At 41.3% G+C, this 71,393-nt stretch overlaps 2 protein-coding genes across 6 annotated transcripts in view; both read left to right on the forward strand.

Moving 5' to 3' along the window:
• Window positions 1-13,728: 13,728 nt before the first annotated feature.
• ATOSA (atos homolog A) lies at window positions 13,729-60,181 on the forward strand. 5 transcript variants are annotated; one of them, XM_056499655.1, is made up of 13 exons: window positions 13,729-14,036; window positions 14,241-14,502; window positions 44,220-44,404; window positions 45,230-45,432; window positions 45,879-46,004; window positions 46,276-48,109; window positions 48,749-48,865; window positions 49,817-49,890; window positions 50,678-50,786; window positions 51,476-51,634; window positions 53,452-53,520; window positions 54,337-54,536; window positions 59,184-60,181. In XM_056499655.1, the coding sequence occupies exons 2-13, from the start codon at window positions 14,487-14,489 to the stop codon at window positions 59,335-59,337; spliced, it is 3,246 nt and encodes a 1,081-aa protein (XP_056355630.1). In that variant the 5' UTR covers window positions 13,729-14,036; window positions 14,241-14,486; the 3' UTR covers window positions 59,338-60,181. The 5 variants fall into 5 exon arrangements, 4 of the variants coding, with proteins under 4 accessions (XP_056355630.1, XP_056355629.1, XP_056355631.1 ...); XM_056499654.1 differs by lacking the exon at window positions 13,729-14,036 and having other exon boundaries at window positions 14,080-14,502; XM_056499656.1 differs by lacking the exons at window positions 13,729-14,036; window positions 14,241-14,502 and adding an exon at window positions 26,556-26,775.
• Window positions 60,182-64,185: 4,004 nt separating this feature from the next.
• The window catches only part of ARPP19 (cAMP regulated phosphoprotein 19), an 11,985-nt gene continuing 4,777 nt past the window's right edge, over window positions 64,186-71,393 (forward strand). The window contains exons 1-2 of the mRNA XM_056499609.1: window positions 64,186-64,456; window positions 69,149-69,271. Of these exons, the coding sequence (XP_056355584.1) occupies window positions 64,412-64,456; window positions 69,149-69,271 (168 nt within the window). The 5' untranslated portion in view covers window positions 64,186-64,411. The remainder of the gene's footprint in view (window positions 64,457-69,148; window positions 69,272-71,393) is intronic.

Below are 71,393 nucleotides of genomic sequence, written 5' to 3' on the forward strand. Positions count from 1 at the left end.
ATCCCAAAGAACAGGTACCTGAGCTTTTGTCCTGCTGGACAAGCACAGTGGTTGAATAGGATGCTTTGCATGTGCCTGGCACAAAGCCCTGTGTTTGAGCATGCAGTGCTTGGGTGGAAGGTAGCAAAGCATCTGACTCGAGCTTTGCTTGGTGGAGGATGCTTCCAAAACCTGCCAGTGGTGTGAGAGCACTGTGAGGCAAAAGGAAGATGCATGGCCATGGCAGGAGGCTGTGAGAGACCCCTGCTTGCAGCTGTGAGGCTCCCACAAGGGGCTGCCAGCAGGCAGGGAGCAGTGGCTCTTCCCTGGCAGTGAGTTCTGCCCAGTGACTCAGCTACAGGAGTGACTGTTCATCACAAATATCCCTGGTGGTGCAGGGACCAGGCGAGTGAATTACTCAAATTACTTGAATCTCCCCAGTGGTGCTCGGAGATTCAATCTCAGCCTGGCATTAAATCAAGTCAGTGACATAGATCAAAGGATACTGCTTTAATCACCTCGTTAGGCCACAGACATCATTAGTTACTCATTATGATGTGTTGATGCTGGCATTCTCTGTAACACAGTTATGTACACTCCCTATCAGACATTTTTCTCATCAAACGGGATGTCAATACTTTAACATCTTAATGAGTTACAGTCAATATCCATTGCAATAAAGCTCCTGTTTTCTCATGATTTCATCTACCCTTAGGGTTTTGATTAAAATGGCTGCTTTTTCCAGGTAATTGATTGAGGAATTAGGGAAATTCCATGTAGGAACAAGCACATGCTGCCATGCAGGCTCTGAAAACCTTCAGTTGTCTGCAAGGGCTTCAGAAACTGCAAGGAAGGTTACAATTTTAATATGGATTTTGGATACTGTTGTTTAATTCCTCTTTCCCAATCACTTGTAAAACATATTTTTCATCAAATAAAGTAATTAAAATATCTAAGAGAGAACATTGGAAAAATGTTCCAACCAAATCATTGGTTTGCAGAGGTCTAAGGATGAGAACAGGACCTGCTGTCAGGTGAGCACCAGTTTGGATGAACACGCACAATGGGAAGGGTTTCTGATTTACTGCATTGGCAAAATATAAAATCATTTGCAGGAACACAAAAGCAGGCAGAACAGACTGCAGTGGTATTTCAGGCTTAGGATGAGCAGGTGTGAGTTTGCAGAAGTCCATGGTTGTCTGAATTAGGGGTGAGGCATCATCTATTCCAGCAAAGCAGGTTTTTTGCAAGTGAACTGTGAAAGTTTACCAATGTAATGGAAGAGTGAAGTCTTGAAGCTTTCCCAGCCCACTGACCACCTTCTACATTCATCAGAGAAAAATGTTCATACACCACCAGCAAAAAGAAATTAAATATGAGAAGGAAGATGATGTAGCAGCAGGGAGCCTGCAGAACTGACTTGGTGTCCATGGATGTCTCCACCCAGATGCACCAGACAGGACACAACCAGGGCCCTGCTGCTGGGGTTGGTTGTTGGCTCTCCCAGCTCTTCCCTTGGGCAGGGGCAGAGCTCTGCCCACAGGGAGCCTTCTGCTCACTGCAGCCCTTTCATTTCCACCCATCTGGACAAATCCTGGCTCCAGTTAGGTGCATTACTAAAATACAAATGACTTCAGTAATTCCTCTTTAATTTCCCTCCATGAAATTTGACACTTCTAAGGACAGATCTAGGGCTGCAGTTTGGGACTGTAAAGCCACATTCAAACTGTGTTTTATTTTAAAAACATCTTTTAGACAGGAAAAGACAGCAGAGGTTTCCTGGATCTAATTTAAACCCTGAATTAGACATTTTTTTACTCTTTATGGTAGTGAAAGACTATGTGGCTGCTGGATTTGTGGGAATATGAGAAAATTTGCCATATTCTTAGCAGCCACTGAAAATAGAAAGTGAGCTGCTATGATTTGTGTTGGAAACTGCAGCCACTCCCAGCGCTGAGCTCAGCAGCCCAGGAAGGGGCAGCTCCCAGCTCTGGCTGTGCTGGGAGTGCACAGACACCCTGGGTGCTGCTCTGCTGGGCTTCAGGGGCTGGGGAGCAGCCCTGGGCACCTGCAGCACACATCTGAGCTCTGGGGCCAGGCACCCCTGGGAAGAGGTGGATGGAGAAAGTAAAAACACAAGGAGCTTTGTAGAAATGATAATTTAATGAGAGAATGTATGAGGGTTAGTGTTGTGATGAAAAGCCAGCACTCCAAACCCTTGGCTCATTTTCTGGTCATCACAACCTGAGGGGCTCCTTGGGACCTCTGCTGAGAGCCAAGTTTACATTCCCTGATGTACAAGTGGTTTCTGGTGATCTGTTCCCTTGTCCTTGGAGAATTACATGCTGTGGGGAGGCAGTGTGGAGTTATCAGTGGGAGTCACTTCTTCACTTACCCAGCTTGTTTGGATCACTGGAGTCCCAAAGTTAGTAAACAAGATAAGAAATCCACTCAGAAAACATTCTGAATTAAAGCCCCAAGGAAAAATGTGGCTGAAAGTGTTCCTTTACACAAGAAGGAAAAGCCATTGTTTTTGCTTTCTGTGCACTCCTTGCCCCTGTACTTTACAAAGGTGCAAGAAAATTTTGCATATTCATTCTGAACAGGAAAGTGCAGGTGAAGAGGTGCAGGTAATATTCTATTCATAGTGGTTTTAAAGAGCAAGCCCATGAGGTGCTGAGCTGACCCCAGCCCCTGATCTGTTCCCAAACCTGCTCCATTGAAATCCTTTTTGGTTGCTCAAAAGAACAACTTGCCTCCAGATTTATGTAACTCCTGCTTCCAGTTTTATCACAAGTCTAAAATCTTCAGAACCAGAAGGCACATAAGACATGTCAAATTCTATCAACTGGAATTCTTTCTGATTGTAAATCAGTGCAGTGATATTTGAGAGTTTATTGAATGACATTAACATTGGGGTTTAATAATAGTTTTCTCAGGTTGATGGAGGTTTCCATGAACCTCTAGAAGGAGAAATTAGTGGCCAAAGTAAGGCTGACTGTGACCCATCAGTCTTTCAACTAATTTTAGTGGGCTTTGCATCAACTGGGTGTTGGCAGCTTTTTCAGTGTCACTCACTTCTGAAGGAGGCCTACCTAGAATAATTAGCTCATTCACCTCTAACAGAAATTATATGTTCCTTATCTCTTTAATTAGAGTGTACAATGTTAGTAGTGATGTATTATCTATGTTTTAATTTTAAAGGGTTGTTTTGATGTCAGGCTCATTTATGTAGGGTCATCAGTATGAGGATAAGAATTAAAACCAGATTTTAAATCCCTGAAGAGTTACATAGTTCTGCATTTCCAAAGCACTTGACCTTAGAAGTGCTTCAGATTGCTCCTTTCTTATGTTTCACTGGGTTTTTTTTACATTGCGGCTCGCTTGGCAAACACTAAATTACAGGAAGTCATATGCAATAAGGGACAGAAACAAGTTCACTTTTTTTGGCTCTTATTGTGGTCATTGGCATGATGAGGGAGAGAGTGACAGCACCTGAAATGAGTACACAGCTGTAAACTGCATCTCCAGAATCCCACCAGGCTCCTGCAATTAGCCATTAGACCCTTTAGGGGAGGGAGAACAGATAGAGCATATCTGGTACTTGGATGGAGGTCTGGTGCCAGTTTTTAAGGATTTCAGCCCAGAATCTTTGTGTGACTGGGTACTGTGTGTTTGTTGCTCCCAAAGGGATGCCACAGCCCCTCCAGATTAGCACCAGCCCTAAGGAGAGCCTAAGGTCTGGTTTGTCCCTTCAAGAGCCCAGCTGGAGATGGAATCAGAGGTAAGGCAGACCTGGGAAAAGCAGCACTGAAGAGACCCCAAAGTGTAGGTTTGAGACACAACAGTCCCCTAGGATGCCATGTACCAGGACTCAGGCAGCAGCACACCTTGCAGGTGGGACTCTAAGATGTGATCTTAATTTTAGGAAAAATAGCACATTAAAAAAAGTTCTTGTTACAGAATGAGTGATGGGGAACCCATAGTGTTTTCTCAGCTGCAGCCTGAATTGGCAGTGTGGTTGTAGCATTTTCCTTAGGCACTATTCCAGCAAAACACTTGAGTATGTGCTTAATTAAATCATGTGAGAAGTTTAAGGGGCTGGAAAGCATGCAGCTAAATCCTTTGCTGGGGACTTAATATTAATGCCTCAGTTTCCCTTGTCCACCATAGAAAAGAAATATTTGCTTCCTATACAGAGTGCTGACAAACTTAATTCAATTTTCTCTGTAAAGTGCCTTGAGGGGTTTAGGGAGAAGGTGCTATAAAAATCAGAATATTATTCTACACTCCTTGGCAAGCACTTAGCTTTATGTATTATCCTACTGTTGATGCCTCTCCCTCTGGCTGACAGCAGGATCAATTAATGTAGATAAACCAAAAGAGGCTGTTTAGGAGACTTGTGGTCCATGTAATCTGCTAGCACCTGATGACAAATCCAAACTTGAAAAGATGGAAAAGCCAGAGATTTTAAGTCATTTTAGTGTAAAACCAGACAGTGGAAGACTCTGAAGACTGTGTCTGTCAGGAAAGAGGCTGTTCCTCCAGTAATCTATTTTTTATTCCTCATTGGTTTTTTTTATGGCCCTTGCTATTCCCTTTTCAGATTTTCTGATCTTTGGTAAGTTAGCAAACTGTACTCTTATACTGTTCTATTATTCCAAATTTTCTTCATTAGATTAAGAATCTGGATGTGACCTCAGAGGCTGCTGGAGTTAAGTGAAGACAAGAGAATTGCTGCCAAGGAGAGGCCCTCAAGTGAAGCCAGCATGGGAGAGGTTAGGGCAGGGTGGAGCTTTTTTAAAACCCTCTAATTGTGTTTCTGCATTTAAACATGTTGAAAGTGCTGTTCAGGACAGAGTATTGCAAGCCACACACATTTTCCTTAAGGTTCACTGATTTCAGTGCAGCTAACACGGGTATTTTGGATATTTTTAACCTCTGTCTTTTCATGCATTGAAATGCAAGTATACTGTAATGTCTGCAAAAACAGAGTGAAAAGTGCTACTTCAAACCATCTCCCAGATAAAATGAAAATGATTGAAAATATAAAGCTCTTCACAGGTAGTTGCTGTGAATCCTTATTTCCTGCCTATAGTTCTGAACATTGTATTCTGGCTAAACTTAATGTTTTTTCCTGTTTTTGTCTTCTTTCAATGACAATGCTTAAACTACCACATAGTAAACATCAAAAAATCATAGCTACTACTTTGCCATTCTTATGTTTACTGTATTTAGTTAATAAAATTATTACAATGAAAATGAATTTTAACAAATCTCTAAAGCAGGTGAAAAAGTACTTACAGCAATTAATGAATGAGTGATTTGTTTGCTTGTTTAATTTTTTTAAAATATAACCATTGGCAACTCCTTTCTCTGTTTATGTGTTTGTGCCTTGCCTTTCCAGGATACAGCTTCTTCATGGAAATAATATTTCCTCTTCTATGTCTGCTGCACTTGGCACACAATGGAGTCTCATTACTCAACAGAGGCTCTACGTGCCATGAAAAATAAATAATTAAACTCCAGCTATTTCACTAGGTAAATACTGCCTTTCTCACCCCTGTGCATAAAGCAGCCAGTGTTCCACACCTGGCAGTGATCTCCTCTGGGAGTTCAGCCTCCTGGAAGTCCTCTGGCAGGAAACCTTAACAGCTGACACACTGAGAGTCACCCCAGGGCTGTCCTGGGTAAAGGAGGGGGTCAGCTGGGGTGGGAGTGCCCTCCACCAGCTCTGGCTGCTGGGTTGGAGACAAAGGTGGAGGCAGTTTACAACCAAATGATGTTTGTACCTCTTAGAGCTGTAGCTTCCACACGTGCTAGGCAGATGTTCAGTCGTGTTTTCCTCTATTTCAGCAAAGATAGGCTTTATGGTAGCTAGCATGGTACGTGGCCTGGGAGTTTCACAGAAATACTGGAGAAGGATGAAATGCTGTTTAGTTTCCACCAAAAGAGAGAAGAAATGCACACCTGCCTCCCTGAGATCCTCCAGCCCTGAAGTGCTGCACTGGTAATTCCAGCAGAATTTGGGGGGCCAGTGGGGCCCACCACTGTCTGAGCAGAGCTTCTCAGTTTTGCTTTTGTGTCTAGATTCAGCAGCTTCTTCTCATCTGTAATTTACTATTTTCCCCTGAAAATTTATTTTCCCTCACTCTAGGGAAGTGTGAGGAAATCTCTGGGTTTTCTCCTTGTCTAGGTTTGAGAGGTGAATCCACAAGGCTGATAGCAAAACAGTGATGAAGATTCATTGCTACCATGACCAGAGATACAGAAGAAGCAGAGAAAAGCAGCTTCACATTATTTATGTCAGAAAGGTACCTGCTGTAATTAGAACAGTCCTAAAGATGCTGTGATCTATAGCAGCCTCCAAAGGCAAACCAGAATCCCCTTTTCATAAGTAATATATCTGTTTATGTAAAGAGGGGAAAATATTACAAGTCTTATGATTTTTCTTTCCTGCCAAGTGAAAATCTGAAGCATTAAATGTGCAGAAAGACTTGGTGAATCAAAGCTGGGCAATGGCTTTAAATGTGCCACGTGTTCCTTGCTGGAGCTCTGTTGCTGACAGCTGATGGTATTTTGCTACTGGCTCTGGATAGTGGAAAAAACAGTCTCAATGACAGCAAAGGAAGAGGAAAACTCTCCTCTTCCTTAAAACTGGATTGAGGGAATGGACCCTTAGCATGGTGGGTTGTGACTAGGGCCCTGCTTCTGAAACGTGATCCATGTGTGCAAATCCCACACACACCAGATGCTAAAACCACAGTCACTCTTTGACATTTCAGTTGAGAAGGAGAACAAATGTGCTCTGTACTCATCTTTTCTTTGTTGAAATAAAAACAATGAAATTAACTTTGAAACAAGGGCTTTGATTACTGTATCTCTGGTGTCATCTTTACGTTGATGTAATTCTATAGACTGGTGGCATCACTGCTGATTTGCACTGCTGTAAGAACAATCAGGCTCTGTGTTTTCCAGGCAGTGGAGCTGCTTATGTTTTGTGTAAAGAAAGAAATGCAGTCAAACAACTTAAAGGGGAAATAAATTAACCAAGACATTCAGAAGGAGCCAAAAGCAATATGAGCACAGATACAGCTACACTATTCCAACTGTATTGCTAGTTTAAAAAAAATACCCAGCCTAATTAAGGAAGTATTGACTTCACTATAAATGTGTACACTGATCTCTCTTTGTTCTCAAGTTCTAATTGACATCCAAAGGTGAGCAGTTTAATAAGTTTCTGCAATTTTATTTATTTTAGTATATGTACTGTACTTTACTGCCTTTGAGATCTTTGAATGAATGTAAGTTTCCCTTCCCCTTCAAATAATGTTATGCAACATGAAAACAAATCAACTGTAAGGATTAAAATTATAATTGACCTGCTGTGAAAGTAGGAGAGAAAGTTCTGCCCAGTATAGCTTGAGTTGGAATTCTAGCTGCTTCTGTGGGAATTCTGTGCTTCTGTGCTTCTTGTGTATGACCAAGGATTTCACTATTGATGACATCTGGCAGGCAGAGAGATTTATATACATTTATTTATTTATTTATTTATTTATTTATTTATTTATTTATTTATTTTAACTCAGTGAAGCACAGTCAAGACTTTCAGTATTCAGCTTTAATGCTCTTTTTTTTTGCTCTCATTTTGAGGATGTCAAACTCCTAAAAAGAGAAAATGTTTTGCTTCAGGTACAGTAAAGCTTAGAAACACTATGCTTGGGGTGAGAGACAGAGTCTTTGTGTGTATCAAGGAAATTTGGTGTATGAAGTGAGAGGAGCTGGGCCCAGGATTGATATAACTGACCTTGCCAACAAGGGAGGTGAGCCACACTATCCTTCACTATAGCCATAAGATTAAGGCACAGCAGCTTGGGTGCAGTTTTAGGGAATATTTTTTATGTTAAAAAAATGAAGAAAAATACACCCACAAAAATTTGAAACCACTTAAACCTGAATCTGGGTATATTTCACATTTCTGTATTGAAAAAACAGTTCTGATGACTATGTGCAACACATTCTGTTCAGTGCCATTTCCATTTAGTCTTTAATATTAACACATAGTATAGGCCACTAAATGGCCATGAATATATTAGATGGACTATGGCTAATAACGATGTGATTAAAATTTTTAGAACAAGGCCATGGCAGTTTTCCATCACTCTGACATTTACCTAATAAGCCCCAACTCACTGACTGCTTCAGTAAATGATACATGACTTCTCTTGTAAACCTGGCATGGGGTTACATTAAATATTGCCTTGTATTTAACAACGTGCTACTTTCCTGCCCTACTCTCATAAGTCCAGTAGGAGTTGTGGCCTTAATTTAGCTTGGGTGGAACTATAGGTTGGACTTGTTGTTCCAGCAAGGTAATTGCTTCTCTACATAAATGAATTATCCTTTTCATTTCCAGTGCCCATGGAAAGTTGAGTGTAATTTCAACACTGGGCGGTGCGGCAGCCCTTTAACATGTTGTGCACGTGCTCACAGTGCTGTGTTTGTCCCTGGTGCCACAGCTTTGCTGCAGGGTGACATGCATGACAAGCTGGCCTTTTGGGGAATGCTGCCTCTGCCTCACTGCTGGCCTCCCCTACAAAGTGGGTACTAATGTGACAGAGGATGAGCACTGCCTGGAAATGGCAAGTCCAAGGCCTTCCTGGCAGGCTGAGCAGGATGGCAGCTCTGCAGAGAGAATGGGAACTCAGTACTTGTGGTACAGGGACAAATAGTTGTGGTACAAGCTCTGGTAGCAGGGGAGGCATGTGAGGGCAAAGGCTGTGAGCCTGAGTCCTGCTGTGAATGAGGGAGCTGCCTGAGAGGAGAAGCTGGCTGGGATGTGCCACCAAACTGTGCAGTGCCAAGCCATGACCCCGCTGCTGCATAGGACAGGGAAAGTAAACAGGGCTGGCAGAGGCACCAGAAGCTGAACTTTGTGAACTCTTACCAGATGGAGTTACACCACCAATTAATTTGGTGCAATTACTTCCACACAAGAGTGTTGGAAATTATTGCAAGATAGATCAACTCATTAACAACAGGAAAACATTGCAAAACTCCAATCTTCTCCTTCCAAGTGTCATGCACTCACTTTCCACTGAAATTAATAAAAATAATGCAAATGGGGTGCCTGGAGGCCTGATGGATCGCTGCATTGAGTAATTTGGGTACAGGTCCTGGATGTACCTGCTCAGAAGTAAACACAGTGATGATGAGGGGAGAGATGACCTAGACTGAAAACAGTTCTCGTGCTTCCATTTTCCTCAAACCTACTGCTGGCAACATCTTGCTGTTTCTCTTGGCAAACACACATCTCCAGCTTCTGGTCAGGGCCTGCTGTTGCTACAAAAACTTCAACATTAATATGGAAACCTATATGTTTTCTGATTAGTATTTCCATCAAGCTTAGTCCTGGGTAAACCTTGTGTAACATTAGCATTCATCAGTGGACTTGCACAATCCCCTTGAGAAAACATTGAAAAATATTTTAAAAACCTGCTTTCAGTCTAGAATGAATATTACAGCCATGTAAAAGAGAATAATTTCCCCCTCTTTCAGAGATTGATGAACTATTCATAAGTCAATCATTTGCTTCTCAGTTCATTATTGCCTGATTAGTCAAGTACTGATGCAATTAAACAATGATCTTACTGAGTAGGTGTCTGCTTAGATTGACATTTAAAAAGAACAGGTCATTACCACTTTAGTAAAACAGAACCTTTCTTTGTTTTTACCATCCTATTTCTATATTTCCATTGCTACCAGTCACCACTTCAGATGGGAGTGCACTGTTCTCACTTGGAGCTGGTATCTAATTACACATCACATTCAGCTACTAAAGAAGCATGCAAAGTTTGTGAAATATCAGTTCAGGAGTTGCTCCAAATAGAGAAGAGATGATGCAAGTTACTTTCCCCAAGGTGAATTATAGACATGCAGGAAGGGCTCAGTTTCTGTTGGCAAGAAGGCCTGACTGACTGCTAGACCTCTGCAAGACTGGCAGCAGAAGAGATTCCATCCTGAGAGGTGCTAAGCTCCTGCTGCTGCTGCCAGGAGAGTAGAGAAGGCACAGGGCAACCCATGTGACACTGGAAACTTGAGGAGCAGCACAGGACACTGACCAGGCTGTTTCCAACTAAAGGAATCTTCTGTATGTAAACAAAGTTTAGTAGCAAAGTGTTGAGTCCAGGAAATAATTTCTGGTGAGGAGAATAAGCTTTCCTTCTGAGAGGACTGCAATTACTTCTCTATTGTTCTCCTAGTTCCTCCTCAATTTAGTCTTGGCTGTGTCTCCAGTAAGAAAGTACTACTTGGAACATAAAGGAATTTCAGAGAACATACAGAGGAAAACAAAAACCCCAAGATGTCATTTTACGTTTTATTCCAAAAAGTGAATTTAGCAGATGAGAACATGTTAATAGCTATATGTTTTTGCTTTGAAAGGGACAATTAGTAGTGAAATTAAGCAATGGAGGATTTTGGTAGGAACTGAATGGAAAGAAAAATCCCTGTAAGTTGCAAAACAACAGGGTCTAACAGTAGAGCACCAGTTAGTTTATATTTTATATATATTTAACACTATGACCACAATTTGTGTACTTCTAAGAAAGAAAACTAAAATATTGTTGTTTCTACTCTGTCACAGATTCTAATTTTCCAGAAATGGGACAGGCTTCCTGTAAAAGTACTTCCATTGTGTTACTTGATGCATTTGCACCACGGAGAGCTGATGCAACAAGCTCACAATCAAGCCTATGGGTCAACAGTTTCAGAAATAAGCATCTAAAATTAGATGCCAAATTCCATAGTTAAGAACTTGAGTAGAGGTGGGCTGGTTTTTAAAAATACTGCAGTAGTGACAGATCCTAATGAAGTCAATTTGAGCTGGAGGTGAGTTTTCCTTTAAAAATCAGGCTGTTTTATTTAAAGTTCTCACCTATTTAGACAGTGAGGTCAAGCTACCATGAGGGAGAAATGGGTAAGAAACCTGTTTTTGTCCCTTCTTGTGCTCCTAGAAGCTTGTGTTGGTTAGATTTGGCAGTGGGAGGACAGTTAAGGTTCTGTTTATGTTTCTAAGCTAATCCTGCTTTTGTGTGATGTGTAATGCAACCATGTGCTTTTTGGATATTTAAGTTGATATTAAGCTTCTGAGGTCAGAAATTTATTTCAGTACTGTCATTGCTCTCATAAGATTTCCAAGAGTGTGTAAGCAAATTCCTGTGGTTGAAGCCCCTTATCCCATATTTTCTCTGTGTATTCATGCAGTATTTACAATTATTTTTGTGACTGGGAGGAAAATTATGAGTTCAAGGGCATTTTTAGCTGTTTTACCCAAATTAAGTCCAAAAAATTTGTTTCGGATTTTTATCATTATTTTGCTTTTATTATTATATATGGAATATTGTATAATTAGATCTCTCTGATAATTTTAAGCTTTGTGTTCTGCTTTTTTTTTCAGATCAATTATGTGTATGTGGTCAAAAGGGAAACAGTCCTTTATCTGAAGTGAAGCAGGACCTGAAGGATGTATCTCAGACATACCCATGGCTCTCAGGGTCCAGGAATGCACTGACTCAAGAGGGGAAGCTGAACCTGAAGTCTCCTACATGATCACATAGAGGAGGACTGCACACCAGATGTGGCTTTCTCTCATCATATGCCTTTAACTTTTTTAATGATAAGTGGTTTTCAGGCTGGCACTTAACATCCCATTGGCTTGAACTCCTAAGAAATAGGAGGTAATGGGAAGGAAGCTGGCCCATTAATTAAAATGGAAAAAGTACTTTGAGAGAGCATTCTTAGGGAAGTGGGGCCCGTTTTTGTCTGACAAGCTGTTTTGTAAAAACTGCCAAAGTGAGATTAAGAGCTTTAAAGCTATTAAAAAATAGTATATGAAGCTTAATAGTTAAATAGCTACGATTGTAATTAAATAGTGGAAAGGCAGATTTGGTTTGGGCTGTAAAACCAATATTAGAACAAGGTACAAACTAATTTGCAGTGTCCTACAGCAACAATTAGTGTCCTAAAGGATGTGACTTTTCATTAGGATGACTAGGAGGATCTGACAGGTGGCTGAATCATGCCCACTGTAGTCACGCTGAACTTCATCTACATGCACCCACAGTATTTATTGCTCAGTCAAATTCTTCCTTTTATAATTCTGGATTGCCACATTTGCAATTACATTGCATCCGGCAGAGAGCTCTGAGATCTGTAATTACCAAACACGTCCACAGCAGTCACACAGCAACAGAAGTGACACTCATGTACTTATGAGTGTAAAATCAAAGCCCTGCACCTCCCACTTGCCCGTGACTGAATCCAGAGGTGTTTACTGCACAGTTTATTCTGTGAAGCACCCTCCCAGTGTAATGATACACAACTGATAAATGGGAAATAGGTGCAGTTCCTACAAGCCAAACAGTGCAGAATTCAGTTGTTCTGGAACTTGACATTCGTTGCAATACCTCCAGTGGCTGCTCGGCCAGCTGTGAGAAAAGAGTGGCTGTGCAGAGCCCAGATGTACACACTTCTGCAGGGATCCCACCAGAAAGAATCAGGAGCTGGTTAGGCCGTGCACAGGGGTCAGAAGAATTGTGTATGTATAAGTCACCTTCTTGCAGGGAGTGAGTGCCTCCCATAGGGCTCTGGCTATAAGATGCTTGTAAACAATCACAGTGGAAAGAATTACCAGTGTAACGACTGGGGATGCGGCAGTGTCTATGTACATCCCGCCTGTGGGACATCTGAGAGCATGACAAACACTGTATTTATTGTCTTTCTGCCTTTCTGACCGAGCCCAAATCCGAGTGAAGAGCTGCACAAGGGGCCTGCCCTGGCTGTGGCGCAGTCTCCAGCTGAGCTGCGCGTTGACATTCCAGCTCTTCTGCAGTACAGCTCCCCCTTTCAAGCAGCTCTTTCTGCTCCCTTCTGCTTTAGCCGGCCGAGATCTGTGCCCCTGGTGAAGAGGGAGCCCCATGCCCAGGGCGGTTTGTTTCCCCCTTTTCCGTGGTGCATTTGCCGACAGTGCTGGGGGCTCAGGGTCTCGGCAGCCCCTGTCCAGACCTGTTTTGCCAGGCAGGCCTGACGTGAGGGACGGCCCGTCCCTTCCAGGGAAACCTGAATTTCGGCTGGATTAAGGCGGTTGTGTAACCGCAGCCCAGCTGACTCCATTGTTCCTCGGCACAATGTAGTTATCAGTGTGAAGTGAGCGCCGAGCAGCGAGCTGCTCCCGCCCCGCAGCCCGGGCGGAGCGGGCACTTCACACCTGGGATCGCCGCTCTGCGGCCGCCCATGCACTCGTGCATTTATTTAAGCCCCGGCGGCCTCGGGCTCGGGCTCCTGCGGGGACACGGAGCCAGCCTGGGAGGCCCGTGTGAGTGGCGGACAGGGCCAGCAGCTGACGGCGCCCCTCGCCCGCGCCAGGCCCCGTCGGAGCCGGGTGAGTGAGCGAGGGCCGCTCCCCTCCCCGGGGCGGACGGAAAACACTCGGTGGGGGGGTTAGGGCGAAGGGTTTGCGCAGAGCCAGCGGCACCGCTCGCAGCGCAAGGCACGGGTGTCCCCGGGCAGCGGGCACCGCGCTCCCGGGCGGGACCGGGCCGAGCCGCGGCCGCGCTGTTGCCGTGACAACCGAGCTGCGGGGCGGCGGCGCGGGGCATTGGCCGCCGCGGGCACGTGGGGCCCGTGGGCCGGGCGGGCCCGCCCCGGGGCGGGATGGGGCGGTGCGGGGCGGGCGCGCAGCGGGGCCCGCGGGCCTGGCGCCGGGGGTCGCGGTGCCCCCGTTGGCGGCTGAGCTGCGCTGCCCTGGCTCGCCCTGCCCTGCTTTGCTCTGCTTTGCCCGCCGCCGGGCTGTGATGTGTGTGCCCCGCTCGGTGGGAGGCGGGGAGTGCCCGGCAGAGAGGAGGGGAGTTAGTCAGCGGCGAGGAGGAGGAGGAGGCAGGGCCGGAGGCAGAGCCATGGAGAGCAGCGCTCGGCGGGCGGGGCGGCCTGTGTGACCGGGGCGCATCGCGGGGGCACGGCCCGGCAGCCGGGCGGCAGCGGCGGGGCCGGGCATGAAGGTGCGGCGCAGCCCCCCGCCGCCAGCCGCCGGCCCGTGACGGGGCGGGCGGGGGGCCGCTCGCCGCCTTCCGCGGGGCAGGCGGGCGGGCAGGAGGGAGGGGACTCCGGCAGGGGCTGCCGTCGCCCGGGGCCGCGGTGACTCAGAGCCGGCGCGGCCGGGGGTGAGCCGAGGTCTGTTGTTGTGGGATTTTTTCCCCCGGCAGGTTATAAATAGCCCCGCGCGGCGCCGTGTCACGGAAGGACAGCCTGGCCGGGCGCGGGCAGAGGCCGCCGGCGCGCAGCCTCCCCCGGCCGCCCGCCCGCGGGCCCAGCTGCGCTAGCGGCGGGGCCGCCTCCCGCCCGCCGTGCCCGCTGCGGGGCCGCGAGTGACACACGGCGCGGCGGGACAGCCCGCACCGCACGGCCCCGGCACCTCGGCCCTGCCGGACCGCGCTGAGGCACCGGGGAAGATGAAGCCGGAACGAGGTAAACCTCTTATCGGTACATTTCTTTTTGTTTGTTTTGTCTGTCGTGTTAGACGTAGCCCGGTGTTTGGTTTCGATGTTATCGCTCTATTTCCTTATCCCCTCCCCTGTCATTTTGGGGGCTGGGATGGAATCCAGGTGCTCGGGCTGAGCTTGGGAAATGCCGTGGTAGTGGGATGCGGAAGGGGGGTTACAGCCCCGTGTCCTGCCTGCCCTTCGGCTTCCCATTGTCTTGGCTGGATGGAAGGCAGACAAACGCCGTGGCGAAGTGCTTGTGCTGTGGGAATGCTGCAGTTCGTGTGTCAGACACAGCCGGCTCCTCAGCACAGTCCTGCAGTGCTGGGCGACAGTCGCTCAAAGGCAAATCGGGCATCGACAGACAAAGCCAGCAGATGTTCAGAAATGTCCAAATATAGCTGAAAAGCACCCTGGAAATAACCATAACTTGCATCTGTGTTGTTTTATAAACTGACAGTGCTTTTTTCCCCAGTTACAATGGAGATATTCCATAACAAGCGTGGTGAAATATAAAATTTTCACGATTATTTGGTTACATCTTATCGGATTACTGACATCTGGTTTTACAGAAAAATCAAGACGGCTGTCTACGTATATGTTTATAACACTTGAGCTCTTTTGCCGTATAGCAACAGCTGCTGATGCCCCTAGAGTTGGAAATATGTCATGACTTCTATTTTGATCCACAGGAGCAGTGATTATTGATTCGTGTTAAAGCAAGATATTTTTTGAAGAAAATCTTATGAGTGCTCATTGTAGTAGTCCGAATATTAATTAAAAACAATAATCTATGTTTCTTAAAGTTTTGATGGTTCTATTATTATCTGATTGCTTTCAGTTTAAAAACATGTTCTGTTTCTGTAATAATCACTTTGGTGTTTTGAGAAACACTTTTATACAGCTCAGATATTCGTGTATTAAATGCTAACACTTACATGACATATGCATCTTAATTAGGTTTGTTAATGACATGTTTGCTAATAGTGACACTGCATACATGACCACTCTTAGGTGGATTTCTTGTCTGTATGTGCTGCAAGGATTATATGGTGTGATGATAGCACAGATAGTATAGAAGCAATCGTAAATTAATGGGGTTTAAGTATAATGGTTTTGAAATGGGCCTTTCTCATTGCTTTCCTCCTTGTTTCTTAACTGCTTAAACCTTCACACTATCTACTGCAGCAAGGCTGGTTGTTTTTAGAATCTTTAGATTTTTAATACCAGACCCTGAAGTTTGAAAACTGTTTACTGTCAGGGTGAAATTATATTTAAAAATAGCCAGGTAAAACCCTAGTCAATATTTGCAGCTTTAAAATGTTCTGATCTAGCAGTTCAACACCTACATGACCTTTGTGTATTCCTTTTTTTAATTTTTAGGCAGAAGGAGTTAGAACACTGGAAACATTTTCAGTTGCTGTATGAGAAGTAATCAGATGCCTGTTTTTAACTAATCCAGTATAGAGGGAACCAAATTCGTACAGAAAACAAGTTATTAGGTTGCTGGGGTATTTTTGTGGTTTTTTTCTTATTTTACTGTAAGCTGGGTGTTAATAAATTGAGATTCTTATACACTATAAAGTGTTTAGCACAAACTGGGCAAAATCCTTCAGAAGTTATGTCTTGAAATTCTTCTAAGATAATTAACAAAAGTCTTCAAATAAGTGATGGATCTTGCCAAACGTGGGAGAGTGTCTCCAGCCATTTTAGTGGATCCCTCAGCTTGACTGTGTGTTAATATAATAGAGCAATACCATGCACAAAGGGGGTTGTGAAAGTGCTGCCTAAATGCCACGTGTGGTCCACAGAGGCTCTTAGGGGGCACGACTCATGCAAATGTTTACATGTGCTGCTTTCTGCATAGCAGCTGAAGCACAGGACACAAGCAGTCAAGTGTGCAGTCACCTGCTTCCAGTCGTCGCAAATTAATAGCAAAGGGCAGAGGACAAGCAGACACTCAGCTTGCCACAGGTTTCGTCTCCACAGAGCCTCCAAATCCTGAGAAGACTGAGTTCACACCCCAGGTAAAGCATAAAGAAGGAGACTTGAAACAGGCTTGCAATGTGTTGGCTTTTTTTTGTTTTTCTTACAAATAATTATATCAGAATCGATTTGGAGCAGGGGGATGCAGTTCTGGTTAGAATTTAACTCAGCACTGCAATGGAGATTGTAATGATCAGGCACATTGGGAGAGGTATGGTTTAACCTTTGCTAAACTACCAGTAAGGTTCTTGTTATCACCAGCAAAGATGGATGATGCAGGAGAAGAAAGAGGAGATCTAAATGTGCAACTATTTTTGTCAGTGGGAAGTGTTACAAAACGTTTAAATTTAAGAAGGTGAGAGGGATGGACAGAAATGAAGAAAACATGGGGATTTGGCCCTAATGTATTTACCTCCCTCCATAGGAGGGAAAGTTGGAAAATTACAGATATGTAATACATAAGAGCAGTATGGAGGGGATAGAATATGGAGCTCTGCATAGCAAACCTGCAGAGCAGTTTTGTGGGTGAGGGAGAGCATGAAGAGAGCTTTGAAAGTGCAGGTAAAAATGTGGAGTTATCCTTTTGCCATGCAAAGGCACAGGGCATTCCCAGGATGTATTTCATGAGCATACTCAGGGTGTAGCCGTCAGGTGGGTTTGAGTGTGGAAGGACCGGGGTTGCTCTGAGCACATTCCCAGAACAGTCTGTGCTGTCTAGGAAATGCAGTAACTCAAACACTGATGGCTGCTGCTCAGCTTTACCTTCCCTGTGCTGCTGTTCTTAAAGTGAAGTGTTGAAGCATCTTAAAATACAGCAGTCTTGTTTCTTCAGCGGAGCTTCACTGCTGCTAGGGAGAATTCTTCTTTATCTCCCTTTCTTACATACAATGTTTTTGGAGTAATGTTTGAGTTTGGGGTTAGTTTTGGTTGGTTGGGTTTTTTTGGTTTTTTTTTTTTCTTTCTGCAGTAACAACATATCAGGTTACCTGGCTTTGATCCATGATATCATCACGATTTGGTTTCTGCAGTACAGCTGCCTAGTCAGCTGCTTCGTGCTGCATGTTTGGACTGCTGTTTCCTTTCTCAAGTACAGAGCTTTGCTCTTGCTTCTATTGAACTTCGATCTAATGACTTCTGGTCGCTTCAGCAGTTTATTGAGTTTGGAAGACAGAATAAGACTTTGTAGCAGAGTGCTTGCAAAGTTTTCCAGCTCAGCTTTGTTCATAAACTGTATAAACACACTGTTTCACCATCAGCATTAATGAAAACATTGCATAATGTCAGGGTGATAGCTTGCCAAACTGAGAAGGCTCGTTATGTGCTCTTAGAGTACACTTGTACTTAGAGCACAACTGGAAAAAATCTTGTGGTTTAGATGAATCTACAGTATAGTCATATTTTACTGTGGAAATGTTACAAGACATCAAAAGTTTTACTATAGTCTAAATAGCTTGGAGTTACTGCTCCTTCCTCTTCCCTCCCCCTCATTGCATGAATGATCACTTAAAGGAGGAGGACAGGCTTGTTTGTCTCTAAATGTGTGCTGGCTGGTTTTTTATCACCTTATTCTAGTCTTTTCTTACTTTTTTATTGCCTTGCTTTGTTTATTCCTCTATGTGTGTTCGCTGTGTAGAGACTATTTTGTTTTCACTTACAAATTAAACAAGAAAAAGTCCTCTCTTACTTTCTGAAGCATTAATTCCCTCCTTCAGATTATCCTAATGTACAGAAATTGCTTTCTGTCTGCAAGAGAGGAACAAGCAGTCTGAAGATGGCTTTTTGTCTTCTTCCTTCTTTGCAAGTCAAACTTGGATTTGTGCCTCTGGGTCTGTTTGTAGTAACTGGGTTGAGGGACTTCTGCCACATTACTTGGTGGGTTGGTATGGAAAGAGGTAACTCCTGTTTCAGCAAAAGTGTGTTTACTGCCTCCTGTGGGAATCATAGCTGAGGCATTTTGGGATGTATCTGTGGGGAGAGCTGGAGGAGAGATTAATGAACAGCCACGGAATTTAGATTCTTAGGAGGAAGGATGAGGAGGCATGGGACCTGGGGGAAGTGAGCTGAACCAGTGTGTTCAGTTGTGGAGTTGGTTGTTAATTTAGAAGATGTAAGATGTAGGGTAAGGCCCTTGTTTTTGTAAGCATAAAATATGCCCTATATTAACTGGGGAAGATGTCATGGAAAACTTTTTAGCAGAGATGATGTGCTACAGAGTATGCAGATTAGGAAATGAAAAAATATATTGAAGAAGGATGAGTGTTGTTTTAGTGTCCTGTATTAAACTGTGGTGCAGACACTTTAATTCTGTAGTATCTTCTCAGTGAAATGTCACAAAGCACTTAAACTTTTCCACAGCAGAATGATGTAGCCAGTCAACAAAGTAATAAACTGGAAATGAGCTGCTTCCTGCTCGGTGGAGTTGTCACTCCAAAGGCGTTTGGGCAATGCTTGGGGCTGGTTTGCCACAGGTAAGTGCAGGTTGGGTGCTGATGAGCTGGGGTGACGCTGTGCCTGCCCCAGGAAGCGCCGGGGGCGAGAGGCTGTGCCGCGGGCACGTGCAGCCAGCTGCGTGTGCCAGGGAGCCTGCTCCTGCTGCCTGCTTTGCTGGCACATAAACCAGAGTTATGCTTACTCTAGAAAGGAGAGAAAACCTAAAACTGTTCAGGGTGAAAGACCCCACCAACCCACCTAAACTGACAGGTACTGTGCTCAGATTCCATTTACGAGGCATGATGCCATCCAGCTCTAATCTTTGGGGAGAGCAGATTTATCCTGATAATAGATAATATATAGATGCAGGATATGAGTGAACAGGAACAGAAGCCTTTTTAATTGAGGGTGGAGTCTAGATGCTTTCAATACAGCTCTGTCCTTGCACCAGAAAAATGGCAATATAAACTCTATTAAATTTCTATCTCAAACATTTAAGTTGGAAGAATTCTTAGCTTTTAGGTGCTTACCTTTTTAAAAATGTTAGGCACAAAAAAATTTCAAGTATGTTAATTTGTATAATGGAAATTCTCAGGTTTTAATTTGAAATGCCAGCTTACATGTCAGTTTTCTTACCTGTTTGGCAATTTGTACCTAGCTATTGACAGCAGGGCAAGTCTTCTGTTGTAAAAGTATTCTTGGGTTGGAAGGGTGCTTTCATCGTTGTTCAGCAGTGAGTTCTTCATGGCATACGTGTTTCTTGGAGAGAACCACCCCAGTAACAACTTTGCCATTTTTTTTGTAGTTTGCTTGGTGTTGTCCATCCTAGCTGTCTTTAGCTGTTGGTAAAACAGATGCTGCTGGAGTGGCATTTAGGTGGATATTTTGGGGATTGTGGATATGCCAAGCCCATAGGCTTGCAATATGTAGACTGACCCTTCTGACCATATTCTTTACTTGCTGAAGTGAGAAACTTTGGCATGCCAGATCAGATCCCTGGGGTGAAGCATATTAGATTGGACTTTGTTGTTAAGGGCAGTGTTGACACTATTATTGGATCTGAGGTCTGCCAGCTTCTAAATGTTTTTAAAAATAAGCTAACATTTATAAATACAGATTCTCATGAGAGACAAGAGTTTGCTGCCAAATGAAATTCTGCTTATTAAAATTAGAAGTCTTCTGTGAAAACAGAGTAACTGACGAGAACAAACCAGATATATGACATTTGTTAAAAGATCTTGCTCTGTCTGCTTCACTGTTTATAAAATGTTTCTTTGTTATTGTGACAAACTTCTACTAATAGCAGCCATTTAGTGGTAGAAAAATAGCCATAACCTTTTATCTTCTTAGCAATGAATTTAAGGTAAGAGTCCAGCTATTCCTTTAGTTCATAAGGTCTTTCAGTTTAACTGTAACTATAGTGGTAATTATCTCCATTCCAATGTGATAGTTGACAAATTATGTTTTTTAGATTCTTGAAAGTGTCTCGCATCATTGTCTTTCAAGGAGGTGGTAGGTTGTTCAGTCTTTGCAGGTCATTTAAATTTAATGTTTAGACAGAAGCCCGTTTTTAAGTTAAAATTGTTTTAGAAGTGCACATACAGTTGCATGGTTACCTTTGTATTACCAGTGCTGAGACTCAAGCAGGCAGTTAAGGATGAATGCAAATACAGAAGACTGCCTCTTGTACCTGGGTAGGTAGCTGGACTTTGGAAGACTTTGCTTTCATTAACTCTTCCTTTTTCTGCTGGTCTCGTGCAGGGTGGCATGACTATAGCTACAAGCACGTGGCTGGAGCCACATGAGTTATTGCTCTGCAATCAGAGCTGTACTGAGATTGGAAGGGATTTTTTTTTTAATAAGGCTACTTGTAAACAGTATAATTGAGATGTAGGTAATGAAAATTCTCCATCTTAACAAGTCAGAGTTAATCTGACCAAGTCTAAACCAACTCACTTGTACTAATACATTTCCTTCTATGTTAAATGGCCTGACTAGTTCTTTGGCTTGTGATTTTTCGTGCTAGCTTTGGGGCCAAAGCTGGTTCATGTTTCTGTCTGGGATGGTATTACAGCATCACATTGACTCAAAATGCAAAGATGTAATAGGGGAGGATGAGGATGTTCTTGAGGATAATTTGGAGAGGGAGCTGTGTGTGAGGCAGCTGAACACACAAGGAGGGATACATGAAATACTGATGACACTTTCATGTCCTTGCTGATTGGAAGAGTCCTTATAATGAATAAAGGCAAACAAAACAGTCCCACTGAGAAATCTTCTGAACAACTTTGTTTCCTCAAGAGCAGGAAGGGAAGCTCTTCCCCCCATGCACATTTATTTTGGTTTGACCCCTTTTCTTTACATGCAATCTCTCTGTAGTACCCAGTAACCATGGGGCAGTTAGGCTTCCCTCTTAGTAATGATCAATGCATTTCCCAAACCTGTTGGCTTTTTCTAAGGGAAAAAAAACAAGTTGTATTTTCTTCTGAGACATAAAAAAGGGAGACTATATCTGAAATAAGGACTCTCTAGTTGCACATGAGCAATGTCATCTGCTTTACATTACACAAGTTAGTGATCTTTTTTCCATTAAGAACCCTGGCAGCCAGGTAGGTAAATAAGTCCATTTTGGTTAGTGAACTACTTTAGGGAGTCTATGAGCAGGTGACTGCTTGTGGTAGTTTAACCTCTTAATGGTGCTTGCTGTATATGCAGGGATTCTTTTTGCCCTCTGATGAGCCTTCAGGATTTCTAGGACATATTTCACACTTCTCTGTACTGCAACAAATCAAGCTTCTTTCTCGGGATGCTGTGCAAGTACCATCTTGTTTTGTATAATGGGGGCAGGAAGGGCAAAAAGTGAGAGAACTTCAGTAGAATTGAAGGTGGCAAGTGTTATCCCATATCCTCAGCCCAGTCAGCACCACAATGGGAGGTGGTAGAGTGTCAGCTGGTTTCTTCTGAGGGACAAGGGAAGGAGAAAGAGGTGCAGGAAGAACTGCTGTGGTTAGCATGCTTTTTTTTCCAGAGCAATGGGAAGCCCTTCTCCCCTGCCAGGTATTGTTCTCCTTGATTCCCTGCCAGGGCACCAGCCCAGCAACGCAAGTGAAACAAACCATGGCTCAAACTCACTTCCAGGCAGGTCAGCAACTTTGGTGGAAGGCTTTGTTTTCAGACTTGGGGGGGCAGAAAGGGTGTGTAAGAGCAGTATCTGAGTAAATGTCTGTGATGGCTACTTGCCATAACTCTGTGTTAACAGAGAGCAAAGTTTTGACATGCTGGGCTGATACTTTTTTTAATGTGTAGTTTTCTGTAAAGTCACAAGTACTGATGCATTTCCTTTGTGTATTAGATCTCAATCTTTAAAACTTCTGAATCTTCAAGACTTCAGTTCACTTGTTCTATATTTATTACATTTTAAGTAGGTGAATGATTAAGTAGGTGAATTTGAGAGTAGGGGGAGAAGAGAATAGTTGCTAAAGAAGGGAAGAACTTCAGTAACTATTACAGTGATGTGTAATAAAAGGGGAGTTTCCCATCAATAGGAACTGAGCAGGGAAAAAATTGAAGATCAGCATGAACTGGGAATGCAGTAAGGTTGAAGGGATTGATATCAGCACTCATGCTGCTCAAAGGTAAACCCTTTTTTCTCTGCTGTAAATGACTTTAAAATTGAGCTTTAGGTATATTTTCTATGCAAGTTTTTCTACTTGAGTTGCCTTTTAGTGAAAAGTATGATTTTGCTTTGTTTTAATTTGAAGGGGAAACAGCTTCTTCCTTTTGAAGCACATGCTATTTGAGTCGCCAGAGGAATTTTGTTTACTGTGGGGAAAGCATGAGAAACAAAGTATCTGGAGAGCTAGAATTGGAGAATGGGCCTGGCTGATGGTTGCTACCATAGCTCTACTAGCAGCAGTACTCACAGTGTGGCTGCCTACACCGTCCAACACAAGCAAGGTGTGGAGGACCCTGTGAGGAGTAAAACCAAATAGCTAGGTCATGCAGGTGAAACAGGAGGAATTGTTGGTAATAGTGGAAATGTCTGAAGGCAAAGTTCAATGTGAAACTGCTAGAATGCACACCTGGCTCATCTTGCATCAAGCAGTTAAGTTCACTAAACTTAGGCCAGTCATGACTGGCTGTTGCTGTGCTGCCTTTGGATGTTTCCTATGAGAGCCTCACTGAATTAACAACTTCGTATGAGAAAGTATTTTGGATCCACCAGAGGTAAAAGTTATGGTGCTTGATATGCATTGTATGTTCTTTCATCCCATCCTCATGTTGAGAAGATGTAGTAGCCTTTTATAAATGTTTTAGGATGCTTTTTTTAAGCTGGTGAAATTCATTATTGTGTAAGTTTCTAGTATGAAATTTGAGCAGCTTTGTTACACACTGATTTTTATTTTATTTGGTTTTAGTTTTTGTTTTTTTAATTTGAAAATCATAGCAGGACTGTTAGCATTTGATCCTTGTGGGCCTGTTAGCATCTGATGCTTTCAACTTCTCTAGATGTACTGTAGACTGTATGTAGCCTTTCTCACTCCAGAAATTTGAGTTTGAACATCAGTAAAAGGAAAACTATACACAGAGTGTGAGTGGTATATCTGACCATCTCTTTAGCATGCATTGCAAGCATCAAGAACTGACCTCAGCTTTGTTCTGAAGAATCAAGCATCTGTACTGGGAGAAGGGGAATAAGACTGTATACATGGGAGCACTTGGTGGTTCTGTGTTCTGCAAATTAGTAACTCAATCCAAAATGCTTGTTTCGAGGAAGGGATATGTTAGTAGAAGTGTATTTTTATTTTTAGCTTGTCTCCATGACTAGACTGTGTAAACATAAGGTGCTGTGGAGTCACTTAGGCTTTGCTCCTTAGGGGTCACATGCCCACCTTTCTTTTCCTGCACAGGCAGGGCTGGAATCTGAATTAGAGTTATTCTGACCTGGCTCATTACTAGACATCCTGTGCTTTGGCATGGCCCTTCAAGGGTTGAAGTTGAGTATTTTTTATAATGTAGGGATAATGCCAATTATGTCTATTGGCAAGTGCCTCTGAATTGATGTGTAATTCACTATTGAGATGAACCATACTTGGCTCTGGTTTCCTGCTTTATGGAATGTGTAGGACTGCTTACTCCCGAAGTGTTGGGATAAAGTCCATTGTTATGAAGACCTCACCTTTTTTATTTTTAGAAGTGCTATTCTATGTGTGGCAGAAGTTGGCTTAAAATACAGTCTGGTTATCTTGATTATTGCTTGTCTTTTTGCACAATGTTAGAACTGTGAGGATAGTAGTAGTATGATTATGAAGGATGCAGCCTAGCATAAAGTCTTATGTACACCTCTGTGTGCTACCTTATTCTCAGCAAAGTATCTTGTGCCTCTGGAATTTGTGGGAGCATAAGACATCCAATAAATTAATAATGTGCTTTAAGGTAGGTTTTGTTTTGGTAGAATTTCTAATACTGCAGTTTATAAATTTAGTATGTTATTAGGCCAGATGCTTTCACTTCTGGGATGTTCATCCACAAACAGGCACAGAGCTCAGCTCTGTGTACCTACAGCTGGTTTAGGACTGTAAGCTTAAAAGCTGGAGTGTCAACAAGCTGTCCTACTTTTGCTGTATTTGAAGAATATCTGATGTGAAAAGGATCTTTGCAGTTGCACTGCAGAAGCCCAGTGTGAGGGGACTGTTCAGGAGCAGTATGGTGTGTAGGTATGCCCATCATGTAGGAATGGCTGCTCATCACTAAAACATTGTTGGCTGGCCTGTAAAAACAGCTGGTGGCTCCTGAATGCTGTCTCTGCTGGCCCTGTGGGAATTGACTCGAGTGTTGTTGCTCCTGCCTCTTGTTAGCAAAACTTCTAAACATACCTTGTTTACTTATGTGATGAATATTTCTTATCCCTCCCATTCCTCCTGTAGATACTGCATAATTATTTATTTCACAGAAAATCGTCTGGGTACTTTTCTCAAAGGCTAGATAGTTGCTTGATTAAGAAAACCTGAAATTGCTTTTTCAGACAACTGTGTGAATGATGGTATTTTTTTAGAACTAAATGTTCCATGAAGGAAAAATACTTGGAAAGCAAACAGGTAAAATATACAGGAAGGTTGAATGTCAGTGACTAATGAAATGGTATGTTTTGCATCTAACTCTCTAAGGTGCTATCTGTATGTGAGATCTCTGAATGGGCCAACTACTAAAAGGTAACTGACCTTCCTCGGATAAAATGTCTACTTTAAAATGTTGTATAGACTGTGTTTTCCTGCAACCACAGCTAAATGATAGTGTTATATAAAATGTGAGTGGGGAAAAGTCCTTTAGTGAAGTGGCATGTTTTCCATGCTCTTGAATGGGTTAGTGAGTGGTACTGGATTTTGAATGTGGTTGTGTAGTCTAGTTTGATCCAGACTTTTCATAGTTTCGTGGTATCTAATTAGAGAACAAGGGTTTTAGTCTTGCTTTGTGATGTGGTTAGGCTGAGAGTAAGATAGGTTTTTTGCAGATTATGTTAATATGGTGACTGTCATCTGACTTTAATACTTGCAAATATGTCAGAACTGGATGAAGTTGTTTAACGTAGCCAGTACGTTGTTTAGACTACATCTAGAATAGTACATGCTGTTTTGAGACTACTCTCTTGAAACAACCTCATAAATTAGTCCTCAGGAGCACCCATTACAAATAATGAAGTAAGAACTATTTAGTAACAATACTGGAGTAAGAAGTAGTGCCAGGAGAGCTGGTGCGAGATGCTGCTCTCCCTGTGTGCTCCAGGAGGGTCGGAGGAATGAGGCGGCCGAGCCACTCCCGAGCGGCTGAGCAGTGGAAAAAGAGCAGTGGGAAGTTGGCTGGTGCTGGCTGGCAGGAGAGGCTGGCGGCTTTTTTCCACTCCAGATGTGAATATTCATCACCTCGCAGACCGCAGCTCGGGCTGACTGTTCGCAGCGGTGCCGTGCGGGAGCATTCCGTGTGCGGTGCCAGCGCACAGACGCGGCAGCTGCTCTGACTGGGATTGTTTCCTTGCGGGGAGCGCGGTGCCGAGACACAGCATTTCGTGTTTCAGTGCCAGCGTGCCCCGGAGCCGCCGTCCCTTGGCATCGACTCCGAGAGGCCCCGCGGCGGCGCTCGGGGCAGGGCGCTCCCGGCCCGCCGCCCTCCCACGCGTGGCCGCGGTTCCGCTCGGCCCGGGCCCGGTGCCGGCGTTGGTTCCGGCCGGGCAGTGCCGCCCCGGTGCCGGCGGTGGTTCCGGCCGGGCAGTGCCGCCCCGGTGCCGGCGGTGGTTCCGGCCGGGCAGTGCCGCCCCGGTGCCGGCGGTGGTTCCGGCCCGGCCCGCCCCGGTGCCGGCGTTGGTTCCGGCCGGGCAGTGCCGCCCCGGTGCCGGCGGTGGTTCCGGCCGGGCAGTGCCGCCCCGGTGCCGGCGGTGGTTCCGGCCGGGCAGTGCCGCCCCGGTGCCGGCGGTGGTTCCGGCCCGGCCCGCCCCGGTGCCGGCGGTGGGTGGTTCCGCCCCGCTCCGCTCACCTGGCGCGGGCGCGGGGGCCGGGCCGGGCGGGCCGAGGGGCCGGCGCTCGCCCGGCGGGGCCAATCGGCGGGCGGGCCTGTTGCTATGCGCGCCCCTACTCTGCCTCCTTTGTGGAGGATGCCGTGGGCGCCCGGCCGGCCGCGCCGGCGCTGCGGGGCTCGCTGCGGGAGCGGACAAGGTGTGTACGGCCGGTGTGCGGAGCGGCGGGGGGAGGCTGCAGGGCACCGGCCCCGACAGGCTGCCCGGGCGTGAAACAACTTCCAGCTGCGGAACTCCGACTGTTCGGCAGCTGCTGGCGGTGTTTGTCTGACAAAGGTGACTTGGAATCCACCTATGCTAAACTGTACCAAAGTTTGCCTCTCCGGTAGAGTCTGTAAACAGCTGCTTTAGAAACCCAAACCAGACATTCTTCCTTTCCTTCCGTGTACTGAGCCTTTCCTTTCTGTGAGTCGGGGGTTGGTCTTTTTCCTTTTTTAACGTTCCCTTAAAGGAAAGTAATAGACAGCCTGAAAATTAACTCGGTTAGTTCATTAGGTTGTTAGGGCAAGAGTATTAAATGTCCTGAACAGGAGGGGAGGATTTTTAAGCCTTAAAAGTGAGACGTGTAGTTAAGTGTCAGATGTGCTAACAGTTGTAGTTAGTGTAGCCATATGTAACTGTTTGACTCCTTATTGTTATGAGAAAAAAACCAACCTCTTCCCCCTCCCAAAAACACCCCGAAGCTTAACTGAGTTTCTTCTGTGCCTTGTTATGTAGGTCAAGTTTCTCTCTCCTTTTTTTTTTTCCTCCAGCAGGAGGAAACTATTACAGTATTTTGATTTCTGCTAGAAACAATGCATGAAACATTATCAGCCCTTTGCCACTACTTGTTTGTCTTGGGGCAAATGAAGCTGATGCAAATATGTCAGCTTTGGGGGCAATAAAAAGATGTATTTGTAATTAGCATCTTACTGGTTGCTCAACTACATGGTATAAAAAGCTAATTAATATTATACTGAACTCAATGCAGAATTGAGGATTATCCATTGCTTTTTATGCAAACTTGTTCTCTAAAAATGTGAATGTTGCTCTGACCAAGTACTTGCATAACTATAAGTATATATATATATATATATCTTGTGTCTAGAGCTTGTTGATATTCCTCAGAAAAGTTTAAAAGTCTAATTTAAGTGAGCTTACTGACATTGGCTGCCCACTTCCTGGCATGGCAGGAGGAATCATTACACTAGTGTACTCTCAGGTTTTTGTGTGGGAATATTGGCTTTGAATCACTGAAGCATTGCTTTGTAAAGTAGTAAGGAATTTTTGAGAGGACAAAGTGAAATTTCATAATTGGATAGATTAAATTTTAAATATGTGAGTCTGCCATTTTGCTATGTGGAAAATTACCCTATATTAGGGAAGAGGGAGACAAACTAGATTCTTGGCTGAAATTCTGTTAAGCCTTTCAGTTTTGACCCTATGTAATGTTTTATCATTTAGAGTACCAGAAGACTATTACAGCTTTAATAACATGACTTACAGTGTGGAAACTTGTAAATAGCTGAATTGTGCTGTGTGACACAGTTCTATTCTAAAACTATCAAAAATGTTCTTTTGTTTTATGCGTTCAAAATTGCATAGTAGGCTCTGGTGTCCATTTTAAAGTGTGCAGTCTTTTACACAGCTTGAGAGTTGTAATGTCCTCATTTATCCTCCCAAATAAAATTTAAAAACAATTTTATGGGCCTGGCCACTCTCCCAGAATTTTTTTTTAGATGGGAAGCATATATTGTCTCTTTTGTAACTTTTTTACTTTTGCAGGTTACTGTTTAACCGTTTAAGGGCGGGCGTTTTGGGTGAAGGTTAATAGCAATGGAAAAATGACCTGAGGAGCTTCATGCTGCTCCACCATCACCAATTTCATCTCTCAGAGCTCCTTGCATTTCTCAGGAAGAAGTTCATTCTCTGCCTTTGGTCTGCTAGCCTTATGCCTCTCACTCCACCCCACCCTCTGAATAATTTGGACTGCAAATACTGAAACCTGCTGAAGCTGGAGGTAGCCTTGCTAGCTAGGAGGATTTTGGGTGGTCAAACGTGTTCTGACAAAGTTCCACAAGATAAATTACCCACCACTTAGATGACAATGAATGGTTTGTAACATCAAAGTTTTGGGAGATCAAGTAGCACAAAGAGAAGACGAATACAATGAGAAACTGCAGTAGGAGAGGTCAGATGCTATGAAAATAGTTTGCTCTAGGCTTTTTGTTTTGTCTTTTTCTGTATTTCAGATAAAATAATGGAATTCTTAATCTACATTCCTCACCTGAGGACACTTACAAACAAGTCCTGTGCTTTTTTTTTCCTGTGTGCTTTTTAAATTACCCTGATAGCTAGTTCTGTTCTAGCAGCAGTGCTGCAGAAGTTTTCAGCTTGTAGGTGTGATTTCTAACTGACATGATGTTGTAATAAAGTTGTAGGAATATCAGCTCCTACTTAACCTGCATACTATAATGTTTAATGTCTTGTCCATTAAAATAAAATTGTTGAATTCTTGAGTGTTTCTATCTCTTCTCCCTGTGAATGCTCTTTAAAAGCTTTATTATTATCAGTGCATTTGCACTCTTACGTTTGTTTCTTATTTTCTTGTTTTTCAGTTATTTTGGGGGAAAAATTGCAGCTCAGTGGCATTAGTAGGTGCAGTGCCTTGCATATAGGCAGAAAATGTACTTAACAGTTCTTCCCCATGACTGTATTTATCTTGAGCTTAGTTGTGTCATCAGTGTTCACGTACTTGTTGGAGTTGAACCAAACCTCTCAAGTTGATATGGTCAGATAGTCAGAAAGCCCTGGATGTATTGCTCCAAGCCTTCACATGTGAAGCCAAATATCTGTAATGGAGAATTTTCCTGAACATGCTGAAAGGAAAACCTTTTCAGGCACTTCTAGACTGTTCAGTTGCATCATTCTCTTTGGAACCAGAAGTAATAACACTGGGTTCTTGTTTTGGGTCTCTAAACCCCAACATTATATCCTATGCATTTGTGATTCTACCTATCACATCTCTCATCTTAGTGTGAGAAGCCATCTCAGCCTGTGCTGTCTCTGAGCCATGTTCTGCTGCACTGACATTGCTAGTGCATGTAACAGACTGCAGGTCTGCTTGTCATCATGAAGGACAGACCAGCCTGGAAAATACTGTCTTGTTATTGGGATGTATGACTTAGTATTCTGATGCCTTGCAACTCTTTCCATGTTCCACATAAGTATTTTTCAAAATTTTCTTCCTCTTTATCACTTTTGAGGATCTAAGTTTTACTGGCTGTACCTGTGAACAGAGTGCTCTTAGCATATGTTAGGGTGTTAAATGAGTGAAACAAGGACTTCCTGCTGAAGACTTCTTCCTTCCCCTCATAGTACTGATTTATTTTTATTTTTTTTTTTGTGAAGAGTTTTAGGAACAGTAAAAGAAACAGATGCATTGTTCTCTTTCGTCACTGTACAGCCTCCCACTCTCTTCTGAGGGTGTGATGAGTGAGGAGCAACAAGACTGGCCTGCTTTCCTAGGATAAGACTCAGAGAAAGTCAGTATTTTTCTTTAGGTCGTGCAGATTTAAATGAAGATAGTGGAGTCAAGATAAGGTAAAATGCTTTTAACTCCAAAATTCTAAGCTTGGAAATGGATAACTAAGGTTTTTGTATTCTTCATGTATGTAGCAAGTAGACAAATATTTCAGATTCTGTCAGAGGATAAAAGGCTGTATTTTCTTGTTAGCAGCACATGGTTGAATTGATGCCATTTGTCCTCTGAAATAAAATTACAAAACTTTTGTTTTGCAATATCAAGAAGGTGGGACAAAGAAGATTGAGGGATGGAACTTGTGGAACTTGGGCAAGATAATGTATAGTGGTGTGTGCTTAAATGGGAGGGATACAGCCTGTCTTGGAGTTCAGCCACATCATCTTCTGTCTGATGAAATCCTTTTCAAATTGATAACAATAAAGCTGCTGCTTCTAGAGGTTGTTGTCTGCATAAGTGTGTGCTTTTTCCTTGGTGAGAAAGGAGAATATTGGCCAAGTTTAAGTAATGGTGGTCATCCTACCTGAAAGATAACTGAGCCCTCAGATAAATTTCCACATTAATTAGGAGATTTTAAAAAGGGCTGAAGGTGGGGAGGCTTAAATAATAAGCAGCAGTGCTAACAAGCAAGACTGTTGTTGAATAGTTAATAACAGATGGCTGAACTTCTGATGCAAATGATGAGACAGAACAAGAGAAGTTCTCTACATCCTGACCCAGCAACTCCTCACTAATGCCATGGCAACTAACACATTTTACTCTCCAGTTTTAGCAAAGTTTATGAAACTCCAGATAACTTGTTTTTATGACTAAAATAAATTTTAGAAGGCAAAGCAACCCAGCTGGAGAAGGAGAAAAGGTAAACTAAGAGAAAGTGGATATGAATTCCTAGAGGCCTTGCATATTCTAGTTCCTATAACATCTTTCTAAAAAAAATAAAGTGCTGTATACTCTGAAATACTTTGGCAGTTAAAACATTAATTTGAATGCAAAAGTTTATAATTTGAGTAGATCTCTGTAAATCCTTTCCATTTAACTTCACATGGAAATTGCCTCATGCAACTTGAATAGCATTGCAAAGGGGAAAGGGAGCAGGGGGTAGGAAGCTCCCTGCATTTGACCTGGGCATGGTATAGGTGAGGAGGAGCCTGTGGGCAGTGGGGTGGATGTGACTTCTTACCTGACTCCCATGTGCAGCTGAGGTGCTGGCCTTGGGCTGTGTGAGCAGGATGCTGGAAGCACCCAAGTGCTCTCTTATTTTTATGGGAAGGTTACTCTAGGGGTCCTGTACCTACTGCAGTTAAAATCAAACCAGAAGTGTCAAGATCTCTTTTTAGTGTAGGACATCTGAAGGATTGTTGTTACAGACTAAACCTCCCTCATGGCACTGAAAGTACTGGAGGGTGGGGTTTGATTTGGGAAGCCACGAACAAGAGCCGTGCATGTAACTGAGTCCAGGTCACTTCTCATACAGCATAAACAACCTGTGTAAGTCTGGTTTATCAGTGCTCTTAAGAATATGCAGTTTTCTCAGCTTTTGCTCTGTTTGTGAGGTACATCTATGCTTGTGGGTCTTGACCGCAGCAGTGGCTTCTTTACATACAGAGTGAAGGAAGTACTTCATGTAGTTGTGCACCAATCCTCTATATTCTCAGGCTGTGCTTCCCGTTTTGTGTTGCTGTGTCAGATGGAGCAAGGACTTCTTTATCCTCCAGGTGTGTAACTCAGTCATTGGAGGACTTAAAAGAGGAGGGAAGCAAATTCATGGAGTTATTGCTTGAAGATTATTACTTGTTATCTGTGATACAAATTAAGAGTCACACTTGAGTCTCGTGTTTTGCTGGGTATTATACAAGCATGGAACAAAAGACTGTCCTCAACTCAGACCTTATGCAAGTATCAAACGCTAAATCAATGCCTTCCAACAGAGGGCTGTGAGGAGACAAAGGGATTATACTGATAGAGACAGATAAACTGTGCTCCCACAGGCTAACGAGCCTTTATCACCGTAATGGAGAAGCTGCAAAGCAGAGTCATTTTAATCAAGAGTGTAGGACAACAGGGGGAGTAAGGACTGGTGATTAAAGTAATCAGAGGCCAGGTTACTGCAGCAGTGAGTGGGCGACAGCAGGAATGGTGGTGAGCCATGGAGGATCTTGAAAGCAGAAGAAAAAAAAAAAAAAAAAAAAAAAAGATTTTCTTGTTATGAAAGATGATGTTTTAAGAGACAAAGAAGAACAGGAAAATGTGGTTTCCTGTTAGGCAGCGACCAGAGGTGCCTTACACGGCTGGGTGGTGGTGAGGCATAACCTTATCTGTGCCTTTTTGACAGGAATTCCATGAGGAATGCTGCGGGCAGTGCTGGCCCTTCCCTGGGCAGGCAGATAAGGCACTGCCATCTGCTCCCTGAGGCTCTGGTGGCACTCACGTGGGCTGTGCCAGCCCAGAGGTCCCCACTGGCAGGGCGTGCTTCCAGCTTGGACTGGCAAGAATTTATCTCTGAGGAAAATCTTTGGATTTCAGACAAACATTTTTCCATACTCAAGAGAAAAACCAGCTCATGCTAAAAACAAGTCTCTTAATGCTGTTTCCTAGGGATTCAGCTTAGCAAGGAGGGTGTAGTGTGAACCCAGTTTGCAAGTTTTTCTGGGGATAAAGAGGGCAGGTTGCTTGTTGTCTGAATTCCCATGCCAGATTCTGATCCTTTCAAGATCAGCCACTAATTCAGATGGTAAGAATAAAATGTTCTGTGCTAAAAAATCTCTCAGATGTGTTTTTTATTAGCTCTTGAAGATAAGTGATTGCAAAAACCCAGCTGTTTACAGTAATAGCCAATGTAATCAGATATTTCTAAATGGAAATTTAAAGTCTTTTTGACTACTCTTCTGTGCTTGCTGTTTTGTTATCTCTTAGAAAAAAATCCTCTTCCTCCAACAAAATTATGCATTGTTATCCCTTGATAATAACAAAATTTATTTTCTATATTGATTTCTAGTAGAAAATCTCTGTATAATGTTTTTGCTAATGGGAGGGTTGACAAAATAAGTTATGGGTATCAGGCACTTGGATTCTGGAATGTTTGTGAAGGCCTTTTGTTTTTTTTACCCGATGCTTAACTTGAGCATTCACAATAATTTATTAGATCTATTAAACCTGACAAGTGGGCAAATCCTTAATGTTGCCTGAACAGTGTTCATAGCTGAAGTGAAGCTTTTGGCATATCTGAGCTGAATTCATCTTGAAGCAATTTTCCTTGAAAGATAGTAATTTTGATATTTTCTGATTGAAGTTGCATTGGATATTTATTTTGGGCATTAATACTTTTTCTGCTGGTCCAAAACTCAGCTTTTTGGGTTTTTTCCCCCTGCTTTTTACTTTTAATTAAATATATAGTTGCGAATTATAAAGGAGGAACTAAAGTAAGGTTTTATTTGTTTATCTGGCTTTGCTTATGTCAGTTTGTTTTGCCCAGATAGAAAAGAGGCTGTGGAGGGCCTTGAGCTTTGGCTGGATAAAAACTGTTATTCTTCGTGCGCTGCTCATGTTCACTATTTTTAGTGTAGTGTTTTGTTTTTCTTAATAATTTATTGCCCTGTCCCTTGACTCACAGGTCACCTGATTTGAGAGCACACGAGCAGGGCTTGGATCCTCTGCTCTGCTATAAACTGTGTTTATCTCGAGGAGCAGGATGCTGCTGCAGGCGAGATTGGGCTGGAAGTGGCCCTGGAGGGGCGAGCCCTGTCCCCTCGGTTCTCTGGAAAGGGCGTTCCAAGAATAGGCAGAACAGGGTGTTACAAAACACACGTGCAGCCAGTGAACCCGAGCCGAGGCCAGCCTGCTGGGTGACTCCAGGTCAGTGCTGTGCAGGGACCCTTCTGCCTGCTGTCCTCTGCCAGCAGCAGTGCAGGCAGCCCTGAGCTCCTGCTTCCCTTCAAGGCAGAATTGTTTGGAGCAGACACATGACGAACACACCGCTGTTATTCTTGCTGCAGCACTGTTAATTTTGGCACTTGGTACGAGTGCCTTGCATCTCAGATTGCCTTGAGCTTGTTTTGTTCTGTGAGGTGCCCGTGGCTGGATGTTTCTGGTTGCCTTCAAAGCTGCAGTGCAAGCCTGGAAGGATGGTTGAATGAAGGGGAGAGGGAAAGCAGACACTTACATTTTGTAAGCAAACAAGTATGCTGTTTGAAATTTCACTGTCCAAGTGGGCCTGGTTTTTAAAAAGGTACTTTCCAAGGTCTGGTGTTCTAGAGTTCTGATTGTTTTTTTTTGGTTTTTTTTAAATCTTAAAGTTAGTCTGATCTGTAACAAGATAAATGTCACTCAGCTAAATCCTGTCAATTCTTCAAATTGGGTGAAAGCAAAGAGAAAGAAAAATGGCATACATCAAGCTATTCAGTACTTGCACAGATGAACTATGTCTCGACATGTAAAATGACTATTTTGATGATTTGGATTGAACTAAAAGTTCATTACTGCCAAGCAGTTGCAGATTTTTAATTCCTGGCCCATGAGGTCTTTTCAGCCTGGTTGAAAACTGCACAGACTGTCACATTCTCTAGAATTTAAAAATAAAGCCAATTAACCTTCATTTATCTGGATCAGGGCCATTGGCTGACCTTGGTAACAGTGCTGGCATTCATTCATAACTTAATGGTTTTTACAGGTTCCTCTAAGACAACAGAATATTTGAAATTGAGTGTTATCTGTCCTTGAGGGAGAGCACCATGCTTTTGGCATGGGTGCAGGGTTTATTGCTGCACTGGTGAGGTGCTGATAGCACCTATTTTACACATTTACCAAATTTGTAGTGTGAGTAACAAGCCCAAAACTTTTAAAAAATGTGCTACATGTAGATGATCAAAATTCTTGCCCCTGAAGAAATGGTATTGAGATCTTAGTTGTTCATCTGGTTTTATTTCTTTTAGTGATCTTTCAATTTTTTCACCAAAAATTGGACTAGGTGGGTTTTTTTCAAGAACATGCCCACCCCTGTCCCACAGTCTTTTCTGGTTTGTTTTTTTTTATGTAACCACAGTAAAGCTGAGAAATTGCAATATCTATTAAAAATAGATACAGATAGGTATCTTTTGAGGAGATTTTCAGCATACAAGAGCTTTGTCAGTGGCATGCTTTTCAAAAACCACTGGTCAGACCTGTTGGCACCCGACCACAGTGTGAAGATGAGAGTGTTTGAGCATTGATTGTTGAAAGTTTTCTGAGTGTTTGGAAGGCTGAGTGTTTTGGTGCTTGTAAAACCTCACTTGCCTAGGCAACAATATTGTGTTGAAGGCTGAATGTTCAGTGAAAGGTTTCCATACAGTGTGATCTCATAAGTCAACATGGTACTTTTACCAGGGGCTTTCCCTGACTCCAGCAGCTGTGGCATGCCTGCTGATTCCACCCAAAAGTGAGTCAGTGCTCTCACACAGCACTTTTCAAATTCTCTCTGGTTTATTTTCCAACAAGTCCAACTATGGTCTGAAGCAAAGGGCTCATGATGTAACAGTTCTTTTCATTGCAATGGTTTTAGGGAAGAAGAACACCAGCTTGTGCCTGGTGATTGTAAACCAGAGTGGAACCTGTGCACACAGAGAGTAGAGATGGCCTTTCCCAGCTAGATTTCTGTGCTCCCATTGCAGTTTTGTCAGGCACTAAATGACTCTTCCAAATAATTTGCTCAAAATCCTTTTGAAAGCTGAAAGCTTCTTTATATTTCTTCTCAGAAAAGGTGTGTTACTTTATCTATATTAATAGGAAAAGAAGCACAAGAACACTTGAAAGTATATTGCCAAAGTTTCTAAGTACAATATGTATTTAGGGTGATGAGATAAAGTATGAAATACCCCAAACAGAATTTTTTTTTGTGGTAATGGGGAAATTTTAGAAACCAGTAATTTGGCAAGGATAACACTTCATCCCTATAAATGCTGAGCCCAAAGATACTTGTGTCTGTTGTGAAGATACATTACAGAGGAATAAACCGAGTGACACTTTAGCAAAAATCTGGCCAGTGCCAGCTAAAGGTGCAAACATCTAGACTTTTAAGTGGAGGGCTGCTCTCTCTGGCAGCTCTCACAGGCACCAAAATACCTACTGCAGGATTTTTTAGAAGGCCCATGTTGTTTTCCAGTAACATCTGGAAGTGATTTATTATTACAAATTGCTGCTTTCCATCTCTAAACCAATCCCTGTATAAAACAGTACAGAAGTCTGCAAGTAGTTGAATCTTTCTCAGGCTGGATTGTTAAACAAATTAAAGCTGAAACTTATGCATGTCATCCTGTATTATATTGTGTTTAGGGCCTGAAATAAAATTTCTGGCACACACTTTTATTTATGTGCTATAAAAATGCTGTCACAGCTGGAATTTAATGCAGAGCTGCCATCAACCTGTTTAATGGGAGGGATGTCTTGGCTTGGGAGTTACACTTCCCAAAACTCAATTGCAACTGTCACATGGATGATATGCCTTCAGGAAGAGGGGAAGATTAGGCAAATAGATGTGCTTTTTCATTGTTAACACACGTTTGAAAAGAAAGCAGCAGCTATGGAGTCACTGCAGAATGATATTTACAGCTAGCAGGAAACAGAGTAAGTTGATGAAAGCCTTCACTCCTTGTGTCTTCATCCATGTAGCTGCTGCTAAGCTCCTTCTTGAGTTAATGAGCAATCATAATGAAGATGGTCATCATTCTCATCTCTAAAATTCCTTTGGCTGGAAAAGCCTTCATGAAAGTCATCAATATCAGTGAGGGAAGTGTGGAAAAAAATATGTACATAGAAATTTTGTATTGGGAAATCTGTGTTGTAGTGTAAAAAATGCTCAGTTATTTGCCAGGAAAACACCTCTGGAAGAAATTCTTACATACTCTGTAAGCTTAAGTGTTCTCTGCTTTCTGTTTTAGGGTGGCACATGGCTCCTTCAGCTCCCCAAACATTTGGATGGGTTTTGCATTGTGGTACCAGTGCCTGTGAAGTTAGCCTAGGTCTGACCTGCACATTGCCCTTGCTACCCCCTGGGACTAGGGTGGAATTTAAAACAGTAATTCGTTTTCAATGTAATTCTGCAAAGTTTCTATCAGCATATTTACCAGGGTAGTAAATTACTATATTGATGGTGAGTGAAGGCCAGATAGAAACCTTCTATTCCCTTCCAGTTACAGCCAAATGTTTATTCTATACTCAGCACCACACACTAATTCTAAAAGAGCTGTTTTCTCCTAATTATTTTCTTTTGGAAGTGGACAGAAGTCCCTGACAGAAATCCTTTTGCTTTGTTGGGATTTAAATTTTTGTTTTGTTCAGATAGGTGCATTGTGTCATGCAGTTTGTCCTAACACAGTCTAGTTTAGGCAGAGCACCAGCTAAAAAGCTAGAGATGAATTAATGGAAATTACTTGGTCTGCTCCTTATAGGCATTTTTGATTCATTGTAGTATAACTTCAGGGTTTTTTGTGTAGTCACATTTAATGTAATCACAACGTAGGAAATGATAATATAAAGGAAAACAGAAGTTGATGTGCTCTTAAGGGCATTAGCTGAGCTAAGTCCTCTTTGCTTTCAGGACCTGACCAGTTGTAGCATGTTGGTACAAAGTAGCACCTTTAGTTTACGGGTCAGCAAAAAGAAAATGTTCTCTTCCCACAACTGGCTTATTTTTAAACTGCTAACCATTGCAGCACTGGCAATCTTACAGCTTTGCACTGATATTTCAGCACTTATGTATCCATGTCAAGATAGAGTGGGACAGTTGTATTTTACAATATACATGTTCTCTTGTAATTTTTGGTGAATTGACATTTGAAATAAGCCTCAAAGTTCATGTTTTCAGGTGTTGCTTTCTTTCTACTAAATACAGATGTTGAAATTGTAATGATTGACCTACTTTACAATTTGTGATTTCATTGTGGAGCAAGAAACAATTTAGCTTATACCATTTGTTCTTATTCCTTTTCTTTGTCCACTTAAGGGAAAAGAAAACCAGTTTCCCTGATCAAAATGTAAATATTGGATGTAGATTCTGGTTTAATGCCAAAAAATCAAAAGAAGCACATTAAACTGTTGTTGCTTAGATAAAAATAGAAGCTACAGTTGGACGGAGAGAAGTGACTCAGTAAGCAGTGTGGTGATGGCAAAATAGGATGTCAGCCAAAACTCAGGAAGCAAGATGGGAACACCCAGATCAGTTTAACAGTCTGCATTTTACACTCCCAGAGAGCAGTGGTTTCTGAGATGACTGCAGGAAACTTCAGCTTTGAATGGATTTTATGTCTGTACTTATTAAGTTTGAACCTGAATAAGTTTTAGTAAAATGTGAATTGTATTTTTTTTCTCCAGCCCAGTTTTAAAACCAGCCTCTATTTACAGTAAAGCTGCCTTGAGATTAGCTCTGGTGCTGTGAGAGGCATCCAGCAGGAACGTGCAGGAGATGAGCAGTGATGCACACATACCCAGGGAATTAATGCAGCACTGCACTCTGCAGTGCAGCTCATGGCACTGATTGATTTTTATTGCTCTGCAGCTCTGGAATAACTTCATCAGCTCCGTGTAGCTCTGTCTTAAGTTTTAAAAATCTCCCCTTACTTACAAGACAGTGAGCTTTGGTTTGTTTTTCTCGTTATAAACTGGCATATCAACATAGAAGCAGGTGAATTTCTTCCTGTTTTATGTGAAACTAAGGAAGACCAGAGGTTTTTTTATACTTTATACAGTTATTTTATATGAATAGCAGGTATACATCAGTTCTAATATAAATTCCTATGCTGCCATTTTCTGTCTACAGCTGAACTGCTTTGATACTGGGTAGTGGTTCAGTTTGGTACCCTGGAAAAAGTAAGCAGACAGGAACAATAAGATGAATTACAGTACTGCTCTCCTCATGTTTTCACAAGCACTGTCCTTGAGCTCAAAGATCCTGAGCCATAAGAATGTAAGACAGTTGTCAGTGTGTGTCACTCTGGATAGGATTATTCCTAAATTAAGGTGAGTTATCAGTTCACTGCATTTGCTTGAATTTAAGTAATGTCTTGTTTCTTGAAAAAAGTAGGCCATCTCATGAGTTTAACTCTTGATAGTTTAAATTATACCTAAACTCTTAATATTGCAAAGCTTTTGAAGAGTGTGACTTCAGATATAATTATGGGTTTGTAATATGCAGACACAACATGACTGCTCATTTAGAGAATCTTGAATTTGGGGGATTCAAGGGCAACTTTCTTTTGAAGTGAAGCATAACGTGGAATTAGTTAACCAAAGCATCCGTAGGTGTTTCTAATTCCAGAAGAGAAGCTGTTAGTCAAACGTTTACATTGTGTTTCATTTCCTTTACAGTAGTTTCTTGAATCCCTGTCTTACTCTTAAAATGTGGAAGTACTTTTAACCTGTTTCTTGGAATAGCAAGATAATAAAACTTATTCAGAGTTAACTGATTTGTGGGAAGAGCTTTTGCTGTAATTTTTTCAATGCAGAGCAGTGCCCTTGGTGGGAGGTGATGGGTTCTGAGTGCTGATAGTGCAGCCACTTTTTCTCCAGTGTATCTGACTCTTCTGCCATGGGACCCTTGGACTGAAATGGCTCCTTAGGGACTGCCTGTACTGAAAGCACAAAAAAGAAATCCAAGTACTTAAGCCATTCTTTTTGTCTTTGAAAAAGGAAGGAGAGAGCAGATGTGGGCAACCATGCCATGGTGCCCACTGGACAGCCTGGCTAGGGCAGGAGCAGGGCTTGCATCAGCTGGGAATCCCAACAGCCTACACCATGCATTCCCTATTTTGTTAAGTATTTTGCTTACTGGGTTTCAACTTTCTGGGTTTCAACTTTATAAATAAAATAGGAATGTGATTACTTTTAATCAGTGGCCTTCAAAATCCATTATGGGTGCCTAAAGATTTTTCAGGAAAGGTCTGGGGTGTTGCAGAGCATATTAGAAGGCAATTATTAGTTGTTTCATGGACTCTCAAAGGAAGTAGCCCTCAATCAGTAAAGGTCAGGATTAAAGGATACTTCCAGTTGAACTAAATTGTCTTTGAAAAAAGTCACTTTGCTCTTTTTCTGAGAAGAAGATGAGCTTGGTAGACAATTGTGGTGAGCAGTGCAGTATAAGAGGTTCTGGAACAATAAGGGATTGTGATTGTAGCACAGCCTGGTCATGATGGGAAGGTAACACAGGGCAGGAGAGGCTCTTCTGGGGTCTTTTATTGCCTTGCTATGCTCAGGCAGGACAGGGTAGCAGCTCCCATCTGCATCTCCTGGTGGCACCTGGAACACAATGGGTTACATGATACCAAATGTCTTTGTTTTCTGGCCTAAGCCTAGAAAACAGATTAAATGCTCTTCTAAAACCTCTATTTCAGGAAAACATTTTCTGTAATTACTACAGAAAAAGCTGTGATAGGAAAGGGAAGGGAGTTGGTCTGCACAAGCGTGACCTAGTTGGGAAAGGAGTCAGCTGAGCATAACTCAATTAACTGAAGTTTTCAGAGAGTCCTTGGGTTAGAGTTAAGTGGATTTGTGAATCCCTGCTACCACATAACTAACCTTAATTGATGTTTCAGGATGTGAGCCAATTTCAGTTTTGGGTGGGGGGAGGATTGTGGGTTCTTATTCTGTATTCCAGTGCTCATGCACCTGTGTGTAGTGGAGGTAGGTGGACAAGGATTTGAAGACTTTGACATTTCTGGTTAATTGGGTTTTTCTGTTTTTTCAGAATGTATAGGAAAGCCTTTGTTTAGGTTGGTGTGTGCAAAGGCTGCAAAGGAAAATAAAATTATGTGCCTTCAGGTTTCAGTTCTCCGGTGTTGTATACTTTGCTCTATGCTTCAGTCTAAATTTAAATTTCTTTTTCTTTCTCCTGGAGTAGTCTGACATCTGCTGCTATCTCTGCTGCTGCCCACCTGGTCAATAACTTTTAGTTTCAATGTATTGGTTAGAGAGCTATAGTGCCTTATTCCTTTAATTCTTATTTACTTGTGTCAACTAACTGGAATTTTTGCTATTTTAAGGAGAATAAACCCCAGACAGTGTAGAGATGCATATTTTATGCTATATACTTGGCATGCTGCATTGCTAGAAATGAAGCAGAACAATAAGCATGGTTGTATAATAAGATTATAGGATTGAGGTTATTCTATACACAATATATGATGTGTCCTAGGGCTGATTCACACACAACAGTTACAGCATACACAGAGTAAGACTTTTTTTAACTAAACACTGAGTTTGCTGTTTCTATAAATGTCATTCCACCCTTGCCCTCAATTGCATCAACTTGCATCATCTGTGTCTGTTTTACAGGAACAATTACCAGGCTTCTCAATGGTTATATGGTTTTTCCTTTATGAAAACTCTCAGAAGATGCTAAATGGTATATAAATCTAGGGGAGCTAAAAAAAGATATTATGTCACATGAACTTCATAGGAAAAATATCTATTTCTCGATATCTCTTCTTTATTTTTTTTAAGTCCAGATCAAATAACTGGTTGGTTACATTGCTAACATGACTTTAAAGTGCTGGTCCTGTCTTTATAATGCTGCAGCATTTCCTAATTCAACACAGGCTTTTTAGTGTTGCCTTTTTATTTAAACAGTGTGATATTTTTGTAACTGCAGCCAATATAACTATATAAATATGTCTCTTTAGCTAGTTGGGTCATCCATTCTTAAGGCAAGAAACTGGTTGCTTCTGAAATAATAGTTCTGATACAGGAACAGAGGCAGTATTTGTAAACTGAACTTGGAAGTGAGCTTTGTCTGTTTACATAAAGCAATATTGTATTTGTAATCTGATTCTTGAGTGATGTTTATTTCAGAATATGTACCTGGCTTTATTCACTAGATCTTGCTCATTTACTGTTCACTGTATCTTTCATCTGAACATCTTAAACTATGTCTTGTTGTGACCTGTGATATGTCTGTGAAGGCACTGTGAAAGCACTTTAGGCATGCAATATAAGCTTTGATATCAGAGGCTTTTTAATACAAAAAAGGGGTGGGTTTTTTTGCCTAAATCTAACTGCTCAGCAGAAGCACTCTGGCCATGGGATTTGTCCATTAATTTGTGTCAAGTCCAAAAGATTTTGATAACATGTGGGTTATCATCTTAAAAAGAGAGCTAAATAATAGAAAGTCTACTGCTTCATCTGGTAAGCTGCTAATGATAATTGAAGGGCATGTCTCTTTTACTTGCCACTTAAAATTCTCCAGTGTAAATTTTCAGGTATGACATTTTACTGTGCACATGCTGATCTTGATCACACACTCTCAACAGTTTTTCTTAAAAATCATACGTGGCTTTATGTATTTTAACTAAAAGCAACTCTTCTTGCAGTTTTTGTATGGGTGAACTAGTTCTCTTTAGTCTGCTAAGCATGAGACAATTATTGTTTAAATTAATTTCACTCCTGTTGAACACTTTCTAGATTTTTGAACTTCTATTTTAGAGTAGGCAAAATACTCCAGCAGTGATCCTTCCTGCTGTGACTGTCTTGAAATTATCATGCCCTTTGGACATACAAAGATGAGCTCAGCAGCAAGACAATGCTGCAATTATTTTTTTTGTCTGTTGTATATCCAAATCCTTTTCAGAGTCTTCCCAAATTCCATTTTCCTATTCCCAAGTATGACTTGCCTGTTGTTCACCAGACTTCCAGCTGAAAAAAAAGTACAGGTGCCTAATTTTGTAAGTGACTCATGTCACTACCTAAGAGTATTGCCTTCTCTGTTATTTACCATTCCTTTAATCTTTCATGCACCCTTTATTTTTTACCATCCATCAGGTGAATGACCATTTTAACTTATGCCAGATGAATTAATGTATTGTTCACATGCCATAAGGGGTCCTTCAGGGTAATTAATCTGTCCTGGCTCTTCTTCAGCAGTGGGCTGATTTCTCTTACTTACCTTGTGCAAATCCCTTCAAATAGGCTGTAAGCCTTGGGGTCTGTAGTCTACAAGCCTGGGCTAGGCAAATATGTACATGCAAAAGCTTTATGATTTGCATATGCAGATAATTGCACGTTTAATTGGAGCTTTTGTTTCATGCACCCATTCTTGTATGCATCTCTGAAGTCTCTTGCAGTGTTTGCCAAATACTCTGCTATTAGGGGGCCAAGACAAAAAACACTTCTGAAAGGTATTTTATGCATGATAATTGAAGCATGAATAGAAATTAACTCTCCCCCTGTGGTAGTTTTGGTGGATGACATAGGACATTTAAGCTAAAATTGTGAAGATGTCATGTGCTTTTGTTCCCCTAAAACATCAAAATAAAGGTAAAGAACTGCTGGCAGCCCTGCCTCCACCCGCTTTTCTTTGCTGCTCTTAAAATAGACTTTGAAGGGAATGTATTTTAGCTTTCATGGAAAAGAGAGTTTTCTGTAATCTCTTCAGTAATTAAATAATTTTGAAACCTGAAGTGTTTTGAAGCAGAGAGGGGAACGACATGATCTAGTTGTACTTAAATCTGTTTGATTGATGGGTGACATCCTCGTGATGAGGGAGGAGGAGGAGAAGGGTGCTCTATAAAACACCATAAAATGGTGCATCTTCACTGCAGGAACCAAGTGTGCCAGGGCTCTTCATGAAGAGCAAAGCCAGCTGCTGCTTTGTCTGCAGAGACTTGTTGAGTTTTCATTCTTTGCACAAGTTTAGACTGACCCTGGTACAAAACAATGAATACTCTGTATGTTTCTTCAGAACATTTCCTATGTGTTAATGGTAACTAAATATGGACCTCTGAAGTAAGCCTTGCTCTCAGCAGGAGGGACTTGCAATAAAAATCTTTAAGAACATTGTGTCCCACTTTTTCCATAGTAGAAGTAAATATTTCTTCTTCTTCAGTTTTAATCTATTTTATGATATATTGTGGCTTCTTATTCCATCTGTCAGATGACAATAGCAATGCCAAGTCATACTGTCATCAGACTTCTTCCACAAGAGCCCAGGAAATCTTTTTTCTCCTAGAAAAGCTATTGAAAAACAAAGTTCTTTGTTTGTAGTGACAACATTGAGATGAGGAAAGTTGTTTTGTGGTGCTGGAGTGGGGAGTGGTGGCTTTTATGGGGAGTGCAGCCACTCTGACACAATGATCCATTTCCCATAGCCCACTCTCATTTCAAATGTAATTAAAAGAAACTGCAGGGGCAGCCAACAGTTGTTATACATCAAATGTCATTATTTTTTGTCTTTTTGAAATTACAGATACTTTGGATGAATACTTTGAGTATGAAGCTGAGGAGTTCCTGGTCTCCTTGGCCTTGCTGATCACTGAGGGCCGGACACCAGAGTACTCCATCAAGGGCAGGACAGAGGGCTTTCACTGCCCCCCAGCACAGTCGAGCCAGCCACCAACAACTAAGCATGAATGCAGCGACAAACTGGCTCAGGTATGCTGGTGGCACCATTTCATGTCACAAATCCTTGCTCCCGTGGTTAAAGTCAGCCAAGAACCCACAATGGATTCACAAATAACAATGGCTTTCTGTCAGTCCTTCATTTAAATGAGTATGTAATTCAGTATCCTTCTAATAATAGATCTGTCCTGAAAATGAGAGATCATTAAGCCTTTTATCCTTGAACATGAAGTTCTGCATGACTACCTGAATGCAGTGCCTGTTTGAATCTTTATTATGCAAATGACAAGCACTATACTTAGTATTCTTGGTCTGGGGTTTCTTTTGAGAAAATGGAGGCTGACTTGCCTAACTTTTTGCTTCTCCAGGTGTTCTTAAAAAGTTAGTGATCCAAAAAGCACAAGCACATAAAATCTAGCCAGTCTGTTTGGAAGTAAGGTTGGAGCATTCCATCTGTCAAGGAAAAGTTCTTAAATACTGTGGGAATTTAAGTTATATTTGTGCAGAAGTTAGCCTGCTCCAAGACACAGAATTTATAAAGATACTGCTTGAGTCTGCCTACCCAAAAGGGTGCCTTGTGGAGAGATAACTACAAGGTAGCAAAGTGCAGTGATTGAGGAAATGCATTTTTACAACCTTTTTAAATTTCCTAAAGAAAGTTGCTCAAATGACAACTGTAAAGGATGTATTAATTATTTTTTCATTTAATAGCTCTGGAATCTTATTTCTGATTTGGTGAACCCAAACAGAATTTGCCCCTTACTCTTCTCTAGTACTTTGGAATGTGCTTTGAAATTAGATTTCAATCTGACTAGTATTTTTATGGCTTGTGTATGTTGACATTTTTCTTTCCCTCAGTGTCGTCAGGCCAGGCGAACCAGATCTGAGGTTATGCTCCTGTGGAAGAACAATATTCCAATCATGGTAGAAGTGATGCTACTTCCAGACTGTTGCTATAGTGATGAAGGGCCCACCACAGAGGGGAATGATTTAAATGATCCTGCCATCAAACAAGATGCATTGCTGTTAGAAAGGTGGATTTTGGAGCCAGTTCCTCGACAGTAAGTTGGATATGAGGATTAGTAAATAATTGTAAGAATCTTGTCATATTAAAGTCCTTAAAGTAATCAGTTAGTGTTTTTGAACTGGCTATTTGCTGTGAGCATTGATCTAAGAAAACCACTGTTTGCTAGTCAAATCAAAGCATTTCAATTTGTATTTGTACTCAAAATTTCTGCAGTGCACAATGTGCACTGCAGAGTATGAAATTATCTTGGCTGCAAATGGTCCTTTTAATACATGTAACATCTGTTATGTCAAAATTTGTCAATTTTAATGTGTATAAAAACAAATCAGGCTTTGGAATCTTTAAAATGTTTGAGGAATTTTTACTTTGGTTGGTTAAGCTATATTTTATTTTCTGACTGAAGTTCTGACAATGTTCTAGTTCTAATAGGTCTCTGAATATTCTTACCCACACTCATGTGTTTGTCTTTAAATGCCTTAGGAGTGGAGATCGATTTATTGAGGAGAAGACCCTGTTATTGGCTGTTCGCTCCTTTGTTTTCTTCTCTCAGCTGAGCGCATGGCTGAGCGTCTCACATGGTGCTGTTCCCAGAAACATCCTCTACAGGTACACCTGGAATGGAAAAACACTTGTTTGCTGTTTGCAGATTGCTGCAGCTTGTCTTAAAGTAATGCTTCTCTCCTGGTTTCCTGCTTGCTTTTAGAAGGTGCCATATTGTTGGCCTGGTACTGTGGCAGTTCTATAGGATTTGTGTACTATGCAAAGTACAGCAGTTGCTGATGTTTCTAGTGCTTTTTCTCAGACATTTGCTATGCAGTAGATAATTAAAAACTTTTCATTTAGCTACTTTTCTAAATGCCCTTTGGTGTTGTTTCAGGGTGAGCGCTGCAGATGTGGACTTGCAATGGACGTTCTCCCAGACACCCACTGAGCATGTCTTTCCTGTTCCTAACGTTTCTCACAATGTGGCCTTGAGGGTCAGCGTCCAGTCCTTGCCAAGGCAATCCAACTACCCAGTTTTGACCTGCAGTATTCACACCAATCTTAGCTTTTATGAAAAGCAAATGCAAGAGCGTAAGTTCCATCAGCGCAGCGGTCCCAGTGCTGCTCAGCAATGCAGTGCTCCCAGTCCACAGCGTTTTCCTGGGAAGCAGACATGGACAATGACACCTGAAGGCCTACTGAATGGAAAAAAGAAGCCTGAATTTACTACATCTTTTAGAAATTTAAAACTTTATCCATCTACCGGACGTGGATCTGACTTTGGGGCATCACAGTCTAAAGTTCAGTGCTATAATGCCACAGCAGACAATAAGACACAATCTCATGAAACACCGGTCAGAACTTTTAAATCCTATTCTCTCGTTGATTCCCGTGTTTCAAACAGTCATTGCTCTCATCAGCCCACAGGAGAAACCAATCCTTTGATAGGCTCTTTACTTCAGGAGCGACAAGAAGTCATTGCAAGGATTGCTCAGCACTTGATTCACTGTGATCCAGCTACTTCACCAGTTGTTGCTGGGCGTCCATTCACCACACATGAAAACATCTCGGCTACACCAAAAGCTTTTCGGAGTACTTTCGAAGAGGAGAACTTGCCAAGGAAAAGCAAGGAAAGCTCCCCTGTTCCTGCTGCCAACTTAGACAATGCAATACAGGAAGATGGTGGTGAAGGCAAAACTAGGGCAGGGCCAGAGGTCACGCTGCTCGATGCCCGTGTTCCAGGGAACCACTGTGGCCGTCAGTCAGCAGGAGAGAGCAACCCCCTGATCGATTCCCTGCTCCAGGAGAGGCAGGAGGTGATAGCAAGGATTGCCCAGCACTTGATTCATTGTGATCCAGCCACTTCCCATGTTGCTGGACGTCCATTCAAAGTGCATGAGGCTAGTCCGGTCGTATCAAAAGTTTTTCGAAGTACATATGAAGATGAAAATTTGCTGAGGAAGGGCAAGGAACCTTTTGCTAAATCAAATTTTTCTTTGTTAGCAGACAGCAGTAAATCAGGGACAAAGACACCTGATACTCCTATCAGTCCTTCTAGGTTTGATGGAGAATTGAAGACTTCTCTGAAAGTCCAAGCAAGAAGAAAATTGGTTTTAGTAAAACCCAGTGAAGCTGTCCAAAATGCATTTCATCAGACTTCAAATAAAACTTCTCATGCATTTAGTAGCATTCACACATCATCATGTATTAAAGAAAATAAATCTGAAGTTCCAGATAAATTGGAAATACATTCTGGTTATGCACAGAAAGACCAGATAACCAATAGATGTAAACAGGGTTCAAATTCCAGCAGCACTGATGAACAGATTTGCACAAACAAACTTAAAGAAAGAACAGTTGTTCGTGAGAACAATGGCACAGACAGTTTTAATAATTTACAGATGGAAAAATGCAGAATACTTGAAGGTACAAAAAAAGCAACTGTGATGCCGGTATATGACTCTTTGCACAAAAATGAGCTCAAGTGTTTAGATAGAGACTCCAAAAAACCAAATATTTATGAGCAAAATACTCAGCTTATTAGTATTGAAAATTATTTAAATAAAGACCATGACAGTTTCAAAAACAAAACCAAACAAGACAAAATAAAAACTGCACATGATGAGAATGAAGACCCAACGGGCCTCGATTCTCAAAGCACTTCTCAGAAGAAACCTGCAGAAGACAATGCAGCTAAGTGTGAGTGGCAGAAGAACCCTGATGTACAGGTAAATACACATGGCAACAGACAATAACTCCTATAGATCCCTTTGTCAGCACCCTCTATCTGCTAAGGGCCAGCATGAAGAGAACCTTTCAGCCTGACCTTGCAGGTAGCAGTGTATTACCCTTGTAATCTTGGCCTGAAGTAACTCAAGAAGAATTTCTTCATGGAAAAGGTTCAGCATGAGAATGGACTGCCCAAGTGGTGGAGTCACCATCCCTGGAGGTGTTCAAGAAACAATTTAGTGCTATGCTGTAGCTGACAAGGTGACCTGTCAAATGATGCTCTGTGATGGGGTAACTTGGCCAGTGGTGCCTCCCCTAAACTTCATCAGTTTAACATGGAGAAGAACACTGTCCTGTTCCCCTCAGGTGACAGAGTTATGAATGACTGTTTCCATGGGCACTGAGGCTTCCTGGTTTGTAGAAATGCACCCATCTGAGTATGGAGTGTGATTTTTGGGAGCAATCTGTGCAACTGTAGATTGAGTCAAGGGAAATTTATACTGAATGTTTCATCCCATGCTAGTGTGATGTAGATCCACCTGGGTCAGGAGTCTTCTCCCTTACAGCAGGCGAGTGTTATCATGATAGGTGACTGAAATGTCCCACTGATAACCTGAGTACGTTTGTTTTGCTGGCAGAAAGCACCATCTCTAAAACACACAAACACATGGCGGAAACACAATTTCCGATCCCTGGACGGAACTTCAACCAAGGCTTTTCATCCCAGAACTGGACTGCCTCTGCTTTCAAGTCCTGTAAGTTATTCTTCAAATTCTTTTAGCTGAGAAAGGGACTATTTGTTCTTCTAGTGTCTGTGCATGGTATAAAATTTGACAAAATACCTAGGTGAAGTATATGTGTTTACTTTGTGTCACAGTGAATACTCTTGTGAATGGAAATTAAAGCTTAAATGAGAGTTAACATGTAAATTAGGCTGAACAATCATTTTGGAAAAGAAAATATTAAAGACGTGGTTGTTGAGATCATATCAAGATTAGCAAAAGATGGCATTAGAAAAAGTGATGGAAACAATGCTTTAGTGCTATTTTAGAGCACAAAAGAAAGCATTTTGAATAGTAATGTTTTAAGCATAAGTTAACATTTTGTCATTTAGGAGGTTTTGTGTTAGTTTTTAATACCTAATTGCTCATTTTTCCAAAGCCTTTGTTTCTGTGAACAGTTTGTACTGTACATTCTTCAGTAACCAGAGGTGTCATGGAATGACTTAGTGAAACAAAGCTGCTGGGATAAGGCAGACACAGGGAAGAGTTACAGTTCTTGGTACGTTGTTTGGAGTTTTAAAGAAACAGGCAGTTCTTACTAAAACTACTGAAGTAATGATGTCCTGTAATCAACACATCATATGCTTTATTCTTCATTGCCTGTAAAGGCTGTCATATTTTCAGGGAAATTGGATGGAAATTGTTACAGCCTTTTTATTAATAATATTCTGTCCTGTTCCAAAGAGACATCAGCTTCCTGAATGTCTTTATTGAAATACTTCCTGTTAATCAGAATTTACAGTCTCATCATTAATAATCCTAGAACTTTCTTCCCAAAGTTTAAAATGTATAGGAATTACATTCTCTGCTCTGTTTTTATAGTTTTGTAATGTCATGAAAATTCTTGGCAAAATGTGCTTACTTGGCAAAATTGTCTGTGGTAGCAGTTCAGTTTTCAAATTATCATCTTCTTTCCTTGTGGAGGTTCCTCAAAGGAAAACACAGTCTGGGTGCTTTGATCTGGATTCATCATTGTTGAAATGTCTGTCTGCAAGAAGGTATGTTTTATTTACCAGAAACATTGAGATTTTTGAGGGAGGCATAATGTATATATATATATATATATATATATTTATATGCAAAGCCAAGCATGTTAGCAAAGACAAAAAAGGCTTTCAAAAGAATGCTTATTTTGATACAAGGCTCAGCAGTGAGTTGCCCTGGGAGTTTCCAGGTTAGCACAGCTCTGGAACATAACTATGGAATGTGAGCTGCTGGCAGAATGAATTCTGTCCCATGCAGGGGTAGCTATGCTCTCAGATACACTTGAGTTTGCAGACAGAAAAGCCAGTAATTGATTATCCTTCAAGCCAATGTTATTTTTGTGTTGTGTTTTGATCTTAGTGCTAAAAAGATGCATGTTAAGCATTTTGTCTTAACTTGTTCAGAGAACCAGACTTTTAAAAAGGGCCTTTCACACATTAATACATGTAACACAAACAGTTTTGGTATGGTAGTTTGATGTTGGAAACATGAGATGTATTACAGAATATGAGACAAAAGTACCCACATACAAGAGAAAATAATCTGATATTTTGATTCTTGCTAATGGAGCTAAAGAATAAATTTTTATTGTCTTTATCTCTTGTAAAGCTGGTGAAAATATTTTTTCAGTTAACTAGAAAACATTCTGCTAAAGTATTAATAGGCAGTGTTCAACTGTTACTTCTTTAGGACAGCATTTTGTAGTACAGTAAGTATATTATTCTTTCTAGAGCTGTTTATACCCAGAAGACAAAAGCAAATGTGTTTATCCTTTATATTTATTCTGTCTTTTTTTAATAGCCCACAACAATGTATAAACAGAGACAGTGATCCAGACAGCCATGGGAAACCATTTCTAAGTTCTAGTGCTCCACCAGTAACAAGTCTAAGCCTTCTGGGAAACTTTGAGGTATTGCATATTCTCTAGAATTCTTGTGGTATTTTTAATACTCTTCTGTACTGCTTTTAAAAGTATATTACTGTGAACAATTCCAGCATTATTAGAATGTAAAAAGTTCCTGACTGAATTGAATAAAATTTGTTTTCATTTCCAGCTGTAAAGGCACTTATTTCTTGCCCCAGACATCTTCTGTCTCAGCGAATCAAATGTAATGAGTTGCTTAAGCCTTTGTTTCCCACTACGGTCAAGTTAGAAGATGTTCTGTTGCCATAAATGAGATTTAATAACCTGTAATTGTTCTTGTTTATAATGTACTAACCTAGAAGAAAGGATTTACACTTACACTCTTAAAGTCTACTTAGTATGTCACAAAAGCTGGATTAAATCAGTGTGTTAGACAGAATGTGTTTGAAATGTAGGCTCCAGCTCTTCACTTCATGTAGCATATCCAAAACTGCAACTAATAGCCAATGCATTAACAGATTTTATTGTACTGTCATGTGAAATATGGAGTTGAATTTGCTGGGGTAGGTTACAGAATCTAGGTGAAATTTTTTCAGATAGTAAATGTTGAAAATCAAGCAAAGATCCTGCTGCAACAAAGTTCTCTTAAAGTGGGCTTTTGCACTTGTTTCCTGATTAGCTATTCTCTGTTTTTAGGTGTTCCCAACCTAAACTGTCTGTGCCTTGTTTTCCAGGAATCTGTCCTGAATTTCCGCTTGGACCCGCTGGGTGTCGTGGAGGGTTTCACAGCAGAGGTGGGAGCAAGTGGAGTCTTTTGTCCCACGCACATGACTCTGCCAGTTGAAGTGTCATTCTACAGCGTTTCAGATGACAATGCACCCTCTCCTTACATGGTAAATGTGTGGTTGGATTTATTTTAAATAAGTTCTGATATGTGGAGGTGAAGAGCAAGAGCTTGGTGAGTAGAGGGTTCAGAAAGTAAAAATTTGCAGGGATCTGGCTTATTTTCAACTGACTATCACAGACTTCTGCTGTCCCTCTCCCTTTCCCTAACTAGTGCTTTTCCTTCTACTCCTCTGCCCTACCATTCAGCTGTTCTCATCTTTGGATATTGAATGTATTTGTAGCCCCCCACACCGCAGTGATCAACCCCCAACATCTCTTTTTATCCATCTAATTTAAAATAGCAGTGAGGCAATAGCTGGACTTAACAGGATATATTTTGTTGTCCCAACAAGCAGCTGCTCTGGGCAACTAGCCTCTCTGCAGAGTGGCTTAGGTGCAGGGCAAGGGGCAAGGCTGATGGAGAACTTAGACTTGGAAGTTATTCAGCCCTTTCTGTTAAAGCAGATATTGTCAGGGCTGTCGTGACACTCGTTACTCTCATGGGCTGCATTGTTTGCTGATGTTTGCAGCCATGCAGTGTTTGTGTTATCTGGGTGCTAATTCTGTCCCACCTTTCTACAGTGACACCATGGATTTTGCATGTCTAAAAGTGGTCCTCTGTAAAAAGAAAATGGTGTTTTGAATGTTGGCATTGAATCAGAGGCTGGATTTTTTCTGAATGCCTGTTAATTTTATGTAGGTGACAGATTGAATTTTTAGAGATTTTCATATGTGTACATCTGTCTAATATATGGCAAAGGGTTTGTTTAACCATGTAAGTCAAGCAATGAACATCTGAGTATCCCAATATTTAGATTTAGATTTTAAATTCATAGCAGTTATCATTTCTGACCTTCTGTTTTGGAAAGTATTCAGAAAATGAAATTGCTTAGAGTTTATGTAATGGCTTTAAGTTTAAACTTGTATATGTCTTAACCCTTTCAAAAAGTATCTATTCTTTTGCTTTCATCTTTCTAGATTATTTCATGTGATTTTCTAGGAGGCAAAGGGATTCTCATGTTCTTCAAATGGTTAAAGTAGCATTGCTTATTTTCCTAGCTGGGTTTCATTGTTTCAGGCTTTTCCACATTCTAATTCCAAATATGCTATTATGGCTGAGTCTCCCAGGATTAATACAGCATTTGTGTAGTGCCTCCATCATCAGAAGCATTGTTTCTGTTTGTATAGCTAGTTTCTGTGCTTGGGGGTTTTCTGGTTGTTTGTTTGGTTTGTTTTAAAGCCCAGTGCAGAGGAGTGCAGCTCTGGTGCCCTGCAGGGTGAGCAGTGCCCCGAGCGTGGCCCTGGCAGCGTCACAGCGCCCTGCGAGCACGCGGGGCTGCTCACACATCCCAGCTGCTACAAAAGCAGATGTCATCCTTCCTAAAGTTTGGGTTAGAATGGAAGATTAAGTGCATCTGCTGCCTTTAAAAAGCAAAAATGAGTTCTGTGAGATTTGGAGTACTATTGGTGCAATTGTAGATGATATAGAAATGGAAAGGAGGGGACAAATGTTTCATTTTAACCTCCCAGCTGCTTTGAAAAGAAAGTTCTGTTTTGTCCTAACTCCCTGATGTGGAGAAGATGTGGAAACTTGAATCTTGATTCAAGAGGAGAATGTACCTCTTATTGTACAGCTTTGAACGTTCTGCCAAAGTATCTTTAAGGCCCCTACTGTTGATTTTTTTAACTGCAGCTTAAATGCATTGCCCTCTCTATTTTTAGCTTATATAAATTACTGATTATGTTTCAAATAAATGCAATTACACGACTAGAACATTTTGATTTGTTTATCTCTGTGACCTAAATATGTGTTTTGTTTTTGTAGGGTGTAATTACTTTAGAGTCCCTTGGGAAAAGGGGTTATCGGGTACCGCCTTCAGGAACAATACAAGTGGTACGTACTCAGCAGCTAAGGGTGCCTTGACACCACTAACACCCAGAAAGTCATGCAGAGATGAGCATGAAGCTAGCAGTGGAAATGTGCATTGCTATAGGTACTGTAGTAATTCAAAGTAGAAATCTGTGTATGGGACAAAAAGATTCCCAATCTTTGAACACTTCTGTGCTCTGAGAAGTCTTAAAATTGGTTCCAGGAGATTTGGAATATTTGGGGACACTGTGGCTTTGAAAAAGTGATGGGGAAATAATTAGGCCACAGTCCAAATTCTGAAATTCTTCTGAAATGATTAAGATTGAATGATTTTATCTACATTTTGTAATATTTTAACACCACTTTACTTTTGTAATAAAATCACAAAGTAAATCACAGTCGTTGCTTAGAACCAATGAACTGATGCTTTCTTTTAAAAACACAGTCCAAGATAACACATTCATAATTTCAGGTTTAAAAGTGGAGCCCACCACTGTGCTTCCTGTGAGTGTATTGTGTCTGGAAAACAGTGTAGACAAAAAGCTGGCTGGAAAAATAAACAAAAACGGGGATGCTGATTAGCACAGTAAGAGTAGTCATATACTAGTGTTTCATTCAGATTAGATTGTGTTTAGCATTATATTTAAGAATGGGAATTGCTGGTAGCTAAAGTGTTGAAAACCAGAAAGGCTTCACAATGTCTTTACATAAATGTTTCTGTATGGCACAAAGTTCACAGAGAACTATTTTGGAACATTGAGTTTGGGTTAGATTTGTTGGTTTCTTTTTAAAAATTTATCATATCTAAACAGAATTGTGTTGAACTGTTTGTCTTCTCAGACCTTATTTAACCCTAACAAAACTGTGGTGAAGATGTTTGTGGTGATCTATGACTTGAGAGAAATGCCAGCTAATCATCAAACATTCCTACGGCAAAGAACTTTTTCTGTCCCTGTGAGACGAGAAATCAAGCGAACTGTCAATAAAGAAAACAGTCACCAGACTGAAGAAAGGCTACTACGCTACCTCATACATCTGAGGTAAGCTCCTTGAAGTTAAAAAACCAGAATAAAACAAAAAAAATCTCAGCAAACCCAAGCCAAAACCAAAGAAAAGTATCTGCCAAAATTTAACTCATAATTTCTTTCCCAGCCAGCCTTTCTGTATACAGAAATAAGAAGGAATGAAAAGAAAAATTTGTAAAAAGAATGCTAAATTGATCTTTAAGCTAGACAGTAAAGGAAGAAGACCTAATAAATGATTTGGGTTCTTTGGAGAAACAAAGTTAAAATATAACATAAAGCTCTCTCTTGGCATTGAAGTGTTTGTATACCATTGTAGAGCTTAAATCTTAGCAAGAGAGAAATTGTTCTGGCTGAATCAATGCACTTTTTTTGAGATTACAGGAAACAGTGAAAGTGGATGTTATATGGGCAAAAGCCAAAACTAAGGATCATTGAAGAGAAGGTGTTCTGGTGTACTTCTCATGTGCCTCTTCACCAGAATAGCCTGTAACATGAAAAATGGTCTGAGCTACTCCTAAAAATACAGTGTTTATTGGCAAAAATGTAAATATCTGTTTCACGATGTAATACTGGTTATTATACCTTTCACTTTATAAAATATTCACTCAATCTTCCTTAAATGATTTACAAAGCACTGCCTGAAACCAGACACTGCTGCTCTTGGGGTGTTCTGGAGACTGCAGTTGGAAACAAAGGGGAATTATGGATATGCTCTGTCCTCTTGCAATTTGCAGACTTTTTCTTGTGTTTTTGTAGTAAGAAATGCCTGTACTCACAGACCCAGTGTTTTCACTGCAGCATTTGGAAACCCATCAGCAGCTGACATTCTGAAGTGAGCAAGCAGAACAAAATCAAATATCTTACACTTCTCTATTGTTGTATAATTATTTCTGGTACATATTATCCAAAAGACTTTTGAAATACAACCTTGTCTAGAACAGTGATTCTAAGCCAGATTCTCCCATTAAATAAAGTTGACAGTTATAAAAAAAGCATGTTAGTTTACTGGAGTGTGAAAATAATATAATGAGAAGGCTGCTGAACAGTGTTTTCATTCTGAAATTTACCATGGAATTGAAATTCAGCCTTTCACCCCAACTTGCAAAGTCTAACCTAACCATCTTCTAAAATATTTCTTCTGAGGCAAATTCTGAAAAAGCCTCAATACAAGACTGTTCAGGTGTAATGTTGATCTGACTGTGCAGAGGAACTGGGGACAGACCTCAGCTGCAGTGGTAGGTGAAAGTCTGTGGCAAGCTGAGTCTGGAATACCTGCAGGAAAAGTAGTGGTCTTGTGTCCTCTTTCAGTTCCTGCTTCAATGCAGTTTGTAAATTTCTTGTTGACAGACCCAAGAATTACTTGTATTTGAGGGCAAACCTGCTTTTAAGAGCTTCCTATTCTGATACCTGCTGAGAGACAGAAAAGTTGCAGTTCTTATGCTTCGACTTTTGAAATATCTCTACAATTTAGCTCAGCTTTCAGACCTCTGGTAGGGATCAGTTCATGGGTTTATGATGTGTAATTGGAAATGCATCCATTTCTGATAGGAAAACCAAAATCATAATTATGATGTTTAGCTGCTTACTTTGGAAAGTGAAAAACAGAGTATGCCACAAGTTTTTTCTACAGTGATAACCCCAAGCTTTGGGTCCTTTCTCATAATGTAAGTATGGCAGAACTCCTTGAAATATTAAAGTAGCTTATATTGATCTGTCTTGTGGTTTATTATAATGAGCACTTATGATTTTACAAAAGACTCAGTTGTCCATTTAGTAGCCTTCTTTAATAAAGATGGCTTTTATTTAGTAGAGCTTAAAAATCTTAGTAGCATATTAATTCATGTAAGTTGGTTCTAAAGCTTCATTTTGAAAAGCAGCAAGCTTTCCTCAAGCCTGCTTTACTGAAAAGTTATGCAAACCTAAAAAGTTTTAACTATTCAGGTTTATTTTTGTTTGTTACTCAGGTTGACTTAGAACAGCCATTCGGTTTTACTTGCAGTAGTTACTGAGCACAAGCATCTTAGGCTTACGTATTGAAATTTTGTTTAAAAAACAAATGAAGTCACCACCAGTGAGCTGCATTGTGGTCGCATCTGCTTGCGAGGCCTTAATCACAGTTGTCAGCACTCACATTATGAAAGCTCCTTTTCAAGTGGTAATTCAGCAAAAACGCTTGCATAGGTCTGGAGCTTAACACTGGCGGCCAGATTTTCTACAACAGTCTTTAAAGTGTCAGATTTATTGTGTGTGCAGCTCCTGCATGCAGTTCTGTTTGAGCTTCTGTTCAATATGCCATTAGACTGTACTTGTACATGCAGCTACAGATTGAGATACCAAATGGAGCTTGCACACACAGCAGAGCTTTATTCAGTAGTAAAAACCCCCAAGAGTTGCACCTGCAGTTTGTTTTTTGAAGATGCTTTGGGGATAATTTTTTTGTTGCATGTGAAGCAATGACTTTTTGTCTTGTAATTAAATCTACTTCAGCATAAGAGCTGTGAGCTCAGCCCTGCTTGTGCCTTGATTCTGCCTGGCGTTGTGGGGATGATGACCATCTGTGTGTTTCTAGGTCACATTCTGGCACCCTTGTAAAAAGTAATTAAACAGCTAACCTGCCCACAGCTCAGCATTTTTCAAGTTTTTAAAGCTAGGTCAACAGCCTTAGTTACTGACACAATGCCAGGAATTGCATGGAGCATAGTTGCTGTTGCTTAACAGCTAAACAGGGGTTGTTACTGAGGGCTCAGAGGAGGGGAAGCTTGAAACTGGTTGTTAAAAGTAGTTGATTCCTCAAGGTGTTGAGAAATTCTTTTTTAAATACTGTCCTAATGTGACATACACCTTTATTGGTGGAAGCTGAACATACCTGCTATTACTGATTTACTAGCTGCTTTTGATCTTTGTGGTCTTTCAGCATTTTTTCTTATCTAGAAATTTTTATCCTTGTCCTAATACTTTTAATGACAGATTTTATAGATTGTGTTGTATAGTCTTTTTCACTTACAAAACACATCTGCTGCATATGTTTTCATGATTATCCTGCTTTTCAGGGTTATTCTGTTTCCATGAACTACTCTGTTCTTTGTGAATTTTGATGGCCTATAAAATACATACAAGGACTTTTTGCTTATATTTGTCATTTCTTCAGTACAGTTCCTTTGCCAGAATTTCTGATATTTGTACGTTTAAGCATTCCTGTATTTGTTGTTACTGTTCCTAGGACACTGTCTGTCAGTGTTGGTTGTGTGAGTTTTTAAAAATTCCTTACACAAAACTACTGGAGCTGCCACAGCTCTGGAGTCAGGCCCCTGCTGGCCACTCCATCACCATCCTTCAAGGGTGTAGGCAATGCTTGTCTCAATTATTTCAATGTATTTGCATGTATAAAAAGCAACATTTCTAAATCCCAATTACTAGGGTAGACCTGTCTAAAAGAAAAAAAAAAAAACAACAGGTAATGAGTGCAGAGATGAGAAGAATCCCTTGAACTTTGCTGCTGTCTCACACTTATCCTTCTTCCATCTTTCTGAAATGTCATGCTCAGAAAAGTAATATTGCAGGGAACCACTATTTACTGAGCAAAGGGAATTTTGCAGGATTATCACTCATAGAAAAGAGCAAGCATGAGAAGTTTAAAAATAGACCATGCTAATAATTCTTTTGAAAGATCCATGTGTAAAATGGGAGTTGAGTTCTTTTTTATGATGGTACTTTGATAACTAGATCTATAGGAATTAATTTCAACCATACTTTTGCTGCAATAGATGTTTCACTAAAATTTTTCCTTTTAAAATGTGTTCTATTCTAGAGTCTGAGTTAACTGTTTGTGGTGTTGTCCCTTTTTCACTCTTCCTTGTGCTCTCCTTCACAGTCTGCTTTTAAGATAGTGTCTTCTCCCTTTTGCCTATCAGGTAAAGGGCTTTCACAGTGACAGCACAGAGCAAATAAATGGTGATGGATGAGATCTCTGTGGGAGCCAGTAGGAGCATTCTACTGGACCCTGCTGCATTTAATGTCCTTGACAGCTGTATCCAGGAGAACAGAGTTTTCCTTTGTCTGGCTGTGGGGATGATTACAGGCTATTCTGCATCACTCATCTGAACAGAACAGTGCCACAGAATCCATTTCTGCAACCTGCCTTCCTCAGACCACGAAGCCTTGGTGGATCTTCTGTACTTGACTTTCTCCTACTGCTCAGAATTTCAGTCAAATTAGGAATAGGTTTATTCTAGAGATACTGCTTTTGCTTCAATGGGGTCAATATGTAAAAGACTATCATAAATCTGTGCAAATTGTAGTACATGATAACACAGCATGCATTGCTCTCAGCATTTTCCATGGTATCACCTTGTTGTGACAACAGCAATGGCTTTTCTCTTTCCATTGCAGCAGCAATAGCATTTCTGCCTTGCTGTGGCATAGTGGTACTGACATTAAATTCAGGTGCTGTAAGAAATGCTCCTTAGGCTCTTCTGCCTTGACTGGTGAAGAGAAACAAAGCAGAATGAAGGTGTTGGGATATTCTTTCTCTTTTCATTTTAACTGACTAATTTTGTTTGTTCAAATGAGTTTTGGCCTTCATGTTTTAAGAGTGCATTTTATTTAATGATTTTAAAGATTATTCTTTTGTTTTAGATAATACAGATATTTGTATCTTTTCAGGTTCCAGAGTTCTAAATCTGGAAAGATCTACCTCCACAGAGATGTAAGGCTCCTATTCTCTCGGAAATCCATGGAAGTTGATAGCGGCGCTGCATATGAACTCAAATCTTACACTGAATCTCCAACAAATCCTCAGTTTTCACCAAGATGCTAGCAAACAATGGCAAACTAAAGTATTCATTTTTCTGTTGAGTACTTCTTGCAAGCAGAGATTGGTAGAGACAACAGTATAAAGTTAAGTCTGTAAAGGAATAAAAATAGCGCTCAAGAGAAAGAAAGTTCTGTGTCATCCTGGACCAGTTTTTAAAAGGTTTCTGGAATGAGCTTTGTGTATTCCAAGTAGACTGGAAACATACTTAAATCTAATCTTTTTGTACTGTTTAAAACCACTTCATTGGATGTGTTGCAATAGCAAATTCCCAAGTTAGTTTAGTGTTTACACTTTTTATTTTATTTTTCAGTTATTTAATATTTAATGTTTCATTTAATACTCAAGTGATGTTTGTCTTTAGTGTTCTAATGTAGCATAAATCCTATGTAAAATCATACTATGTATTTTTGGCATTAATATTGAAATCTGAAATATATACAGATGTCTTTAATCTGTGTGCTGTTTCAAGTGATACTCATTTAAGTTATTGAAAATGGGGACAACAGGTGAATTTCCATAACATTTCATACTATGCAAGCATTTAGCTGTTTTTTCTCTGTAATGGTACCATTTTCCATTTTTTCTCACATCCAGATTTAACAACACTTGCAACCACATTGCAGATTGTTTATTTACTCATGCATTCAGATGGTTAATTCAAATCACATTTTGCTCCCTCAATTTATTTTCTCTCCTTAAGGGCCATTTTAATTTTGTTTATTCTGTTATTAGTTTTCCTCACATAAAATTTCCACCCTCCCCCATTTTATTTCTCAAATTGTGTTAAAGGATGTACTGTGCAAACAAATTAGTATTTATATCTCAAATATATGCAAAAGCTATGAAACTTGTACTTTTTGTTTTATTTTTAGATGAGAGGATCTTCATGTAATCCTAAATATTTTTCATAGGTCAATTCCATGTAGGCCACTAGGTGGCCATAGGAAGTTTTACTAGCAATGCTACACTGGGCATATGACTATTTTCGTGTGTGTATTCCTAAAACAAAACAGTCAGATGAACAGTTTATGCTAAGTGTTAAACTGTGTAACTGAGAGAAATAAAGTTAGAAACATTTGATTATATTTGAGCTATATATTTAATAATGGAAATGAAGCTTTATGATGTTTGATGAAGATCTGTGTTTCTCAACTGTCTTACCTTGATTTGTGTTTTTCTTTACTTTGCTGTAGGTTTTTAGAGTGTCAGTAATATGCAAGGTGCCCTTAAACATGCTTATCTGATGAAGACTGGAGAAAGGATGAATGTGCATCTTGTATATTCAGCACTGCCCTTAGATGAGAGAAGTCAGTGTATCATGAAATCTCCAGGAAGTCTGCCAGGGAACGTAAGGGAGACTGGACTTTCCAGATGATACTTATCAACTATCATGCACATGCAAATGACTGCTGCTCCAGAAGGGCAAAGCTCAGATATTACTGAGTCCCTTCCCTGCTTCAGCAGTGTTTTCCACCCTGTTACACCAGGTTTTCAAAGGTTACCTAGCATTCATTTTAGAGAGAATTGGGGAAAACTCTGCAGGAAGAGATTGTTTGTAGTTTCTAGTCATTTGTGCGCCTTCAACACCGAGAAAAAGTTTCTTTTGGTAGCAGAAGGGTCAAACACAACCACAGTTGTACTGTGTACAGAACTATGGTCTGGACTAGGCTATCAAGAGGGTGTCCTAGTTTCTGTGTAGCTGCTATTGAGTCATAAGCAAACAGCATGTATCCTTAAACTACTTATTTGTGTCATGGTGCACAGCTTGCTTGCATGTGCAATGAAAAAAGCATGAGGAAAGGACACATTTTTAATGAAAAGTCACCATTCCCCTATAGTAGATTAACCTTTTATTTTGCACTGACATTATGCAATGTTTGTATCTTGATAACTTTATTTAAATAGACTTCTTCAAGTCCTCTCTCTTCATTAATTTGCTTTGAATAGCAAAGAAGTGTGGATTTTGAATATGTGGTTACTACAAGTCTAGGAAATAAATTTGTATTCACTTTAATAGTCAAACTACACTTAGTCCCTCTATGGATTTGGAATGAAAGTGACCTTGGATTATCTGTACACAACTTTGATTTTACTGAGTCATTCTCCATTTACAGCTTGATCTGAGTAAACACTTTCCGTTAGGGACACACCTGGAGAAATGCTGGATGCTCATAAACTATGAACTAAATTTCATGTAACCTTCTAAGCTAGGTTAAGACTAGACTAATTTTTGAGAGGTCATTGGTTTCTTTACTCCTCAACAGGCTCAACCATATAAAATTATTTTTATAATTTTATAAATGTTTGAGTGGTTTATAAGGGCCTCCAGTAATGGCTGTTACAACTAATTTCTTTCAATGATAAATTATCATGAGAAAGCATAGTTATACTATGTACATTTAATTATATAAGAATTTATAACATTCAAATAAATGTTGCTGAAGTTGAGTTAAATACTACTTAGCCTTTTCACAATAAGCAAACAATTTAGTTCTTGTATCTCCCTTCTCAGTCTTTTTTTTGATAACTAAGACAACCCTAGACTGTTCAGACCCTTTATTTTCTCCAACTCTTGTCATTCTGCCTCTTTGCTTTCTTCTTTTGGACTGAATCTGTCTTGAAGTGTGTGAGGCTGGGCACAGCATCCCAGTCAGGGCCTCTCTGTGCCAATCAGACTGGAAGAATTGGTTGATAAATCATATAAAGTCCTCTTCATGCATCCTGTTGCAATAGGCTGTTTTTCAGCCTCAGGAGATGTCAGCTTGCATTCATCTTGTTACCCAAGATAAGAGACACCTACCTGCTTGTTCCCAAAATGGTAGCTCTCCTTACTGAACTTTATTCTCTCACTACACAAGATTTTCTATGCTGTGCACAGCATTGCTGTTTCAAGAATTGATAGCTGTTTCCAACAAACTTGCATCCACCACATTAAAGTTTCATGTAAGTTTCCCTAGTTTGCATGGGAAAGTGTCAGAAGCCTTATTAATGCCAGAAGGCATCTGGAACTTCAGCCACCTTCACCCACTTCTCCACATGGTCTATTTCCTTTCTCTTGAAGGAAAGATGATTGTGTGAAACCCTTGTTCTTAACTGTGAATTCCTGCCTAGCTACTCAGTTTCTTTTGAGTGCTTATTTTAGCTGATTTTTCCAGTCATTATTGACAACCTAATTATATAGCTTGTATTCTGTTCTCCTCATACTCCTATTCAAATTCAGGAAAAGTGACTCCTGGAAACCCATTCATTTTTTTACAGGTTCCTATATGAATCACCAGTAATTAACTGGAGATTGTTTCTGTCATTCTCTAAGCTTTTAAGGATATTTTTTCATCCAAGTTGAAAATATTTACCAAAACTAATTAAAGTAACCTGTAAACCAATCTTTCCTTATTTCAGCTAGAGGCTATACTTTGTCTGTTACACTATTTGCCTTGATCATGGCAGATTGAACAAAAAGAAACATTAAATGCTTTACTTGAAAAGTTATGTTCAGTAATATTTCAGTACCCCCTTATCTTCATGATCTGCTTTAGGTACACATCCTTAAAAACTGACCTAGTTTCTGTAGGCTGCTTTCTTCTGTTGGAGGTCATTGAAGAACCTGTGCTTTTCCTGAGGTTGTAAATTTTTTTCCATCTTTCCTCTGCATTATGTTCCCTTAGAGAAATAACTGCTTTAAGGAACTGCTGAATCCTTAAAACTCTTTTCTGTCACTTGAATTTCCTAAGAGATTTGAAAGAAATTCCTGAAGTTTGCATTCTTGTCTGCTGTCACTGCTTTGTTCTTCTTCTTCATCCTTATGATCATTTTTCTATGTTGCCCTGTTTTTCACACTTTCACACCATTTCTCCCTGATTTTGCTAGAAACAAATGTGGCCCACCCACCAGTATCATGACTTTTTTCATCATTAGGAAAAAACCCATCAGTGCATTCTCGGATTATTTTTCCGTGCCATCTGCCTGGCTGCATCCCTTTCTGAATGAGGGATATGCACATTCCTTGTCTTCCCCACAGCTGCATGATCCTGTCTCTGGATGTGTACAAAAAACTTCTTCCAATTACTGGCTTGTGGGGCGTTTAGTACAATTCAGCTGTGGCAAAATCATTGACAGCTTCAGCTTTCACAGACCTTTCTGACCTGCCTTTTATGTTCTTCCCAACCATGATGGCACAAAGCCTGTCCTGGCCAGTTCCTCCTGATCTGTGCTGAGTACAATCCACATTGCTGTTCACATAATCCATTTATTTAGGGACCCCCAAAGATTTATTATTGCTGGGCTATTTAAACCCCTCCTTTATGCTCTTGAAAAGAGTCTACAGAAGGTTATTTTTCAGACAAGAACCAGGCAGTGAAAAGTAGATGGGGAGGGAATAAAATACTCTGTATAACTTGATACTGTGCTGTTAATTCCAATGGATTGAGCCTTCCTATCCTGTAGCTGCTGCTTGTGATTCATCAGATCCTTGAGTAATGCTGCTGAGGACTCAGCTCCTTTTATTTTGATCACTAAGTGGCCAAAAGAAGTCACTTTAGCTAAGTAGGGAAGGTTTTTCCCCTTGACCATGCAGGCTGGAGAGTGAGGCTGGGGGGCTGTGTGAGGTGAGGTGGGGGCCAGGGAGGGGCCCAGAGGAGATGGCGTTGAGCTGAGACAGCAGATTGCCATCAGATAGCAGAATTGTCACTGTTGGGCCGGGCAGGCATTGGAGCAGCCTGCCCAAGGGAGCCACCATCCCTGGAGGTGTTTAAGAGAGCTCTGGCTCTTCCAACCCCGGTATTTCTGTAATTCTGCGATTCTAACAGGCGGGGCACCGGGGCCGGGTCTCGAACCCGCGGCCCCGGACGTGACGCGCGGAGCGCAGGCGGATCCCGCCCTCACGCCCCAGCCCGCGCGCGCGGGGGCTGAGGCGGACGAAGTCTGGCCCCGCCGACGCTCCGTCGCGCGCGCCGCCGCCATCTTGTGCGGGAGGAGGCGGCAGCAGCAGCAGTAGCAGCAGCGCGGAGGAGCCGCGGCCGCGCCTCCCGCCCGCCTCCTTCCCTCCTTCCCGGCCCCGCCGTCCCGCTGCCGCGGCGCCATGTCTGCCGAGAGCCCCGAGCCCGCCTCGGCCGAGGAGCAGAAGGTGGGTGGCCGGGCCGAGGAGCGCCGGGAGCCCCGCGGGGCTTCTCCCGCCTCCGTCGGCGCGGCCGGGCCTCTCCCTCCCTCAGCCCAGGGAGCCCCGCGGGCCGCAGCGTCTCCGGGCCCGGCCGCCCCTCCGAGCGCCGCCTGCCCCGGGCTGTCCGAGCAGCCGGGCCGGGGCCGCCCCCGGGCAGTTGGAGCCCTGCCGTGCGGGGCCGGAGGCGGAGGCGCCGCAGCCCCACGGCGGCTCGGGAGCGGCCGCTGCCGGCCCATGGGCGGTGCGCGCGGGCCTGGCCGGGCCCCTGGCGCTCCCTCGGCCGTCCTGCGGCCTCGGCCCCGCTCCCTCCGGCTGCTCCGCGGGCCGCGCCGTCCTGCGCCATGGCCTTCGGCTCACGATCGCAGCGGCGGGATGGACACCAGGCTAATAATCCGCAGGCTAAACGTTTGTTTCACTTCCAGAAAATGCTCAGCTTTTAATGTAATCGATTCAGGAGCAGAAATACCCCAATCACAATGGCCGTGACCTGTGCTAGTTAAGGCTTTTAGAAAGAATAACTGGCTGGGTTATTTTGTATCACTCTTATGCCATCTCGGTAGCTAATAATTGTGTCATTACTCAAGTGAGATTTGGTTTCATAGATGGCTGTGCTGTGACTTTAAGAAGCCGTTTGGTTTTTAGTCCTGTCATTGCTGTGGGAGCCCGGTTGCAATCCCCGCGGCTATGATCCTGAGAAGTTATGAAACACAAGTACTGCTCTGAAGGACGCTAAAAGAAAAAGCTTAATCTACCTCAGCTGTTAAGTTTTTGTTTAATAATTCACAATTTGTAATATGAGTTAGTCGCACAAGTAGAGCTTTGGGGGTTGATAACGAATGATCCCTCTCAATAGGTGCAGTAATCAGAACCAGCTTCTTGTCAGGTCTGTAATCTGCTCTTAAATAGGTGTGTTCTGCATCATGACTTAACGTTCATGCTAGGTAGGCTGCTGAAGGGATACTGTTTCTGTTTAAAGCCTATAAAAATAAGTCCCTGGCCTATGCAGCACTCCTAGAATAGCTCTGTAATAAGAGCATAGTTAAACATGTGGCAGCAAGTTTATTGTAATGCCTTCTAGGGTGTTCTGTTGAAGTCAGGTGACTGGAGCTGATTTTCCTAACGAACTTTCAGTTCAGTTTCAGTCTTGGAATGTCATGCTTAAACACGGCTTGGAGAATTTACCTTTTATTTGAGAGATGAGAGATCCTTGCTGCTCTCCTCATTTAGTTTTATTCTGGTAAAGTGTTCAAGAAAAATTATATAACACCAGTAAAATAAAACTTTGTTTTCTGCGAGATTATGTCCTGTTCTGATACTGATATCTGTGGTGCTATGACATTGCAATATTAACCTCCACTGAAACTATTTGTGTGGGTAGGCAAAACTGAACATTCACTGGGTTAATGCTTAGCTCTGAAACGCTTACATAAACAACCCATTTTGCAGTACTTATTCATATGTATGCTTAAAATGCCCCTAAATGAACTTTGAGGCAGTGTTTTCATGATCAGAGCTTTTTCCTAAACTTTCTGACATGCTGTAAGAAGCTTGTACTGAACGAGAAAGGTTTTTAACTACAGTGATACAAACTGAAAATCTGCCATTGACCAGCGCTTCCTGTTCTCGATGGGAAAACTCAGGACAGTGGCAGGGGGAAGTTCAGAAACAAAAGAAACTTTGGACATAGGAGATCATATGTTTGGTTGACTCTTTTTTGCCTTAAAAGCCTGTATTTTTCAGGAAACTCTTAGAAGGTGATGCATTTTGTTGCTGAACTGGCTTTTGCCACATCAGTTTGCTGTAGGCTTGTGCTTTGCCTCACTTTTCCTTTTTCTGCTTTACATTTTGTCTGATGTCTTCTGCTAAAGATGAGCCATTCATACCAGAGTTTTAAAAGGTTGATGGCTCTTCTTAGTAATGCAGGTCAGTTGTTCAGCAGATAGAGAACTTTGTACTGCTAGAATCTCTGTAAAGATTAAAAGCAAAAGCTGTCTTTAGGTGAGTTAGGTAACTACTGCCTTCCTGGTAGATCATTTTAATGACTTAATGAGCTATGTCAGATTCCTGTAGAGTACTAAAATTATAACTTTTGTGTGGTTGTCACTTGGAAGAAGAGCGTGGTATATCTTGATTTCTGCCCACTCCCCAGTCATTTGTTAGTCACTTGGTTGTTGCTTCTGTAATTCAAGGGAGAATGTTCTGAATGTAGGAGTGGCTTGGGAACTGAAGTCTTTGGGGCTCAGCAGCACATCTCTGAGAGTGCTCAGTACCATCTAGTCCTCAGAAGAATATAAGATCAGGACGTGCAGGCAGTGATCTTCTCAAGAAAACTCTCCGAGGTCTCAGCAATCTGGTTTGAAAGGCTTCTGAGCTGTAAATGAACACATCGAGTTGCTTTCTGAATCTAAATTTTTGGCACCCCCTGTATCCTTCAGAAAGGAGTTCTGCAGCTTAACTGTATTTTACGTGAAGAGTTGTTGTCTTAAGTATTTTTTGAACCTGCCATCAGCTGGTTTTGTTTGACATCCCAAGTTGTGGTATTGAAATTCTTTATTTTGTGTTCTGTGGGTTTTTGAGTCTTAGTTGTTGTTGGTCATCAAGAAGAAGCGGCTGTGCTCTGTATCCTTTTGAGCTGCATTGATGCATAACATGATGTTTTTGTTTGGATTGCCTGCTGTGCCATAATTTGTCAGCCCTGTGAGTTTGCATAAATGTCTCCTTTGATGCACTGTGAATACCTGTTTATATAAGCTATTTATTGTTGGTCCTCTCATCATAAAAAATATGTCCTTTTGGCTTTTAGGGGCAAAATATGCCCCATCAAATACTTTCTTGGCTCCACAATGAGTAGCCAGTGATTCAGCATTAGGTATTCAAAGTGTTGAGCTGAAAGGATTACTTTTGAGCAGATCCTGTCGGTGTTGGCATTCTGATGAACCGCACCAGGGAGAGCAGCAGCTGCGTGATCTTTGTAGCACATGAGAACCGTGGCTTGGCTAGTGAGAAATGGTGTAGTTGGTGTAGTTTAGGTGCAGTAGTGTCAGGGAAACTTTGCCCTTTGAGTTTGGATTTTGCATTGTATTGCCTAGCTGCGTTTTCATCTAATAAAAAGCATTTGTTCCTGTTGTCACTGAAGTTTCTCTTTAATTGTTATGAGAGTTTCTATTTTTTCCTTGGGAGAACTGTTGTTTCATGCAAAGCTGTCCTTTCAGCCAAATGGAGCAACTAGAAAATGTTGTATTCTAAATCTGTTATAACCTTTGTTTCTGAGGCATCTTACCAGAAACATGTTGACTCTTACACAACCTGGAGCAGTTTATAAGAGAGAGAAGAGCACCTAGGCAAGTGTGGTGGTGGCTCTTGTTCTTCGGCAGTTGTGGCTTAAGTAGCTCCGTGTTCCTGTCCTCCCTGCTGCTGTGTTAACATACCTGTTTGTGCAGCTGTGTGGTCATCCAGGCTGTGGAAACCAATCCAACGAAACAACAAGGGCAGAAGAAAAAAAATGGTTATTTTTCTGTAGAATTACTTTCTGTAAACCCTAATTGGGGATTACAGGCAGTCATACTGATTGATGCAATGCAAAGGATGGTGACAAGCATGGAAAAGAGTATGAAGGGGCTGCCTAAGCTGCTCTAAGTGGACATGAAATTTTAGTCATAGATGAATGATGCCCTCCTGATTTCAATGGCAATTCTTATTTCCTTCCTGAAAGTCTTTCTGTGACTTCAGATGATAACAATTCTACGCTGCAGCGGCTAGTGAAAATCATTATATATTTGCCCTGTATGAGGAATGGTTTTCATTTAAAAAATAAAAAAAAAAAGTCTATGGCCAAATATTGGAAAAAACAAACTAAGATTTTTGAATGAAAGATATTTTAGAAATGATCCAATAGAATAAGTTGTATTTCATGCATCAAATTGCTACGTGGACATGGAACAGATGAGTGTGAAGTAGAGGCCAGTGAGCAAATTGCAGTTTTGCCAAATTAATATCTCTAAATTATTATTTTGAGCATCCATGTTTTACAGTATGCTCATAAAATAGTCATTTTATTTTGCACAAATGCACTACCCAACTGTCTTCCTCCTTATAATTTCAGGATAATTATAGACATGTATAGAGAAACACAGTATTGCTATTAATGTAACAGCAGGCATGTTTTGGAGACTGTTTCACAGTGAATATCAACACATTAGGGCTGGAGCAGCCATACAGATCAGTGTGGCAGTGGAAGTGCCAATCTGCTTATGCTACTAAATGATGAAACAGGCAGTTGGAAAAAAAGTCCTGTGATTCAGGATCGCTATTTAATATTTGTTTGTTCTTAGTGGACCCCTTGTTTTGACCAAAAAAAAAAAGAGTTTTGTTTGAGTAGTTTTTGTTTTTTTTCCAAGATTGAATAATTCAAATTGCTTTTCTTTGAGAGGAAAGTGTGCACATCTTCAGCATCTCCAGGAAAGGTATCTAAAATGGGAGGCTGAACTCCTACAGTTGCTGTCAGCATTTGAGAAAGAATGTATGAAAATGTCTAATCAGATAATTGTTATGCTCACTTGGTAGCAGTGATGGGCATGTGGGTGTATTACCTGCAAAGCTCTTCTGTATAAATATACATTGCTGTATGTTTCACTTACAGTATCACTCACTGTCTTTCAGGAGATGGAGGATAAGGTGTTAAGTCCAGAAAAAGCTGAAGAAGCAAAATTGAAAGCAAGGTACCCTCATCTGGGCCAGAAACCAGGAGGCTCAGACTTCTTGAGGAAGAGGCTTCAAAAAGGAGTAAGTTCTTTATGTCCACAGACAATATAAAGGCAAATACAGACAAAATACAGACAAATAATATGGACAAAATAATAATACAGACAAAAAAATCCAAAATTCCTATATCTGTGATTTTTTTTCCTACTCCACAGGCCTTTGTAAGGTAAGAGAGTCCTAAAAACCTTAAATTTTGAGAAAGCACAGGGAGGAGAAATTTGTCTTTGCAAAACAAATACCAGGTTGGTAGGATAGCACTTAACAACATCAGTTATAAACAACTGACCACAGTTGTTATAAAAAAATTAAACTTAGAAGTTACTGTGATAGACTTGAAAAAAACATAAACACCAAGGGATAGAAGCTCATCCATATTTTATAGTGATTTTATCCTGCCCATTCTTATACTCCCAAAATTGATCCACTCCTTTTATCCATGTTTCTAGCACATGAAAGTTTGGTGTCTGCTGTTAGAACCAGGCATCATCTGACATTAGTGGTTTGAAAGTGGTTGTATAATTCTGAATATACACCCAGACCCAAAAATGAAGAGTGAGTTAATATTTCAGTATTGTTCCACATCTAACCAGTGCCTCTTATTTTCTTAACTATTTGACTGAGGGTTCTTTAGTTAAATTATTCATAGAGTGATTATGTAATGCCTTTCAGGCAGGCTAGGACTCTGTTCTTGGAATAATCCTAGTATGTCACTGCTTCTGGTGGTGCTTTCATTGCTGTTAACACCGTTGTGGGTTTTTTTTTACTGTTGTCTAGGCCCTTCCAGTACACGCAGTGATTCCATGTATAAATCCTTTGCAAAAGAGCTGATGGAGTTCAGTGCTGATCTAATTCTGTGCTATCTGCTAACATCTCTTGGGAATTGTTGCTGTTGGCAGGTGTTTTGGGTAATCTTTGTCTCATAAGTTGGAAGATATAAAGCAGAGTTAATGGTTGCTGGGCCTGGGCAGGTGGTAGATGAGGTGTCTCCCTCTGAGTTACGCTGCTGCATGGCCAAAGGCAGCCAAAATGAGACCTCACTGGGTCCAGGGTATGTGTAGACACAGAAGGGAGTGGTAAGTTTGTATTGTGATATCATCTCAGGAAAACAGGCCAGCATTAACTCAGTAAGGATTGGTAGCCATAAAGGAATTGTGACTGCTTGTCCTTGGTGCAAATGTAAGGGAATCTCACCACCAGCAATAACAGTCTGTACAGGATCTTCATCTTCATTATACACTATTGAATGCAAAGGCTCTTGCAGCAGTACTTTCAGATTTGAGCACAGACAGATCCATGACCATCTTAATTGACTTTTGCTACTCTCATAAAAGAGGGCACAAACTTGTGGATTCCAATTTATAATAGGCCTCCTGCAGTTCCTGATGTGGTGATAATAACTTGATTCCATTTATTTTTTATTATTTTGATTTGGTGTGCTCAGTGTGTTAAATGAGGAGACTTCTTTACTTGATAGGGGTTCTGGTGTACTTCAGGCTGCCTGCACTGATGAGAGTTAAAATAGAGTGAAGATAGTGTGTGTGCTTTCAGGTACTGGTTCTGACAGGAAGACACCTGGACAGACATAGTTGGATTTGAAAGGGATGATCAAATACAGACTATCTGTGAGAAGCTAGCATAAATCAGGAAATTAGAGGAATAAGCTCAAGAAAGAAATAGATTGGTATTCTAAAGCATGAGAGGTGGTGGGTTTTCTCATGTATTCTTCTATGGTCAGCTGTAGCCCAAATCATCTTTGGTTTGGCAGCCAGGACACACTCCCCCAATTAATTTTTGCTGTTCAGAAATGGTCTGCATTTGATGCACACACCATTACTAGCACACTTTCTGCGGTAAAGTAAAAATAATGGTAGATGAGAGCAGTACTACATCATGCTCCTGGGGAGGGATTCTCTTTGGAACTCTTAGATGGACAGAAAGATTTCTGCTAACAGCTGTATCACACCTGAAGGCTGAATGGTTCTGTTATTACCTAGTTGCTGTTCAAAAGTTTCTTTTGGTTGCTTCAGTCTTAAAGGACAAAATGGGAAAGCCTTTTTCCAAATCAGATTATGTTCTTCCTTGAGGTGTAGGCTGCACAGGTAGTGCTAGAACACTGTGGTGTAAATAGGGATTACACCATCAA

Source organism: Oenanthe melanoleuca, chromosome 10 (genome assembly GCF_029582105.1).
Source record: "Oenanthe melanoleuca isolate GR-GAL-2019-014 chromosome 10, OMel1.0, whole genome shotgun sequence".
NCBI classification, from domain to species: Eukaryota; Metazoa; Chordata; class Aves; order Passeriformes; family Muscicapidae; genus Oenanthe; species Oenanthe melanoleuca.

Excerpts from the sequence above, each read along its gene's own strand:
- ATOSA (XM_056499653.1), top strand. The coding sequence starts at position 26,578 with ATGCCGTGGGCGCCCGGCCGGCCGCGCCGGCGCTGCGGGGCTCGCTGC. Across the intron at positions 26,639-44,219 it reads TCGCTGCGGGAGCGGACAAG|ATACTTTGGATGAATACTTT; the intron begins GTGTGTACGGCC and ends TTGAAATTACAG. Across the intron at positions 48,866-49,816 it reads TGCCTCTGCTTTCAAGTCCT|GTTCCTCAAAGGAAAACACA; the intron begins GTAAGTTATTCT and ends TTCCTTGTGGAG.